Source organism: Eschrichtius robustus, chromosome 2 (assembly GCF_028021215.1).
Source record: "Eschrichtius robustus isolate mEscRob2 chromosome 2, mEscRob2.pri, whole genome shotgun sequence".
NCBI lineage: Eukaryota > Metazoa > Chordata > Mammalia > Artiodactyla > Eschrichtiidae > Eschrichtius > Eschrichtius robustus.
Genome location: NC_090825.1, coordinates 173,536,333 through 173,597,280, shown reverse-complemented (window position 1 = coordinate 173,597,280; position 60,948 = coordinate 173,536,333). Strand labels below are relative to the sequence as shown.

The following is a 60,948-nucleotide window of genomic DNA, read 5'->3' as shown; positions in this document are numbered from 1 at the left end:
AGCGGCTCACTCCCTCTCCTCCCGCAGTGGAGAGCTTCCCCTGGCTGGCTGGTCAGAGCAGGAAGGGGGAAGCGCCCTGCCCTCTCTTGGGCCCTGGTCACTGATTCCTTGGTTGAGCCTCAAGGCCAGGTAGCTGCACCTGGGAGTGAAGGGAGGAGGGGGAGGAGGACTTCCACGCGTTCCTGACAGGGTCTGTACAGCTTGGCTCGCGGAAGGGTGTCTTCAGGTCGGCTTTGGGAGCCCAGCGCCTCCAGCCCTCCTCAGTTTCCCCCGTGCCAGGTTTGCCCCACGGAAGCGGAGCCCAGAATTCTACGGTCCCTGCTCCTCCGACCAGCCCCTCGCCCACCTCGGAGACATCAGGATTAGGATCGCCCTCCTCCCGCGATCCCGCGGTACCAGGAGTCGGGGGCGACCTGTGAGCGCCCTAAGGGAGGCGGGGCCGAGACGGCTAGTGGGCGGGGCCGGGAGGGGCGGAGCTGCTTCCGGCTCCTGTCCAGCTCGCCCGCCCGCCCGCCCTGACTCACCCAGCCCGTCCCGCGAACTCTGCGGGAGTCCGGGCCGCTCCGCTCCCAGGGACACAGGAGTTGGAACAAGCGTCCGGCCCGTGAGGTGAGTAGGCGGCTCTCCGCCCCTGGGGACCAGGTGGCGGGGTGAGGATCTGGCCCACGGGAGGACCGCCCCAGGTGCGGCTGGCCCTGTGACCTGAGCCCAACGCCGTCTGGGGCACAGAAGGAGCTGGGGGGTGGGGTGGGGGGTGCAGAGAGAGGCCCCGCCCTGGCTAGCCCAAGGGCGCCTGTCAGGGAGCCCGGCAGGCCTGGCCAAGGACGGAGTGAAGATCAACAGGTTGGGGTCCACCCTGAGGGTCTTGACCATGTTCCCCTCTCCTCTGCTGCTGACGACTCAACCCTGTGAGCCCCTCAATTCCCAGAACCCTACCACTTGGGAGCCTCACCAGGCTGTCCCTTCTGGGACTCTTGAACCTCAAGACACCCCAGACCCCCCTAGTCCTGGCAGGACAGCTTGGAAAAGTACTGGGTTGGGAGTCCCCAGGCCTGGGGCCCAGAACAGGATCTGCTACTACAGGGCCACCCTCCCCCACCCAGGCCACAGTTTCTCACTTGTGTAAAAGTCCAAAGTTGGACCCTGTGTCCTCCAAGACCCATTTCAGGGCTGACAACAGTCACTGTTTCTTCTTCGCCCCTTAGCATGGGCTGTGGGTGGGGGCGGTGTGGGATGGGGCGCTGGACCAGGAGCACCCGCCACCACCGCCACGTGTTCAGAGGCAAGCTGGGGGCTTGGGGAAGGCCTGAGAGAGAAGCAGCAGCAGGGGTGAGGCATGGGTGGGCGGAGCTAAGGCTGGGTAAGGGGCATGTTCCTGGCCCTAGGCTGAGGAGGACAACTCAGCCTGCTGGGCAGAGCAGCCATCCTCCCTCCATTTCTTCTCTGCCTGAAGGAACCCCTTCTGAGGTTCTTTTGGCAAAGATGCTTCATCTCAGCGAGACGTTCTCGCTCAACAACGTGATCAGACAGACGGGACTTGGGGGTCTCGCCTCGAATGCCACTTGTCACAAGCTGTGACACCTTGAGCAAGTTATTTCACTCTCCTGAGCCTGGAAAACGAGGGTCCCAACATCCACGCTCCCAGAGCTGGGATAAAACGAGACACTGAAAGCATCTGGTGGCCATAAGTTCTCTGCCAACACACCCCCATGAAGCCTTCTCCCCAAGCCCTCCCACCAGCCCTGTTCAGACACAGGGGGGCCAGCCTTGTGTCTGGGGAAACTTAATGGCAGGTTCGGGACGATCAAGATTGAGTCATGGAGACAAATAATGATAACCCCATGTCTGCTCCTGAGGCTGTTGTGTATACACTTTGCTCTGTGGGCGCATCCTCTGGGCCATCTGCTGGGGACCCTGGGTGTGTCTCTGCCTTCTTGCCTTTGATTGTGGACCCGGGATGGCCAGTGGGGAGCTTCCACCATTGTGAGATGGGTCCTGAAGGGTGGCAAGGACTCAGGGGCAGGAAGTTGGTCCCTGCCCGTCTGTGTGGCATTTTTGCTAACAGTTACCATTCTCAGGTGAAGCAGCTAAGCAGTGTCCCTCGCAGGGGTAGGTGGCCAGGGCAGGGAGAACAGTGGGTGGCCAGAACTGGAAGAGGGCATATGGCTGGCTCCCTGGTCCTGGGTCTCTCCTCAACTTAGTGTGTACTTGCCCTCTGTACACACATGCCCTGAGGTGCACACTGCAGAGTGCCCCCAGGGTGTCCCTTTTGGTGGCTGCAATTTGGCTCCTGGGGGCTGTTGAGCCGCCCCGAGTGTGTTTCTGGCAGATTCCCTGGTGTTTGAGCCTGTGATGCACTGGAGGCATCTTTACTCAGCTTGTTGTTTAGGACAGGGTGTGAAACTGAGCACGAGGGATGGGCCATTGGGTGGGGGATCCTGTGCTCTGTCTGCACACCCCCTTGCATGTGCCGGCTGCTGGGTGAGTCAGGGCCTGAGTCAGGGGGCCCCGGAGACTGGGTGTGGGCAGGCGCGTCCCTATCCCTTGCGTGTTATCTCTGGTACTGAGGTGGGAGCCTCTGATGGGATTAAGGGGGTGTGGCGGACTGCCCCGACTTCAGCCTGGTGGGCGGGGCCTGCATCCCATATCCCCGCCCACTTCCACCTTGTCCTCACTCAGGAGTAACCCTAAGGCCTTCAAGGGTTGTGGGGACCAAAAAGGGAGGCAAGGAGGTGTCAGAGCGATTGACTGAGGTGTGGGACAGAGGCCAGGTTCCCTCCCCCCCCCGCCCCCCAGGAGACGGGTGGGAGGCTGGAGGACCGGCTGGTCGCCCAGATGCCTCCCTTCTTTGCCCAGCCTGTGCCCAGTGACAGGCTGTCAGGATGAGGACCGCAGGCCGCAGGAAACCTGAGTGATGTAAAACAGGATCTTTATATTTGGGAGCATGGACGCTGGGGAGGGAGGCAGACTGCCTAGGAGCCCCCTCAGAGGCGGTGAGGGGCTTGCTGCCTCCCTTTCCTTCCCCGCTCCAGCCTCGGAGGTGGGGGAAAAGGCTCCCAACTGCCTGTCAGGGAGGGTGATGTCCCAGCCCGTGGCCTGCGCCCCCGTGTGACTTGCGCCTGGTTGTCTGTATCTGGAATAATGATACCTCGGTCTAAAATGAAAGCCAGGGACAGACAGAGTGGGCTGGCCGCCCAGGAGCCTGGCAGCCCAGCCCTGTCCCAGTCGTAGGTGTCACCCTGGCTCTCTCCCTGTGAGTTTTCCATTTCCTGATCCTCTGCCCCATCCTCGAGCCCCCCTGCCCCTGCCTCTCAGAGGCCAGGTCTCTGTTTTCTGCCGCAGATCCTAGGCACTTGCCCCACTAGAAACGCGGGTGTCCAAGTCACTCCCACCCCCCAGGGCTGACCAGCCTTCAGCTTTGCCACTCCCTGCCCCTGGGGCCCGTAACCAGAGCCAGGCTCCAGCCGGCTTTTCCGGTTGGAGGTCGGAGGTGGTGCCCGGAGCGCCCCTGAAGGGGGTGCGGGGCCCACGCCCCGGAAGTCCCCGCGTCTCTGGGACTCTCTCTGGTCCAGTGGTGGAGGAAGCCGGGGCTGGCCGCCTGGATTCCGGGTGCCTGGGGTCAGAGAAGCAGAGCGAAGTGTTTCGGATTGGCGTCAAGGGTGGGAGGAGATGCCTGGGCTCCGGGAGAAGGCCGCACGGGCACGCTGTGGGGCAGCGGCCCCGTGGACTGCCCCTCCTGAGCTCTGAGAGGGCAGGCAGAGTCCGACCGGGGCAGGGGTCCCTGGGAGCAGAGGTGGTGAAGACAGTAGTTGCCCGGCTCCGGGAAGGAGGCGAGGTCTGTGGGGGGAGGGGAAGGAAGCGCACAGCTTGTGGGTTCTGCCAGAGTTTGGCAGGGCCGAGCGCGGAGTGGGAGCAGATGCGTGTGTCTGGCTCTTCTGGGGACCCGGCACCAGGCGCGCTTAACTGAGAGTCTCTCTCTGCACCCTCCACTTCCTGCCCTCCCACAGGCGGGATGATTCCAGTGGCGGAGTTCAAGCAGTTCGCAGAGCAGCAGCCCGCCTTCAAGGTGCTCAAACCTTGGTGGGACGTGCTGGCCGAGTACCTCACCGTGGCTATGCTCATGATCGGGGTCTTCGGCTGCACCCTCCAGGTAAGGGGCGGGGCAGGGGCGGGGTCTCTAGGGGCGGGGTCTGGGAGGTTCCGGAAGTCTTCCGTTACTGTCTCTTAGTTCTGGAGACTGGAAGTCTGAAATCAAAGTGTTGACAGAGTTGGTTCCTTCCGAAAGTTGTGAGGGAGAATGTGTCCCACGCCTCCCTTCTAGACCCTGGCGGCCTCAGGCATTCCTTGGTTTATAGATAACCTGTATCTATTCTCCCCGTATGTTCTCCCTGTATCTTAAAAGCATCTTCCTTGTGTGTATGTCTGTGTGTCTGTGTGTGTCTGTGTCCAGATTTCTCCCTTTTATAAGGCCAAAGTCCTATTGGGCTAGGGCCCACCCCCCCAATGACCTCATCCTAACCTGATTACGTCTGCTCCGCAAAGACTATTTCCAAACAAGGCAACATTCACAGGTGTTTGGGGGTTAGGACTTCAACATCTTTTCGAAGGACACAAATCAACCCAGCTCTTTTTTTCAGACAAAGTCGGATGCTCAGAGGTTTACTGACTCTTCCAAAGCTGGGGAACAAACTGGGGACAGCTGGGGGTTGATGGAAACCCCTCTTGCCTTCGGCCTGCTTCCTCCCCCACCCCACAACTTCCCAGGCCGCCCCAGATCCTTCACCATCTTTCACCCTCTCTCCCATCCCCAGGTGACACAGGACAAGATCATCTGTCTGCCCAGTCACGAACCCCGGGAGAACTTATCAGAGGCCCCGTGCCAGCAACTGCTGCCGCGGGGGGTCTCCGAGCACATGGGGGACCTCCGGGAGTTGAGCGGCCTCAGGAACAACCTGGACCTGCAGCAATACAGCTTCATTAACCAGCTCTGCTACGAGACGGCCCTTCACTGGTACGCCAAGTACTTCCCCTACCTGGTCGTCATCCACACGCTCATCTTCATGGTCTGCACCAGCTTCTGGTTCAAGTTCCCCAGCACCAGCTCCAAGATCGAGCACTTCATCTCCATCCTGGGCAAGTGTTTCGACTCTCCGTGGACCACGCGGGCCCTATCCGAGGTCTCCGGGGAGAACCACAAGGACCCTGCCGCCGCCAGGCGGGCAATGGTGACCATGGCAGCAGCGGCGGCAGGACCGGGGAAGGCAGGTGAGGGTGAGAAGGAGAAGGTGCTGGCGGAGCCCGAGAAGGTGGTGACGGAGCCACCGGCTGTCACCCTGCTGGACAAAAAGGAAGGTGAGCAGGCCAAAGCCCTGTTCGAGAAGGTCAAGAAATTCCGCATGCACGTGGAAGAGGGGGACATCCTGTACACCATGTACATCCGGCAGACGGTGCTCAAGGTCTGCAAGTTCTTGGCCATCCTGGTCTACAACCTCGTCTACGTGGGGAAGATCAGCTTCCTGGTGGCCTGTAGGGTGGAGACCTCGGAGGTCACGGGCTATGCCAGCTTCTGCTGCAACCACACCAAGGCCCACCTCTTCTCCAAGCTGGCTTTCTGCTACATCTCCTTCGTGTGCGTCTACGGGATCACCTGCTTCTACACACTCTGCTGGCTCTTCCACCGGCCCCTCAAGGAGTACTCCTTCCGATCTGTGCGGGAAGAGACGGGCATGGGCGACATCCCCGACGTCAGGAACGACTTCGCCTTCATGCTGCACCTCATCGACCAGTACGACTCACTCTACTCCAAGCGCTTCGCTGTCTTCCTCTCCGAGGTCAGCGAGAGCCGCCTGAAGCAGCTCAACCTCAACCACGAGTGGACGGCCGAGAAGCTGCGGCAGAAGCTGCAGCGCAACGCCTGGGGCCGGCTCGAGCTGGCCCTCTGCATGCTCCCGGGGCTGCCCGACACGGTCTTCGAGCTCAGCGAGGTGGAGGCACTGCGGCTGGAGGCCATCTGTGACATCACCTTCCCCCCAGGCCTCGCACAGCTGGTGCACCTGCAGGAGCTCAGCCTGCTCCACTCGCCGGCCAGGCTGCCCTTCTCCTTGCAGATCTTCCTGCGGGACCACCTGAAGGTCATCCGGGTCAAGTGCGAGGAGCTCCGAGAGGTGCCCCTCTGGGTGTTCGGGCTGCGCGGCCTGGAGGAGCTGCACCTGGAGGGGCTCTTCCCCCTGGACCTGGCCCGGGCGGCGACCCTCGAGAGCCTCCGGGAGCTGAAGCAGCTGAAGGTGCTGTCGCTGCAGAGCAACGCCGGCAAGGTGCCCGCCAGCGTGACCGACGTGGCCAGTCACCTGCAGCGGCTCAGCCTGCACAACGACGGGGCCCGCCTGCTGGCACTGAACAGCCTCAAGAAGCTGGTGGTGCTTCGGGAGCTGGAGCTGGTGGCCTGCGGGCTGGAGCGCATCCCCCATGCCATCTTCAGCCTGGGCGCACTGCAGGAGCTGGACCTCAAGGACAACCACCTGCGGTCCATTGAGGAGATCCTCAGCTTCCAGCACTGCCGCAAGCTGGTCACACTCCGGCTGTGGCACAACCGGATCGCCTACGTCCCCGAGCACGTACGGAAGCTCCGGGGCCTTGAGCAGCTCTATCTCGGCCACAACAAGCTGGAGACACTGCCCACCCAGCTCGGCATGTGCTCCGGCCTCCGCCTGCTGGATGTCTCCCATAACGGGCTGCACTCCCTGCCGGCCGAGCTGGGCCTCCTCCAGAACCTGCAGCACCTGGCTCTCTCCTACAACGCCCTGGAGCTTCTGCCCGACGAGCTCTTCTTCTGCCGCAAGCTGCGGACGCTGCTCCTCGGCTACAACCAGCTGAGCCAGCTCTCGCCCCAGGTGGGGGCCCTCAGGGCCCTCAGCCGCCTGGAGCTCAAGGGCAACCGGCTGGAGGCGCTGCCGGAAGAACTCGGCAACTGTGGGGGGCTGAAGAGGTCGGGGCTCCTGGTGGAGGACACCCTTTACGAAGGGCTGCCGGCAGAGGTGCGGGACAGGATGGAGGCGGAGTGAAGGCAGGGAGGGGCAGGTTGCGGTAGAGGCCTTCCGGATGCTCTCATCCTGGAATCTCTACCGTTATCTTCAAGCGAGGGGGCCAAGTGAGCCCAGGCCAGGAGAGGAGGAGCAGACGTGGCAGGCTGGTGGAGCCCAGGCAAGATCCTGGGATTGGTTTGTCTGGGAGGCTGTGGATCTGGGGTGGAACATCTGGAGGGATTAACTCAGTCATAAGACTCTCAGAGCAAAACCACACCTGTGCCTTTGGCTAGCTGGCCCGCCCCCAGCCCTGGGCCAGAGCCGCTGCTGCCCCCAACCCACTCCGAACATTCTGGCTCAATCAATGCCACGTATGGGGGTGGGGCTCATCCCAATGGGATTTCAACCCTCTCTCCCTGACCAAAACAGCTTACATCTGGGGTTCTCTCCCAAGGAGGGGACACAGACGCAACGGACAAGCTCCCCCCTCCTCCACCCCCAACTTGGATGTTAATCCCCTATTTATAAGTTGTTTGCTATAGACACCTGAACTCAGAAAAATGGTTTTCATATTTGACTAGGCATCAAAATCAACATCCCCGAAACAAAACATCCCAGGCCCCGCCCCCGAAAGACTGACTCAGGAGGTTCAGCTGGAGGCCAGGAACTTGCCGGTAAATATAATCATCCCAGCTAATTCTGACACAGACGGTCCCAGGCCTGTGTGTTGGGAAATGCTGACCTGCAGAGTAGATATCTTGGTGTCTAGAGGAGGGATTCTCCTCCCTCTAGAGGAGGGATTCTTTTTTTTATATCCCTAGATGCTTTGAGAAATCTGATGAAAGCTGGGCACCTCCTTCCTCAGGAAAATGCTCACGTACACATACATGAAAAGTTCTGCAAACAACTTGAGGCAATCAACAGATTCCCCCAGATCCCCTAGAGGGCTGTTTATGGACATCCTAAGGATCGGGGACCCCAGGTTAAGAACACCTGCTGTGGCGGGTGCATTTTTCTGAAAACAGGCTGGGACTTTGTCTTTCAAATGTTCCCTGTGCGAGGGAGTGTATATCAGTGGGTGCTTAATAAATGATACTAACTATGAGAACTATAATCTTGGTCCCTTGTGTCCACTCCTGTCATAGTCTAAGCCTTCGATTCCACCAGACCAAGGACAGGCAAGTGGCGACAGTCACATTTCCAGAATCAAGGGTATGAGTCTATCCCGGAAGCAGAGGCAGAGAGAGACCTCAGCTAACCAGGAGAAATCAGGTGGCATCGTCTGCCTAGCTTTTTTCCTGGAGAACTGCTCTTCCTCTGCCTTCCCTGTTAAGTCTCCCAGCTCCACAGTTTTGGATCTGCTCCACCTGTAAGTTGTCACCAGAGGAGTCGCCACAAGCCTTCAACGCCCATCACAGTGTCCCTATGCTGGAGCGGGCAGGGCACAGCCTGCCCAACCCTGACCTCCTGGGATCACCACCTCCATGGTGTCTGCAAAATGCGAGCCTCCTCCTGGCACCAGAGAGCAGAGGCAAGGTGCTCTCCGGGGGCCCCAGGGTTCCAGATGGGGACATTTTCCCAGCACTCTTCAGACCAGTTAAAGAAAATGTGTAGGCCGCGGAGGCACCAAGTAGAGGCACCAAACACCGGGGCCTATCTTCTGCGTTGTCCAGGAGCTGGGCGCAAATTCTGGGGGCAGGGCAGTTGAGGGAAGTCTTAAAATGTCCCACGTAAGTCGGATTTGGAACTCTCTGGCCTTGACCTTGGCCCCCCTCCCGGCCCCCACCCCCGTCGCCAAGGGCAGGGGTCACGCCACTGGATTCCCAGGGTCCTGACAGTGGCCCGAGCCCTACCCCGCCCATCCTACATGTCCTCGGCCAACCCTGAGCCTGCTGAAATGGAAAGGGCTTGCCCCGGGTGCCTAATTATGGTGAAGGGGCAGCAGTTAAGCATAACAGGGATCCTAATGAAGCACTGTCCGAGATGAGAAAGGCAGTTCCGAGAGGGAGTGGGTGCCAGCGAGGACCGGGCCAGGAAGAGAAAGAACGAGGCTGAGGACACACAACCATGGCGACCACCGGGGACAGCGACAGAAAAAAAAAAAAAAAAAAAAGTCACGAATGCGCATGTGCAGCAGAGGCCAGGGGCGTGACCTCGTCTCCTCCTCTGTACGCTTGCGCGCTGCTTTCTCCGCCCACCGCTCTAAGCGGAATGGTGAGTGGGTTTCCACACAGCGCCTCTTGCCGGAGCGCTCGGGAATTCACGCGTGCGCCTTACACTGAGAGGACTCGCACGTTGCCAGCAGCGAGCTCTAGGCGGCGTCATCCCTCCGGCCGGGACGAAGCACGCACGCGCGGAGGTTCGCACGCGGGAAGGGCGGGTGTGCACCGCGAGCATGCGCCCTGCGGAGCGAGACGGCGGCTCGGCGGGGTCATCCGAGCGCAGGCGCAGTGCGGTGTTTGTCTGCGGGACTGACGGGCGGCCGGGCGGTGCGCGGCGGCGGCGGGGAAGATGGCGGCGTCCTCCCTGGAGCAGAAGCTGTCCCGCCTGGAAGCAAAGCTGAAGCAGGAGAACCGCGAGGCCCGGCGGAGGATCGACCTCAACCTGGATATCAGCCCCCAGCGGCCCAGGCCCAGTAAGCACGGCGGCGTGGGGGAGGGGGCGAGCGGGGCGGGGCGCGCGCCGCGGGAGGCCCCGCCCCCGCATCCAGGCCCCGCCCCCGCTTCCGGGGCGCTCTAGCTCCTCCTCTCCGCCGCGCTCCCCGCTATCGGCCAGCGGTGAGAGTGTCACGGTGACCCGGGGGGCGTGGGGCCCGCGGGTTCGCGGGCAGCCCTCCCCACTGCTTGGGGGTTCCCCCTTAACGGGGCCTGGGAGCCTAGTTACCCGGCTCCAGGCGAGGCCCCCCACCTGATGACCCGCCCCCAATCACCGGGATCCTCGGAGCCTCTGGCACCTACCCTGAGCCTTGCTTCTCCTACTTCATACGACCGTGACCACATCCAGGTTCTCTGCTAAGATGTACACATCCCTTTTCACCAGCTGATTCTACTCCCGCCATCTCAGTGATTGTGTCAAGAGGTTCCCCCACCGCCCCCACCCCCGCTCCGTACCTGGGTCCTTGTCATCGGGATTTAGCAGATGAGCCACTCACGCTCACACACGCGCACCTGGGCAGGGGACACCTGAGGTCGCTTGACCATATTATAACCATCCCTGTGGTTGTGTCTGGTGCTCCATTCTCCCCCCTCTGGGATCTTGTCATTGGGCTCAGCGGACTCCCTCCCACATACAGTTTGCCCACGTACACCAGGCCCCCTCATACCCCTCTGACTCGTTTCACTGTTGCCATCTTTCTGGCTCCTCCAGAAATAAACACGCAACTCCCAAGCGTGGCAACTTTGTCATTTAGAATCAAGTGACTTCCCCATTCTTACACACCCACACCCACCCAGCCCGGGGACACCTGAGGCCAATGCGACTCTATCTAGGCATCCCAGGGCACATACACGTCCTTTCTTATCCCACAGTCTCAGTGCCTGTCTCCCTGGCGTCTTGTCATCTGGGGTCAAGAGCTACCCCCCAGCACCCACACCTGGCTCGGAATCACCATGACCACATCTAGTCTCCTTGTGGTTTCCTGCATGATCCCCTCCCCATATCCTTGAAGCTCAGAGGGAGTCAGATTTTTCCCCTCCCTACAGACCTGATGAACAGCAGCCCACACACATGCTTTCTGTTTTTGTTTTTGGCCGCACCGCGTGGCATGTGGCATCTTAGTTCCCCCACCAAGGATCGAACCTGTGCCCCCTGCATTGGAAGTGCAGTCTTAACCACTGGACCACCAGGGAATTCCCCTGCCCACACACACACGTGCTTTCTATGTCTCTCTTGACCCAGCAAATTGCTCTCCTTTTTATTCCCTCTGATATGATTCCCGTGGCTTATGTAGCTCCTTGTGAGGTCATCCTGACAGGAGGGGGAAGACACCTCCTCATCGGGGTTCCCCCATCACTGCCTGCTCACCCAGCCTGGCGCCCCCATCCTTGTGTAGGGTCCACTCGCCATCCTCCCTTTCCTGACCTGGGTCCGTGTGGGTTCCTCACTGGATTGGGGGGCGGGTGTCTCTTGGGGCCCAGAAAAAACCCCGAGGTGGCAGTGCTGGCATTGGACACTGCCTGGGGTAAGAAGCCCAGCCGGGACTGGAGGGTCCCCGCTGGGCTCTGCAGTGCCGCTCCCCCTCCAGCCCCAGCGTGGACGAGACAGGCCTAGGTACGGGGCCTGGGGTGCCTTGCAGGGTGGCTGTCCCAGATGCAGAGCGAGGCACGGTGAGACCCATGGCGAGCAGGCCCCGGGGAGCCCCCTCCAGGCGTCTGTGTCTGTGTCAGCTCCATCCCATCCTCCCAGTTCTCCCATCTCTGTCGGTTTCTACCCATCTCTGCAGTTTGGTGCCGCGTGCCTCCCCCTCCTCTTCGTTATGATTTGATTTGATTTCTTTTCTTTTGGACAAATCGGTTGTTTCCGTTGTGATTTATCGTGGTGTTGTTTTTTTTTTTTTTTTTTCTTCCTTTTCCCCATCCAGTTATTGTGATCACTCTAAGCCCTGCTCCTGCCCCGTCCCAACGAGCAGGTACCAGCCTTTTTATCATCGCTGCTTGGACCTCTGCACCATTGACCTAACCGCTGCCCCGGCCGCAGAATGCCATCCCCCCCTTCCCCCTCCCACGTGCTCCGTGTGTGCGTGTGCGCATCCCCCCCCCCCCCCACCCTCACTCTCTGTCCATCCACACCGTCAACGTCCGGCCCACCCGGCCACTTCCTCTGTCTTCTCACCTCCCGCTCCTCCCTTCCTCTCGGGCTCAGGTTTGGACTCCCTGGAGGAGGAAACAGACTCCCTCAGCGGCCGGGAGTCTGTCGCCTGCCAAGGGGGTCACGAGTGTCCGTGCGTGTGCCTGCAGGCGTGTGCATGAGCGGAGGGAGGGAGAGCTGGGCCCTGCGCCTGCTGGTCCCCCTCAGCAGCTCAGCGAAGCCGTGTCGCCCCCTGGGCTGAGCCGTGCTAGGCTTGGACTGAGCCCCTGTCCTCTCGGGGCTGGCGCTCCCCCGGGGGTGGGGGGCCCTGGGGGTTGGAGGGCTGTGAGCACTGAGGGCCTCCGGGCAGGAAGTGGAGGAGGCCCCGGCGCCTTGGAGGGAAGGCCGGGTGGAGCAGGGGAGCAGGGTTGCAGTTGGGAAGCCTCTGGAGAAGGTGGAATTTGAGCCAAGTCTCCTGGGAGGTGGGGGCAGCGCAGGGATGGAAGTAGAGGAAGCAGTCCCCCCAGGGCCCGAGGGCAGGTGCCAGTGGGTCTGGGAGCCGATGGGTGTGGGACATGCCTGTGCGAAGGGCGGGGGTGGTGAGATGGGGTGGGGGTCTGGTCTCGTTGGTTCTTGTGCGTGTGAGCAGGACTAGGTTGGGAAGTGTGTGTGTGTGTGTGTGTGTGTGTGTGTGTGTGCACGCGCGTGCGTGTGTGTCGGAAGGTGAGGGGCTCTGTGGCTCTGCTGGAGACCCTGTGGCATGTCGTCTCCCCGTCTGCGTGGGTTTGTGCCATGCCCTGTGTGCGTGTGCCTACGTGTGTCGACTGACAGCCTGGTACGTGTGAGGCTCCTGATGGCCGCATGCCCTCCCCACACCCGCCCCGTGTCCTTTCTCGTTCTCTTTCATTCATTCTACTCTCTCTCTCTTTCCCCTTCAGCCTCTCGCTCTCATTCTGCCCTCCTGACCTGCCGTGGGCCCGGTACCACCTCTGTGACTTCTGTTTTCAGGGTCTTTGTCTATCTCCCTCCACCCCACCTTAGCCACCCCGCGCCGGCCCCGCTCAGACGCCTACCGTGCGTCAGTTTGTGGGCCTGGCTGGAAGCCTCTGTCCCCTTACAGCCTTGGCCACGGGTTCTGGGGCAGCCCTCAGAGGGCCCGGTGGACTGTGTAAGGGAGGGGACCAACAGGACACCACACCGAGAGGTGTGGGGAGGAGAGGGGTGTGGTCCTCACTCAGAAAGGGGGCCCTGGTGCCCCAGGGAACCTGAACCTGACAGGGATCCAGGGTCCCGGTGCAGGGGGAGCTCGAGGGTCCTTGGGAGCCCCGGAGGTTGTCCAGCCAGAGAGGGAGGGATTAGGACTGGGATTCTGGCCCTGGCAGAGCAGAGCAGCGGGGAGGGCATGGGAGGAGAGGCCTCCGGGCCAGTGGAGGGGACTGGGCCCGGCCACGTCCCCGGGGTCCCCAGAGCTCTTCCATCACTCCCGCCAGGCCCTCCTAGGACTGCAGGCCAGGCTCATAGACCTGCCCCTCGCTCTGGCTGCGGTCAGGGTTGCAGGCCAGCAAAGCGCCCAGGCACCAGGTGCCGCACCATACCTGTCTCTACCCGTTGATCACTGGGCCCACGTCACCAGGTGCCTGGAGAACTGTGGGAGGAGAAGGTGGGCCGTGCGGGAAGTGTGGAGAGAGAGGAGAGGGCGTCAGCCAAGGGCTAAGGAGAATGGTGGGCCGTGCGGGAAGTGTGGAGAGAGAGGAGAGGGCGTCAGCCAAGGGCTAAGGAGAATGGTGGGCCGTGCGGGAAGTGTGGAGAGAGAGGAGAGGGCGTCAGCCAAGGGCTAAGGAGAATGGTGGGCCGTGCGGGAAGTGTGGAGAGAGAGGAGAGGGCGTCAGCCAAGGGCTAAGGAGAACGGCAGGCCCCCAGCTCCTGGCCTGCTCTCCAGGGGAAGGTGAACCTGGGAGGTGCTTGTAGCCTGCAGCCTCCCCAGCCAGGGGCTCCCCTTCTGGAGGCCGAGTGCCAGGGTCTCCGGGGTTCACTGGAGGGTCGTCACCCTGGCCCCCACTCCCCGCCCTGTGGCCCGCCCAGCCAGGAGGCTCCTAGGCCCTCAGGGAATCTGCTCTCCTTTCCCAGGCCCCTCTCCGGCCTGTCTCTGCAGCGCCTCCTCTGGGCAGCTGGGCCCCAAGTCTCAGCTCCCGTCTGTCTGTCTCCTGCCCTCCCGTCCCCTAATGCCGCCTGCCCGTCCTGGGGTGCCCGCTGCCTGCCCGCTGCCTGCCTGCCTGCCTGCCTGTAGCATGCCTGAGCTGTCCGCATGCAGGCTTCTGGAAAGAACCAAACTCGCCGCCTGGCCCGGCCCCTGCCCCCCACGTCCCGCTGGCCCCTGGAGGGGCTGTGCCACCTGGATCCCCTCACCCGGAGGACACAGGCCCAGCCTGGGGTCCTGCCCCTGACTCGTCGGCCCTAGCTCCGCAGGCCAGGCCGGGAGGCTCACCGATGAGCCCGCTGGCCAGAGGGCGGCCCTCCCTGACCCTGAAACAGAATGCTGGGCGAGGCAGCTGGAAGCCTGGGTCCCTTGCCCACTCTCTCCCCAGGGTGGTCCAGCCAAGGTCAGCGCTGCCCACAGCGCCAGAGCTCAGGCTGATCCCAGCAGGCATTCCTGCCTTGTGTGGTCCAGAGTGTGGGCGTGGTGGCCCTGGGCCTGCTTCCCAGGCGGAGGTGGGGAGGAAAGGGACACAGCGGGGAGGCTGCCTGCCCGAGGGAGGGCATCCGCCTCTGGGCCTCCGTTTTCTGTCAGGGGAGGCTTGGGGATGAACCCTCAGCCTCTGGGGACCACCCCACCTCAACAGCCCACCGCAAGCCCTTCCAGGTTGGAGGAGTGGGGGGGACGTGGGAAAAGGCACCTTAAGAGTGGTCTGGGAGCGGGGAGCTCCTCCAGCCCAGCAGGGCAGGGGGCTGTGCCGGCCTACCTGAGGGATGCCAGGGAGGGGACGATGAGGGTGCCAGGCCCTTGAGTTGGGGCCAGCTGGGAGCTAACCTCCTCCCCGCCCCTGGTTCTCACCACCCCAGCCCTGCAGCTCCCACTGGCCAATGATGGGGGCAGCCGCTCACCGTCCTCCGAGAGCTCCCCGCAGCACCCCACGCCCCCGGCCCGGCCCCGCCACATGCTGGGGCTCCCGTCAACCTTGTTCACACCCCGCAGCATGGAGAGGTGAGCGGCTAGGGTGGCTGGTGGGAGGGCCGGAAAGTCGGGGCTGGGGCGGGGCGGGGCGCAGGGCCAGCCTCAGGGAGGAGCTGGTGAGCTCTGTGGAACCCCTGTGTGTTAGGGGCTGGGGTGGCCTCAGGTTGGTCAGGACCCCCATTCACCGGCACCCACTCTCTGTCAACTCAGCATCGAGATTGACCAGAAGCTGCAGGAGATCATGAAGCAGACGGGCTACCTGACCATTGGGGGCCAGGTACCGCCCTCCCCTCGGCCCCCGCAGGGAGGGTGGGCAGGACGCAGCTGGTAGGATCTGGGTTGGGGTGGAGGGCAGAGGCCCGGTGGACCCCCAGCCCTGGCTGTCCTCGCCAGCGCTACCAGGCGGAAATCAACGACCTGGAGAACCTGGGGGAGATGGGCAGCGGCACCTGTGGCCAGGTGTGGAAGATGCGTTTCCGGAAGACGGGGCACGTCATCGCTGTCAAGGTGAGCCCGCCCCTGCCCCGGGTGGGCCCCGCGCCCCAGGCTCGGCGCTAAGGCCCCTGCTGTCCCGTGCAGCAAATGCGGCGCTCGGGGAACAAGGAAGAGAACAAGCGGATCCTCATGGACCTGGACGTGGTGCTCAAGAGCCACGACTGCCCCTACATTGTGCAGTGCTTCGGGACCTTCATCACCAACGTGAGCCGGCCGCCCGCCCCCCCAGCCTCCCATGCTGGTCTCTGAGCCAGCCCTGTGCCCCCCCGCCCCTCCCCCAGGACCCGAGCGTGTCTGGGGTGGGCAGGAGGGTACAGCCAACCCGCCAAGCTGCCACCTGCTGTCCCCGCAGACGGACGTCTTCATTGCCATGGAGCTCATGGGCACGTGCGCCGAGAAGCTCAAGAAGCGGATGCAGGGCCCTATCCCTGAGCGGATCCTGGGCAAGATGACAGTGGCGGTGAGCGGCTGGGTGGGGCGCGGGCGGGCGGGTGGCCCCCCCCCCCCCCAGGCCCCGTCCCTGCCATCACTGGTGCCCTCCTCTGCCCGCGCCACAGATCGTGAAGGCACTCTACTACCTGAAGGAGAAGCACGGCGTGATCCACCGGGACGTCAAGCCCTCCAACATCCTGCTGGATGAGCGGGGCCAGATCAAGCTCTGCGACTTCGGCATCAGCGGCCGCCTCGTTGACTCCAAAGCCAAAACGCGGAGCGCAGGTTGCGCTGCCTACATGGCAGTAAGTGGGGCCCAGCAGCGTCCGGCGGGCGGGCGTGAGGGGCGGCGCACCCACCCCAGCCACAGGGGTACATCCACCCTCTCCTACCTCCCACCGGCAGCCTGAGCGCATCGACCCCCCGGACCCCACCAAGCCCGACTACGACATCCGGGCCGATGTGTGGAGCCTGGGCATCTCCTTGGTGAGTTGGGGCCCCTGCTCTCCGAGACCAGGGGTGGGGTCTTCTCGGGGTATGGAGTCAGGTGGCGGGAAAGGGCAGGATCCTGTCCTTGGCCGGCCCAGCCCTGCTCGTCTCTCTCCCAGGTGGAGCTGGCGACGGGACAGTTTCCCTACAAGAACTGCAAGACGGACTTTGAGGTCCTCACCAAAGTCCTACAGGAAGAACCCCCGCTCCTGCCCGGTCACATGGGCTTCTCGGGGGACTTTCAGTCCTTCGTCAAAGACTGGTGAGGGGACTTCCCTGGTGGCACAGCGGTTAAGACTCCACGCTCCCGATGCAGGGAGCCCGGGTTCGATCCCTGGTCAGGGAACTAGATCCCACATGCATGCCGCAACTAAGAGTTAAAGACTGGTGAGGAGCCCCGGCCCCGCCCTCCGCTCTGGAAGGCAGGGCGAGGTCAGATGTGGCCCTGCACCCAGGCCACTGGGGAGGGGAGAGGGGCCCCAGGATGGGGTGGGGGCTGGAGCCCGAGCCCCGGGAGCTAGGAGTTGGGTTTGGACTCAGCCTGAGGGGACACCTGGCCCCAGGGGTACTTGGCAGGGTAGCCCTTGGGCTTCACCTTGGGGGAGCGGTGAACAAGCAGAGGCACCCCAGGGCTAAGGGCTCTGAGTGTCCTGCACCAACTGGCAAGAGGAGCGCACGCGGGACGTCCACATCGGAGCCTCCTGTGGGGGAGCCCACCCACCTCTCCCATGGGTGTCTCACGGCGCACGTTGGGCTTCTGTCACGTTGGGGGGCCCAAGCGCAGGGCCGGGAGGTTGCGGGCTTCTACCCACAGATCTTGCAGACCCGACTCAGCCACGAGGGCGGCCAGGCCCCTCCTCCTTGCTCTCACTTCTCTTCCTCTCCTCTTCTCTCTCCAGCCTTACTAAAGATCACAGGAAGAGACCAAAGTATAATAAGCTACTTGTGAGTACCCGGGGCCCCTCCCCAGCCCACATCCTAAGCCCCCCGCCACACTGGACGCCGGGCCTGAGCAAGGCCAGCAGGGAAGACGCCCTTGCCCTAAGTGCCCCGCCTTGGGCCCCACAGGAACACAGCTTCATCAAGCGCTACGAGACGCTGGAGGTGGACGTGGCATCCTGGTTCAAGGATGTCATGGCGAAGACCGAGTCGCCGCGGGCGAGCGGGGTCCTGAGCCAGCACCACCTGCCCTTCTTCAGGTAGCCGCACAGCGGCGGCCAGCCCACTGGGGGCCGGGGGCGTGGCCACCGGCCCCCCCTTCCCCACCCGGCCACCCAGCTGCCCGCCAGGGGAGCCCTGGGACCTGGACGGCCGCCGAGGGCTGAGGACAGAAAGTAGGGGGCGCCGACCCACCCCTGACTCCCTGCCCACCAGCCATGGACAGATGGGCCCACCAGGCCCCAGCCCTTCCCGTCCCAGGATCAGCCGGCCGTGCGCATCCCCCCCGACAGACACTGTGAACGGAAGACAGCAGGCCGCGAGCAGACTCGCTATTTATTCAGTTGTAACCTCTGGGCTGGGGCGGCCCCCGGGGGCCGGGAGAGAGCCGCCCGTCCTGTCCCCTCCCCTCCACACCGCGCTGTCCCACTGCCGCCTCGCACGCACATGCACCCTGGCTCCGTCTCCCTCTCTCTGTCCCCTCCCTCTCTACCTCTCTGGCTTTCCCTGTCTCCCTCCCTGCCTCTGCCTCTCTCCTGGCCCAGGCCCTGCCACCCCCGGCGGGACCCCTGGGTCCGTTTAGGTCTCCGGCAAGCCATGAGTCAGTTGGCTGGCGTCCTTGCCCTGGGCAGGCGGGCTGGACGTTGTGACTGCAGCCAGACCCGGGCTGGTCTCTCTCTCTCTCTTTTTGATCTCAGGGGGTCCTTTTTGGAGTTTATCGTATTTTATTGTACTTGGTGGGGTGTTTGGGGGGGGTGGGGGGAGGAGAAGAGCTTGTTCTCATGGGGTTTGTCGGTACCTTCAGAAACTTTTACCAAAGTCATGTTTAGCTGCTTGTGGTGGCAGCCCCCCCGATGGCCCACGGGCGCTGGGGGGCTGGGGGCCGAGCCGTGGGGCCTGGGCCACCCCGCTGGGGAGAGACTAGTCCCAAAGGTGGGCTCAGGGGGGGCGGGGTGCCCCTCCCTCGGGGCTGGAGACTGGCCACAGCTTGTAGGGGTGAGTTGAGGACCTCGGGGGGTGTGGAGGGAGCCCAAGGGGCCGTGGCCACACAGGGTGGCCTTCAGGGAAGGCAGGCGTGGGGCATGGTGGAGGGCAGCAGGTGCCGGTGAGGCAAGAGGCGGAGGAGGGAATGGGTGACAGGAGCGGGGGCCATAGGGCCCGGGGAGGCAGGGATTGAGGGTGTGTGGAGTGGACGTGGGGGTCTGAGGATGTGTGACAGGGACAGAGGTGGGGCAGGCCGAGGGCTGGGCGTGTGGAGGCAGTCATGCCCTCGTAGTGGCCCTGAGCGCCCCTCGACTCACCCAGAGCTGGCCAGTCCCCAGCCCACGCTGAGGCCCGGGGCCCGGCATCCCCGGGACCCTGGGGAGCAGCCAGAGCAGGAGGGGGTGTGTTTCCTTTTTGTTGGTGATGCATGCAAATCAAGTGGACAACGAAATAACAGAACAAAAAAAAAAGAAAAACAAAAGAAAACTCCAGAAAAACCACAAAAAGCAACCAACACCAAAGGTGAGGAAGGTCGCTGGATGTAGCTGAAGCAATCTAGACTAGGCATCACTGTACCCTCCATCTATCTCACTGACTGTAGTTGCTACTAGGATAGTCACAAAACGCCGCATGTTTTAAAAAGTACTCGAAGTCATCTTTTCTCTGCCCCCCCCTCGGGGGAGGCCACCTTCTCTCGCTCCAATCCCCTTTGTGAGGGGAGGGGGCAGGGTGCGGGGCCAGTAGGCCTGGCCCCCGCCCTCCCTCATGGGCCCCAGCCACAGGGGCCTTTGTGGGTAGCCGGGAAGGTTGCGTGGCTGGCCCCAAGGGCCAGCTGCCTGAGTTTATTTTTATTTAACTTTATTTTCTGTTTTGTGAGTGTGTGTCGGCCCGTTCCCCCTCCTCACCTTCAGTGTTAAATGGGAGCCTCTCCTTCCCCCCCCTGCCTTTTCCATGTCTCCCTGCCCCCCACCCCAGTCACCAGTCACCAGCCATCCCTCTCCATCAGGCAGAGGGTGAAGTGGGCAGGTGGGGGCCTGGGGCGGCCTGGGCCCAGCCCATGGTCCACAACCCCTTCTCAGGCCGCCAGTACTGCCCCATCCCTTTTTAAAACGAAACGCCCTCGTTTGTAAATCCTTAGACGCTTGAGAATAAAACCCCTCCCTTTTCTTCTGCTGTGTCTGTGGTGTATGTCCTGAGCCTGGCAGGGCCTGGCAGTGAGGTGGGGGAAGGGGCCAGGGAAGGGGTCGTGAGCCCCGACCTTGGGGCTGGGGGCAGCTGGGGGATCGGGACCATTCTGGTGGATGGGGCCTCTGCAGCGAAGAGAGGCAGGCAGGGCTGGGGGCTGGTGGGGTGGTGTTTGTAGTGACTAGCCCCATATCTAATGGCCAGTGTGAGGGACCTCCCCCCAACCCAATAGCTACTGGTCTGGCCAGAGAGCCCTTAATCCCCAGCAGGCCTTGGCCGTGGGCTCTGATGTCGGCCCATCAGTGTGCCGCCCCCGCTCCCTGCCTCCCCAAATGGCCCCCCAGCCAAGGCCAGAGCCGCCTGCCCACCTGCTGGGCCCAGTGCTGCCTCAGCCGGTCCAGCATGCTGGGCACCGTGATCCTGCTGCTGGCCCTGCTCCCAGGGACGACCACCGTGCCCAGCGAGCCAGCTGGTATGTACAGGCAAGGGGACATGGCCCAGCACACCTCCATTCCCGTGTTACCCTTTCTCAGTGCACCCTCTCATCCAACCCCCTGGGGGAACGGGGGTGGGTGGGAGGTGGGGTCTGCCCCGTCCCCCGTTTTCCAGGTTCTCTGGGATCCCCAACTTCTTCGAAGTCCCGGCAGCCATGGTGAGACCAAGGGCTGTGGGAGGGGAGCAGTCTGCGCCAATGCTTTTAGGGACTGTCTGTGCCGGTGATCCTGGACATTTGAGTACATCCTTTGATGAGGACCCCAGCTGAGCGCCTCCTTAAGGCAGAGGTCTGTGTCATTGTGGTGCATGTGTGTGTGATCACACACCCCAGTGGAGGCTCCCCTGTGCCTCTACCCTTTGCCGCTGCTGCCCTCAGCCTGCGAGTGAGTGAGGAACACCGCCAAAGGGAAAAGGCCCAGACCCTGGTGGCCAGGTTGGGCCTCCACGATGCCCAAAGGGCTGGGGGGAGAGCACCTTGCTATTCTTCCCTCCCCTTAGAAAGGCAAGAATGGGGCCGGCACCCTCCCCCCAAACGGCCCTGCTGTGACCCCAGAGGAGCCCCTGGTCCTCGGTGGGTGAGCGGGGGGGTTCAGACTCCAGAAGGGGAGGACCTTTGACCTCACCCAGGCAGACCCTCCACCATCAGGTGCCCCTCGACCCCTTCCCGGCCAGGGATTCCCTCGCTCACTGGGGGTGGAGAAGTAGAGGTCTGGGAAGGGGGCTCCTCCCCAGGAAGGCGCAGCTTTGCGCCCAGGCTCAGTGGCTGGGCTGGGATGTCCCCCGGGTCTCCAGGGAGTACATCACAGCTGCTTTTCAGCTGGCGGTGGGAAGCGCGGAGACGAGCGCGGGTGAATCCTCCACCGCAACTGCACCCATTTTCCAAAGTAGGCAGTGGAGGCGAGGTTGGCTCACTTGCCAGGGGGGCCTAAGGGACAGCGCATCCTCCTTCCCCTGTGCCACCCTTTCTCCCTGCCAGCGTCCCCGTTCCCCGCGGCGCCAGGGCCCAGGCTGCGCCGACCCCTTTTCAGTCTGGAGCTGTCGGACGCGGAGGACGCCTTCCCGCGCCGCGCGGGGCCGCTGGAGGTCCCGGCCGACAGCCGCGTGTTCGTGCAGGTACGGACGGGGGGCTCATCGAGGCCGGGTGGCAGCCGGTGGGGGGCAGCCGACCCTGACCGCGACCCCGCCCCCCAGGCGGCCCTGGCCCGTCCCTCCCCGCGCTGGGGCATGGCCCTGCACCGCTGCTCGGTGACACCATCCTCACGCCCGACCCCGGGCCCCGCCCTGGCGCTGCTGCGCGGGGGCTGTTCCGCCGACTCCTCGGTCACCTTCCCGACACCGCGGCCGCTCCCAGGTGCCGCTCGCCCCGCGCGCTTCAGCTTCCGCCTGCGCCCGGTCTTCAACGCCTCTGTGCAGTTCCTGCACTGCCAGCTGAGCCGCTGCCGCCGCCTCCGGGGAGCCCGCCAGACGCCTGCGCCTCTGACGCTGCCTCCACCGTCGCCGGTGCTAGGGCACGGGGCGGGGAATCTGGGCGCCCGGGCCCGTCGGGGGCTGGGCACAAGAGCCTCTGGCATCTGAGGGAGAAGCCCCTTAGGGTTTGGGGATCTGGGAGCTTTTGGACGTGCGGGCGGAGGTACCTCGAAACTGGGAGTAGGCACTGGGTCTCAGGCTGGGGTTGGGCGCAGGGACGTCCGAAGGGGCCGAATTTCCAGGGGTCTAGTGGTGCGACACCTGGTTGCAATATAGTGCTGGACACAGATCTCTTGGGAGCCCTGGGGACCCGCCCCTGGAGCCGGGGCCCTGACGTCCCCGCCTCTTGCCTCCCCCTCCTCCCAGTGTCTGCCTCAGGATGAGGCGTGCGCGGGCGCCGGCAGTGGCCGCGATGAGAGTCTGGGTGCCGACAGCCCTCACCTGCACACGCTGACGCAGCCCATCGTGGTCACGGTGCCGCGGCTGCCCCCCAGTGAGCACGCAGCAGTCCTCAGCGGGGGTCTCTGGGGTCGGGAAGGGGGATGGGGAGGACATCTGAGGCATGAGCCCAGTCTCTGCGTTGTACTCCTCACAGGGCCACCCAAGGGCGTCCCCGGCACAGCCGTGCGACCCGAGCCTCCCGCGCCGGCCCCGGGGGTCCTGGAGCCCGCGCCGGTGGTAGCACTTGTGTTGGCCGCCTTCGTGCTGGGCGCCGCTCTGGCCGCCGGGCTCGGCCTCGTCTGCGCTCACTCAGGTACCAACCTGGGTCCGCCGGGATCTCCGCCTGGGCCCCAGCCTATTCCCACGAGTCCGGACCCCTGGTCGCAGCGATCCCAGCCTGCTCGGGCCTGACCATCCCTAGACCTGCTTCCGCTATGCCTGCAGCAGCCCCCCAGGGGGCGCCCTTGCCCCGGCCCAGCGCGCGGCAACCCCTACTCCTCAGCCTGCCTCTCCTCTCCAGCGCCCCCGCCCCCCGGCCCGCCCCCGAGAGCCTCGCCCAGCGGCCCACCGCCCAGGAGGCCCCAGTGAGGCAGGTAAGTGTTAGGGGGAGGGAAGAGGGGGAGTGTAACCTGGGGCCGGTAGGACGGATGGAGGAGGGAGGTGATAATGACTCTTCATAGCGTGTTCTCTCTGCCAGGCGGAGTACCAAATGTTTTACGCATATTAATCCTTGTAACCAGCTTCAGGTAGATACTCTTATAATCCCCATAATAGAGATTTAAAAATGAGGTACTCTCTGAAATTAACTTGCCAAAGGTCACAAAATTTGGTGGAGCTGGGATTCGAAATCACGTAGTGGGTGACCCGCGGCCGACTGCGGGCTTAGTGTCGTAAGAAAGAACCTCAACACCTCAGACAGGCACACTAGGCAAGGAGAATTCGGGTTTCAGACCTAGCACCCACCCTCGCCCCGGCACACAGACTGATGGGACGGCCAATGATCGGTTGGGAAGGGGGTGACCTGACGTAGCGTCCTCTCCCCTGCTCAGCCTGAGTCGCCCCTCTCCAGAGATAGCGCGCCCCCATCAGGGTCCGGAGACATACCAGCCACAGCCTTGGACCAGGCCCGCCAGGACCTGAGACTCGATGGGACTAAGATCCCTGCGCCCCGCGCCCCCTCTTGCTCCTCCTCCCACCCTCCCACCCGGGCTCAGAATAAACATCTGGCCTGAACTGCAGCGTTCTGAAGTCTGCGTGTGCGCGTGGCGCGGGGGTGGGGATTCCAGGGTGGAAAAGGTCCAGACTGGAGGGGTGGAGCTTTGGGGCGGGGCTCATAAGCCCTTATATATACGCGTGCGGTTACCGCCCAGGGGAGCCCCAAGGGCATTTTGTCCCAAACAAAGAGGGGACACCCAACCCCACCAGCTTAAATTTAAAAATAAGCCTCGTTTCCTTCTCCACCCCTGCACCGCCCACCTGCCTTCTCAACCCCAGGATTTCTCTGCTCTCCACTCCCACCGCCCGGACCCTGCCCTCGCTAGGGCCTCGAGCTCAGGCCTCTGCTCCAGTCTCCTCTCCGTCTAGCCTAAAGGTCCTTAAATCCCTCCTGCCCGAGCTTCTCCCTCCTCAGAGCATAGACAAGGGGGGGACTATTAGCTCCATTTTACGGTTGAGGAAACTGAGGCTCGGCAAGGCCAAATCACTTGCTCACCAGTCACGGCTGGCCGACCCCACAGCCCAGGCTCTTGGCTACAAAGCACATAATAGGAGTTTCACAAGACGTAGTCCTGGAAGGGAGGGAGGGCACGAGATCTAAGAACTTGGCTCCAGTTCACGAATGAGATAGAATGCGGGCGGGGGGTCTCGTTCGCCCCCGCCTCAGTTAGATGCCAGTCTCCCCATTACTTCCCGGGGAGGCAGTTCCCTTCGGCCCGCAAACGCAGAGCCACGCCCCCATCTACGTCTGCTTCCGCGCGGGGTCTTTTTGGCCCCAGCGGCCGCCGTAACCCCGCCCACTAAGGAAACGGCCCCGGAGCGACGACACCGCCCTCACCCGCCTCACCGGCATGAAGCCCCCGCAGCGGCGGCGAGCGGCCCCGGCGCGCTATCTGGGTGAGGTGACCGGCCCCGCGACCTGGAGCGCCCGCGAGAAGCGGCAGCTGTTACGACTACTGCAGGCGCGACGGGGCCAGCCGGAGCCGGACGCCGCCGAACTGGCCCGGCAGCTGTCGGGCCGGAGCGAGGTCGAGGTGAGAGGGGTCTCGGGATGGGAGCGAGGCTGGAGGCGGGGCTAGGATGTGTTCGGGGCTTGCGGAGGGGCGGGCCCTGGGAGTTGGCGGGACGAGAGTGAGGCTTGGGGGCGGGGCCTTGGAGTGGACGGGTCGAGGGTGAGGCGGGGGCGAGGTTGAGGAACCGGAAGAACGCCGGAGGAGGCGGGACTAGTGCAAGGCTGGGCCTTGTGTGCCTGCGAGAAGCTGAGGGCGGGGCGAGGGCGGAACATAGCCGAGGGGCGGGGCGAGAAGGAGGCAGTGCTGCGGCAGGCTGAGGGGCGGGGCGAAGCCAAGATTTAGGGGCGGGGCGAACTCTGAGTTAGAGCGGAGGCGCCGGACTGGGTGGGAGGCGCAGAGGGACTGGGCGGGAATGAGGTTGAAGTGAGAGTCAGGAAATGGGGCGGAGTGGACGAAGCGGGTAGGTGACTAGGGTAGTACTTAGCACGGGGGTGGGCCCTGGCTGCGGGGAGGAGCCAGAACCGGCCAGGGCCTTACATCTTTGTCGGGTAGCTGGTCACACCTGGGGCCTTGGCCCAAGACCCTTGGGCAGAGTCCCTATGACCCTTAACTCCGGGCCAGCGGGAGGCTAGGAGCAGTGGCCGGCCCTGGAGCAGGCAGTGGACTGCCTAGCCCTGGGCTTCTAGAAGGTCCATTTGGCCTCATCCCCTCACTTCCCCAGATCCAGGACTTTCTCCGGCACCTCAAGGGTCGAGTGGTCCGAAAGGCTACTCAGATGATGCATCCAGGTGGCCCACAGGGTCCAAGGCGCCGGGAAACACAGACCCCGGCCCCCATCGAGGTGAGGCGGGGTGAGGCTCCCCAGGGCCGGCCCCTGGAGGATGAGGTGGGAGTTGGGGGGATAACCTGGTCAGGGGAGCCCCCGGAGGGGTAGGGCTTGGGGGACTCCTGAGGGTTGATCCCTGAGCACCTTCTGGTTGCTCTACCCAGGTGTGGATGGATCTGGCTGAGAAGATAACAGGCCCGCTGGAGGAGGCCCTGACCGTGGCTTTCTCACAGGTACAGCCATCCCCCAGGCAGGATGGGGGTATCCCGGGGACGGGGTCATATATTTGAGTCTAATTAAGCTGGACCTGGTTCCTGGGTCCCTTCCTCTTGCCAGCTCTGTGACTCTCGTCCGTCACCGGACACCCTAGCCTCAGTGTCCGCACTTCTGAGGCCCTCTGCTGAATGTGACGCCTTCCTCAGGGTGGCAGGGAGGATTTGGAGGTGGAAGGCTGTCTCCGGCAGGGCAGGGGAGTAGCCCACGGGGACACTTCTGCCTTTCCTTGCCTGATCTCTCTGCCTGCCAGGTGCTCACCATCGCGGCCACGGAGCCCAACAGCCTCCTGCACTCCAAGCCCCCCAAGCCCACGCAGGCTCGTGGAAAGCTACTGCTCCTCAGCGCCCCTGGAGGGCAGGAGGACCTGGGCCCTGAGGCTCCTGGCCCCGCCCCTGAGGCCCCTCGACGGCAGGAGTCTCCTGGCCCCGCCCCCAAGACACAAGGCCCTGCCCCTGAGGCGTCCTCTGAGTCCCTGGCTGGCCCGTCCGCTGAGGAAGACTTTTCTGTGGACTTTGAGAAGATCTACAAGTACCTGTCGTCCATCTCCCGCGGCGGCCGAGGCCCTGAGCTTTCCGCAGCTGGTGAGAAGGGAGGGGCCGACGATCTGGGGGTGGGAGTCTCTGGCCGTGGGAGTCTCCGGCGGCAAGCCCCGCCCTTCCCTCACCCGTCCCCTTTCCATCCATCACCAGAGTCAGCTGTGGTCCTTGACCTGCTCATGGCACTTCCTGAGGAGTTGTCCCGCCTGCCCTGCACCGCCCTGGTTGAACATATGTCGGATATGTACCTACACCTGATGGCCCCCCAGCCCAACCCTGCCAGTGGGGGCCTGGGGTCTGGGGCTGAGGCTGACGGGACAGGTTCCAGGGGGCAAGAGGAGGCTGGCCAGGCCACTCCTCAGGCCCCTGAGAATGCTGGGCCCAGCGAACCGATATCCACTTGGCAAGCAGCTGGGATCTGCCCCCTGAACCCATTCCTGGTACCCCTGGAGCTTCTGGGCCAGGTGGCCACCCCTGCAAGGTGAGGGGCCCAGCACCTCACCAGACACACCAGACATCGGTGAGCCCCCAGGCCCTCAATCCTGCTTGGGCTGGCACTGGGTTGTCATTGAGGATCTTGCCACAGTGGAAGGTCCCTGGCGCAGTGTGCAGTATAGGTCGCCTATAAGATGCTCGATACAGCATGGGTCTCAGAAATGGAAGCACAGGGAATTCCCTGGCGACCCAGTGGTTGGACTACACGCTCTCCCTGCCGAGGGCCTGTGTTCAATCCCTGGTCGGGGAACTAAAAACCCACAAGCTGTGCAGCATGGCCAAAAAAAAAAAAAAAAACGAAGCAAAGTTGTACAGGGTTTCAGCCATAGAACTGGGGTGAGGGGGTTCCAGCCAGATGGCTGGGCTAAAATCACCCTCAAATACTCCCCCCACTGGTTCCTCATCCCTCCTGAAGTCCTGTATCCAGTGTCCTGTAACTGTGAATAAAGTTCTGGTCTATCCCCCTGGCTCTCTTTCTCCTGTGAGTTACAGGTGGGAGGGGGCCCAGAATCAGAGGTAGGGAGCCATAGCTTGGAGTCCTGGGGACGGAGCGGGGACATGCCAGGGAGGAGGGTGTGGTCTTCAGTAAAGGCCACTGCACCAGGTCCAGTCTGATGCCATCTGGAGCGACCCTGGCTTGGCTGTGAGGGGACCCTTGTTGATTGTTGTTTGGAGGGTCTAGGCCTGAGCCTGACCCGTGTTGGGGAAAGGTTTTCAGAGCCCAATGACTCTCCATCATACAGATGGAGGGGAGAGGCTAGCAGAGTGAGGGTGGCCAGGTCAGGGGAGCTGGACTCCTGACCACGGGAGGGTTAAAGGTGGGCTGCCCATGTGGCAGGAAGTTGGAGGGAGGGGAGTGAGTCCCTGAGGTAGCCTTGGGGAAGCAAGTGGGGGAGGGAGGGAGAGCTGGAGGGGCCTTAGGAGCAGGGAAGGGGGAGCAGAGCTGGGTGGAGGAGGGGGCTGGGGTCCTGGCCGTGGCCAAAGGCCTCCAATTCCCAGAGGTGCTGCCAGGTCTCCCTGCACGGGGCCCCCCCTCCCTCAGCCTCCCTGAGCGTGTGGATTCAGGGGCAGGCTGGTGAGGGTCGGGTGGGGGAACCGGGTGTCCTCCTACGGCACCAACTTCCCCCAAATCGAACCAGTCCTCTGAAAGCCAGTGAATTTTCTGTTCGCGGAGCCTGTGCATTCACACAGCCTTCCTTTTATAGCAACGCTCGTCTCTCCCCACACACACTGCACACGGCTCCCCCCGGGGGCGCACAACACATCTCGAAGGCGGGCCGTGGAGCGGAGCCAGCCCACTCCATGACCAAGGCCTCACAGCACCAGCCCCGTGGTGTCCAAAGTGCACATGCTGAGGGTGGGACGGAGGGACCAGGTCAGAGAGGTTTGGGGCTGCAGGTGTGGTCACAGTACCAGAAGGCCGTGCCAGTTCTTGGAGACAACCTCCAGGGCTGGCTGAGGGCACCCCATCCCGGCTCCCTACCAGGCTAAGTCCATTCCATGGCCCCCAGCGTCTCCTCACGTCACGGGAAAGAAGGGTGGTCTTGGCTGTTCCTGGAGCGAGGGGGATGGAGATGGTTACGCCTTGGTCCCCCAGAGTGTACATCTGGGTGTTTCGCAGCCCTGGGCAGCTGTTAAGAGCGTACAGAAGTCAGCCCTAGGTTCAAATTCTAGCCTGGCTAGAAGCCAGCTATAGGCAGGTCACTCAACCTGCCTGGACCCTAGTCGCCTGGCCTGTAGAATGAGCATGGTAACAGGGTCCTGAAAAGAGAACAGACCAAGTACGGGAGGAGCTACCTCAGCACGCTGCTTGGCATGCAGTAAGCGCTCAATAATAGCTTTTATTAATACCATGGGCTCAGAGGCAGGGAGGAGTGAGAAAGCAAGGGGAGGGCCTGGGAGGGGGGGTTGCAGGAGGGATCTGGGGGAGGTGGCAGGAGGGCCAGTGAGGGGTGGAGGTGGTGACAGAGGGAGGGGCGCGCTGACCTGAACTGGGGCCTGGGCTGGGGGCGGGAGGGAGCCTGTCTGCGCTCTTCCCCCCATGGAAGGAGCCTCGCATCCTGGACACAGCAGCCATTGTCGCTCTTCAGTCTCTGTCTCCGGAGCAGGCCGAGCAGGGCATATTGGTATGCAGCGTCCACCTCGTGGGCCCAGGAGAGCCCGCAGGGCCGGAGCCCGAGGAGGGGCTCAACACTTAGAGGGGCGGGCGGCGGGGGAGTGAGGATGGCCAGAGGACAGGGGAGGGAGGGAAAGGGACACGGGGGTCCCCGAACCCGGGAGCGGACATGACACTCATGCTCGGCGGCAGGACAATAGCAGAGCCACCTACACGCTGGGGGCGGAGGGGCGGGCGTCCTCTTCCCACAGGCTTTAGAGTCGGGGGCCAGCCAGGCCGGTGAGTTACGGAGAGAGGACAGGGCGGGATAAAGGCACGAAGTGGGGCTCCGGCCTGGCCAGGAGGGAAGATGGGAGGGGTGTGAGGGGGGAGGGGATGGACTTCTCCTGACGCCCCCCCCCCTCGGGCTGCGGGCTCGGGGGCAGGATCCTGAGCGCGGTCCAGGCCCAGCGGCGCCCCGTCGGATCGGCCCCGGGAGAGAGACCCCGCGGAGGGCCGGCCGAGGGCGCCGCACCGCTCAGACCAGCGCGTAGTCGAACTGCCCGCGCTCGAGCGCCTCCTTGTGGTCGGTCCAGGACGAGGCGGGCATGCGGCTGTAGGGGTCGAGCAGGATACGCACGCAGCGCACCATCAGCAGCACCAGCACCACGAGCAGGCACAGCACGAAGGCGAACACGGTGCGCTGCTCCGCGTCCAGGCCCGCGCCCACCGGGGGCCCCGTCGATGGCGGCAGCGGCTCGGGGGACAGCGTCCACGTCGCGCTCATGGCTCACATCGCCGCGCGCCCTGCGGAGGAGGGGGCCCGCCCGGGAAGCAGGGATGAAGCTGCGCCCTCCCGCGCCCCCGCGTCGTCCCCACCCGCCGCAGCCCCCCCTACCCTGCCGAGCCCCAGCCCCCGCCCGCGCCTTTGTCCCCGGGCTACGCCCATGGCTGGCCCGCGGGCACCCAACTCCCGGCGTGCGCGCAGGTGGGGACGCTAAGAGCAAGGAGAAGGAAACCCCGACCCGGCCGGCCCGCGCACAACAGGTGCGAACGCGCGGCCCGGGCTGCGTGGTGGGGGTCGAGACGCGGTTCCCCCACCCCGCTCCCTTTGTTCTTGCGTCCTGGGGACCCCCCCCCTCCCCCACCGCCCCCGCTCCCGCCCCGCCGCGCCCCTCACCCTGGCCTCGACCGGGACTGGGACCAAGCGGCCGGCAGCCGCGCTCTCTTCCGGGACCCGCACCCGCTCCTGGTCTCTCGCCGGTGGCCGCGGCGGCGGCCCGGACTCTACCACCCCACCCGCCCCTGGAGCGGCGGAGACCGAGGCAGGCGAGCTCCGCGCCAGCCGGGCCGCCGCGGCTGTTCCCATGGCGACGGGGGCGGGGCCGCCGCGGGGGGCGGAGGCTGCGCAGGGAGCGGCGCTCGGGCCCGCGACCCCGCCCCGTCCTCTGGGAGAACCGGGCCCCGCCCAGAGGCGCCGGGGAGACCAGCGGCCCGAAAGAACCGTAAGCACCGAGGGCCTCGCCCTCCCACCCCCACAGGCACCCCCCCAAACCACCCAGCCCGACTTAAGCTCCCACATTCTCCTCTGCAACCGACCCCTCAGACTCCCTGTTTGGGGGATCCCAGTGCCCCAAAACTCATACAGACGCTTAAGGTCCTCCAGCCTCGGGGACCCCAACCCTCAAGCGACCCCAGCCAGGTCACTGAAAACCTCCGTAGCTTTTCCAGTTTCCTTCCTCCCCCCCCCCTTCCCCCCGCCCGACAACATACTCAGGGTGGGCAGGGTCCCGTCCAGGTGAGTCCTCCCCCTCTTCTGTTAAGCGTTCCTTCAGTGACCATGACCGCTGCCCCATGACCACTGGGCTGCACCACCCCCCCCCCAGTCCCAGCTCCCCCCACCCCAGTGACAGACACCTTGGACTACCCAGGTTGCTCTCCTGCACTTTGGTGTTTTATTATTTCCAAATCTCTGCGTATGTACAGGATAATAATAAGGGCACTGTTAAAAAAAAAAAAAAGGCTGAAACGGCCTGGCTGACGTGGCCAGTGGGCCCAGGCCGCACCACTGGGTCCTGGGAGGGTACCCCTGGGCTGGGGGCCTCTGGGCACTGCGTGGCCTGAGTGCCCGTGGCCCGAGCAGCCCCCGTGGGGCAGAGGGGCGGTGCGGGCGCTGGCGTTGTGCACAGCAGCCCCTCCCTGCCCCGCCCCATCCCGCTAGCTCTGCGGCAGTCCTGGCACGGCGGGGGCACAGCTGACAGTCTTGTCCCCAGAGATCTAGTTGCTGCAAGTGGACAACAGTCTCCCGTGTGTCTGCAGTGATGATCCAGCCCCGAGGCCCCAGTCGTGGCTGCTGCGCCTCTTCAGAGGACCTGCTCTGTGCTGGAGGCGGAGATGTCCAAGAGCCGCCAGGCTGCGTAGGGGTTGAGCTCGCCCTGATCTCGGCAGAGAGCCCACACGCACAGCATTCGCAGCACCTTGTCCTGCAGAATCGGGGAAGGGTGAGAGGGCTGGACGCAGGGTGCGAGCCCGGCACCCACTCCAGGACGAGCGCAGGGCAGGGAGAGAGGCGCTGCCAGGTCAGGGAACTGGGAGGGACCAGGGAGTGATGCTGCGGGGTCGGCCTGGGTCTGGGGTCCAGAGCAGAGGCAGGGACAGAGGCTGTAACTCAGGAATTGGTCAAACCAGAGAGATCAGCTACCCTCCGCCAGGCCCAGCTCAAGGTGCTGCCCTGCCACGCCGCATCCCGACTCTCAACTGGCCTCACTGCATGTTTCCACCCCATCCCCTCCCCCGCTCACTCACCGGGTCACCCTCGACCACCTCGCCTTTGGGATTCTTGATCACCATCACCAGCTGGGCCTGGAAGGTGATGATCAGCACAGGGCCCTGCTCCATCATCTTGCCCATGGCCAACTGCAGGGGCGGGGGGGGGGGGGGGGCACGACAGGGCAGGCAGGTCTCAAGAGAATGGTCCCCAGCCCCTTCACTGCTGCTGCCCCTCCAGGTGCAGACCCCTGCTTCAGCACCCCAGGGCTGCCACCTCCCACTGGCCCGTTTCCGGGCGGGCACTTCCCAATTGTGAGGCAGAATGTGAACCCCTGAGGACCCACACAGGCTCCCCGGACGGAGGCTGTGCAGGCGTGTAATGGCCTCTCAGAGCCGGCTGTCTCGCACACAGGTGTGGGCGTGCCTTCAGCTCCCCACGGGGAGACCAGTGGGGGGCCTGAGTAGTCCTGACAAAGCCTCCCCAGTGAAGGTGCAGGGATAGCCCTGGCTTCAGGGGCCTCAGGGGACCCTGGGTCTGGGCAACAGCACCCCCTGGGCCACCACTTGCCCGAGAATTCCCGACAGCAAGACTGTGGAAACCTTCCACTGAAAGGGACCCTGGAGGTCATTTAGTCCGAGCACTGGAACTCCTCCAGGGAGAGGGACCTCAACCCTCCCAGCTGAGCGCAATTCAGAGAAGCACCCCTGCCCACCCTGGGGTCCACCTGGCCCCCTGGAAGAGGCACTCACGTCGATGTTGTCGATGTCCAGGATGCGGGAGTGGAACTGGAGGCCCAGCGCCTTGGCCTGCTGGATCGGGTGGGCCAACTGGCTGTAGGTCTGCAACAAGAAGCCAGACACACCCGTATGGCTGGCCACCTGTGCGTGCGAGCCACGCCAAGGCACTGCACCGCAGGGGAGCCGGGGGCTGCTGCGGTGTCTGTGTCTCGGGAAGCTCCCTGCGGGTGAGCTCACCATGGGGTTTCAGGCCTTCAGCTCTTGTACCTTCCAGAAACGGCTCCCGGCTCCTGGGTGTGCGGCGCCAGGAGTGGCAGATGCCAGGAGCACGGGTCCAAGCAGGGAGGCCGGTGCCACCCGTTGGCTGGCTCGAATCACACACTGCCCTCTCATTATAAAGACAGCACCGTATCAACGCTACTGAAAGCGGTATTAATCAGTGAGGCTGGTAATTCTCCTGGAACGCGATCTGGAATACACTCCCAGAGGTAAGTTGAGGCCTCTCTGGCTGATCCTGAACATTCCCATGTTCACCTCACTGTGAATCGTGGCCTGGAACCAAACGCTTTTTCTAGGATTCATCCTACCCCACGGCTGCTCTGGGGTGAACTGCCCGGGCCTACCGCCTTCTCACTGACCAGCCCCTGTGGGCGGGTCTCGGCCACTGGCAGCCTGTTCCTCTTACGGGGGCAGTGGCGCCCCAAACGACACCCTAACCCTCTTGTGCCTGCTCCCAGGCCCGGGACACAGCAGCCAGCAGCCTTGTATCTCAACGAGCAACCATGACGGAAGACATTCCAACAGCATCCACTCTTTATGGAAGTAACTGATCCACCAAGTGAAAAAAAAAAAAAAAGTGCCAATCCGACTTCTTGTGTGGTTTCTTAAAGATGACATTTTCAAAACACCCCTGTGTGAGTGGCTGCAACTTCAGCTGCGTTTCCAGGGGCACCAGCGGCAGCTTGCTGGCAAAGATAACCAGCCACATCCTAATGGTCCCAAAGTAAAAAAAACAACAACAACAACAAAAAAAAACCAAACCACTCATAAATGCCTGCTGGATTAGTCACCGTGCAGGGGAGTTATTTAACAAGAAAACCTGACATCTTCTCCTCTGCTTTTTCCAAGTTGTTTGTGAGCTGGGTACAGAATAAAATCAGCCAAAAGAGACTCTGGATTGCTCAGTATCAAGAAACTGGTGGGGGAGGGAGGGGGGGGGACAAATGCCGTGAAGACACAGGTCAGGGAGTGAGCAGGGTGGGGTGAGGTGGCCTGATGACGGGGATGGGGAGGCTGCCAGGAAGGGGCAGTGCAGACAGCGTGCTCCCAAGGACGCCTGACCCGCCGCCATGCAGCCCAGCGCGGCCTGTGGCCCGGGGCCCGGAGCCCCGACTCCAGGAAGCAGCCGGGCCTCGTCAGGACACGCGGCTCCTCCCCGGGTGGGCATCTATCAATGTCTGTTTGGATGTGTTCGAGGATCTTGCAATGAGAACAGCTAACGAATACATCCAGCGCCGCGTGTGCTGGACCGCTGCCCTTGTGTCCCCGAAGCATCCTCACGACCCCCATGAGATGAGCCCGATGATGTAACTCCGGCCCAGGGAAGGGAGGCTGTGGGGCCTCAAACCCCACTTGCCGGCCAGCACCCACGACCCCCGTGCACTGAGGGAACATCGAATGCACCCCCCGGGTTATCGCCGTCCCTTTCCACCCACCCCCTGACCCCTGGGCCCCCAGCCTGTAGCCACCCCTGCCCCTGACACCCCAGCCCTTCCCGGACTGAGCCACCCAAGCAGGTCTCCTCTGAACTGTGATTTCTTCTTAGGCCTAAATAGCGGGGGGAAAGCAAGCAAGCACTTACAGCTTCATAGCACCAATCTTTGAGAATGTCGAGCTCTCCAGAAATCATGGCCTAAAAAAGGAAAGACAAAAAAAAAAAAAGTGTGAGAATGAGAGTGGGCTTTTGAGGCAGGTAAACTCTGGAGAATGTTCTCCAGTTAGAACCTTTCCTCTGCAGACCCCCGGCCCCAGCCTCCGGGTCCTCGTCTGGGGAAGGGAGACCAGGCCAGGCTGCAGCAGTGGGAGCAGAGCCCCCGCAAGTGACAACGGGGCAGCCCAGGCTGGGTCCCAACAGCCTGCTGGAAGGAAAAGGAAGGTGGCAGCATTTGGGGCTCTCGCCCTGGCCGGGAAACCGACCCAAGGAGGCCAGGCAGGGCATTCTACCTCCCCTGGGGACGAAGAAGCCTTAGACAGCCAGGCCCACGCGGGACGGGGCAGAGGGGGAGTGCAGGGGAGGATTCCCAGGGTGCAATGAGAGAAGCTTCCACAGGAACCCAGAGACAGGGCTGGATCTGGTGAGGGAGAGGGTGGCTTTTCAGGGGGGGTGGGGTGGTGAGATGCTGGTGGGACACCACGGGGAATCTGGGGGCTGAGGCAATCTCAGCCCAGAAGATTCTGCCCGTGCTTGGGCTGCTGCTTTGGGGAAATGCTACACTTTCACCTCCTCCCAACCCCGCCAAGTGTCGTGAGGGACCTGGGAACTCGGAGGAAGGAGAGGGGGCCAGGCGGAGGCGGTGCAGGAGGAAGGGACAGACATTCACACGGGGCTGGACGAGCTGCCTGCGGTCCCACTAAGGCCGTGCCAAAGGCCCCTGACTTGGCTGGGCTGCAGGATGCCTAGGCCCCACTGCAGGATGCCTAGGCTCCAGCCCCAGCATGGGTGGGCCTCGAGGAGGGTGACCTTGAGCAAGTCGCCTCCTCCTTGTTTATGTGCCAAAAGGAGAGGCGAGAAGACCAGAAGATGGGCTTCAGGGTTCCCAGAGAGGAAAGGCCCCTGGGCTGCTGTGCTGGTCCCACCTCCCTGCCCTGAGTCATGCACCGCCCCCATGCCCTTGAAGCAGCAGCCGGCTTCTCCCAACTCCTGAAAGGCCCCTGGCTCCTGGCAGACAAACACCTGGCCCCTGGCAGCTTCAAGGGAACAACTTCAGGAAGAGAGCTCGAGGGAAACAAGCCACGGGGCTCCAGGCTCCAGTGGGTGAGAAACTCAGTCCCTGGGGAAGACACATCCCGTGGGCGAGGCAAGAATGGTCAGGGCACCGGCCCAGGGACCAGCGGGGGCTGCAGGCGACCACAGCGGCCTGGCTTTCTCGAGCTGCTTGACTAACAAGGGCTGGGCGTGTCGGGTGGTCAGGCGTCTGTAAACACTGGAGCCACCTCTCCGCTCAGGAGCCCCCTCCACAGCCAAGCGGCCCTGGCAGAACTCTCCACGGGGCCGCAGCCCTGCCAGGCGCACACCCACCTCCAGGATGTTGGGGATGATGTCGTTCTCACACTGCTGCAGGAAGCGGTCCTTGTCGAAGGCGGGGTCCACCCGCAGGATCTCCGTGAGCACCTCCGACATCTCCGTCTTCGAGAACAGGCCCCCTGGGGCAGCCGAGCCAGGAGTGGGGTGAGGGCCCGGGACCCCCTCCCACCGCCGGCTCGGGCTGTAGGGGGATGGTCCCGGGGCAGCCCACTCACCCAGCAAGTCTGTGACCTTGTCTGTCAGCACGCGGGACGCCCGGATGAAAGCGTTGTCGCTTTCGTCATACTTCATCTTCATCTCGAAGAACCCTGCGGGGGGTGGCGGATGGGGTCAGGGGCCCCTTCCGGAGAGACACACCCACTCCATCGCAGCCCCCTCCGAGCCTGCTGGCCAGGGGCTGAGGGGAGCTGAGTGATCGCCGGGTGCCACCCCTGCTGGCTGCGGCTTTCGCTGCCAAGGGAACACAGGCCTCTGGACGTCCTCATTTGAGGAGGGCCAGGGCTCCGTCAGCGCCTGGGAAGCCATGTGCCCCAGACTGAGCAGAGAGCTCCGGGCCCTGAGCTGGCTCCTGGCCCGTGAGGGGGTGTGTCGAGGCCAAGTTCACATGGGGGGGTGGCTGGCGCGTGCACGTGGCTGCCTCACGACGACACTGGCTCCAGCCAAGATGGTGGCCCAGCCCTGCCGGCGGCAGCCCACCGCCCGAGAGGTACTGGGCGCTTCCCCTCAGGCCGCCTGAGGCCTGCGCTCCGCTGCGCACTCGCTGGGCAGCCCTGCGGGAGTGACTGGTCCTCTCTGACCCCGGCCTCCTCCTCTGTCTTGTGCCCGGCCCTCGGGGAGCACTCGGTGAGTGTCCGTCACCGGCCTGCCGTCTGGCAATTCTCTGAGATGCGAACACTCACGATTAAACACCACGTTGTTGTCCCTGAAGTCCTTCCACTGCTGATACCACTTGGAGTCCTTGTGCAGCACGACCCCCAGGGCCTCCCTGGGGAAGATCGGGGAAGCCAGTGAGCGCGGCCCGGGAGCCGCTCCGGTCACGGGGAGAGGGGCCAGCAGGACGGTGTGATGACCCCGGCCTCTTGCCTTCTCTTGCCCCCTTCCTGCCACCCTACCCTTCCCCTCCCAGTTCTCTCAGGGTGCCTGGGAACCTGGAGCAGAAAGAAACCCCACAAACTGACTTGGGTAGGAACCCTCTGTGGGTCCTGGGAAACGGACAGCAGTGCAGGTGCTGCAAAGGGAGGTGGTGAGAGGTGGGCCCCTTGGCCGGTCTGGTACCTACTCATTGGCCTCAAACACTTTCTCTTCCTTGAATTTCTCTCCCGAGAACTCTTTCCTTTTCCTGAGCCGCTCGGGCCGCCGGTAGGGCCCAGTCTGCCCCAGGACGCTCTCGTCGATCTCCTTCTTGACGGACTCCACGCCCTGCAGAGCACAGCCGGCTATGTGGGAGCTGGGGCTCCCCAACATCCCAGACCAGCAGCTGTGGACCCACCCCAGGGCCATGCCTCCCAGGTCTCAAGGTCACGTGACTCTCGCAGGTGCAGGGCAAAGACACACCCAAGCCTCGGGCGGGGGCGGGGGGAGGCAGAGGCAAGAGGCAGAGGGGAGACCCCAGCTCTGACTTCTGCCCCCACCTGCCCCCCGCCAAGAGCTGCTCCCAGACGACCCTCACATTCCGAGGCCGATTCCGCACTCTCCCTGGAAACATTCCTTCACATGGACCAGAAACCGGACGGGTGTCCTGAGAGCTGCCTCTGCCCCACCACCTCCATCCGAGCTGACCCAGCCTGTGGATCCCACCTCCGCAAACCTCTGGAACCCATTTCCCTCCTGGCTCCACCACCCAAGACACTCTCCGGCCTCCTCTGAGCTGCTGCCGGAATCCTCGCTGGGAGACTGGGCTTTCAGGATGAACCTAAACTCCCCCGCACGGCCTCCAGGACCCTCTGGTGTCCCTGCAGCCACTCTGGCCACACCTAGCTGCGCGGGGCGCCCCGAGCCGGGGATGCCCGCTCCCCTGGCCTGGCGCCCTCCCCAAGCGTTCCTCTGTCACGTGTTACTTGGAACTGCCTGCCCCTTCCCTGTCCCCATTCCTGTCCCGGGATCCTTCGAGAGCAAGAACTCGAACCTTCTCTCCTGAGGCCCCATGGCCAGCAGAGGGCCCAGCGTGTGCTAAGTGGTATTTACGGACTGAATTCAGGACCTCAAGTGACCCAGAGCCCGACAGTCTCTGGGTTCTGGACGTGAGCTAAGGGTGTCAGCAGCTGACATCGGGTTGGAGGCTCTTGGTATGTTAACGTGTAGCTCCCTAGGGGCTGTGACTTGCCCGAGGCTGCTCAGCCAGGAGGGGCTGAGGCCTGGTGTGCCCTGCAGCCCTCAGTGAGGCCTCTCTGGGGCTGAGCCCAGAGCGCCCGCGGGCACGAGCCCCGGCCCAGCTCACCTGGGAGAGGGCTTTGAAGGCAGCGGTCCTGCCAAGCTTCTCCCCACCTTTGGACACAGACTCAGCCGACTGCTTGGCGGTCTTGGCTGCTTCTTCCACACCCTCCTTGATTTTCCGGCCAAGGTCACTTTTACTGACTTCGTCAAGACTCTACTGAGACAGAGAAGAGGGAGGTGTTGGCATGGCACCCGGTGGGGGCCTGCAGGAGCTCCCCCCGAGCTAACAGCAGACCCGGCCTCCAGAGGGCGGGAGCAGGCGTCCTGAGCCCACCTGGCTCGTGGAGCCGAGACTGGGGTGCACATGCCCCAGGAGGCTGCCTACGATTTCTGCGGCGCTGGACCCTAGGGCTCCGGCCTGGAACAGGCAGGAAGGACAGCACAGGAGCAGCAGCCCTGGGGTCAGGACGAAGGGGAGGGAGGTGTGTCCAGCGCTGGGCTGGCCTCCAAGCAAAGCCCTGCCCCTCTCTCCAGCCCAGGAGAACAGCAAAGCAAAACAGAAGCAACAAAAAGAAAGTCTCCCAGGCCCTCCAGGAGTCTCACTCCCACCTCCACCCTCCCGGGGGCGGGGCGTGCAGTGCCCCAGCTTCCTTCTAGCCTAAGGCAGGAAGGAAAACATCCTCATTTCACCCTCCTCCTGTTCTTGCTCGTAGTACAGAGGCTTCTAACTTAAGCGGTGAATCGCAGGCCGGTGGGTTAGTCTGACCTCTCCCTCCTTCCTGAGGGCGTCCTGGACTTTAATTCCGGGAGCCTCCCGCCTGCTCATCCCCGGCTGCCAGCTCCTCCTGCGGCTCCCAGCACTGCCCCCCCCGCCCCGACTCCTCCGCCGGAGGTGAGGAGCAGATAGATGGGCTCCGGAGGTCCTAAGGGGCCTTGGGGGTCCCGAGGCCATTACCTCCTTCACGGTGCCGGTGATCTCCCCCAGCTTCTTCCTGATCACCTCGCCTGTCCGCATGGTTTCTGATTCGATGGTTCTCTAGGGTAAAGGATGTTGTATCTTTGTGTGGCGACACACAGTCCAAAGAAGCGTTTTCTCAGCAGTCCCTTCCTCCCCAGACACACCCCGTTCTCCCACCCCTTCAGCCTGTACACCCGGCCCCTCCCGGCCCCCCAGGGTCCCTGGCTCTGAAGGCTGGGGCAGGGACCCTCCTGAGCACAGAGCCCCAGGCCCCGCATCTGTCTCTGGGCGGCAGGGGGTGATCTTGCCCATATGCTCATCAGTGATATACTGGGGGCGGGGCGGGGCATTCTCAGCGTTCTCCTGCCCCGCTCTGCCCCCTCACCATCACCCGGCCCCAAGCTCGGCCTGCACTGCCCCGAGACGACCCCTCGGCTCACTCCTCTTCCTTAATGAAGAGGGCGGGCGATCTCCCGCAGGGTCGAATCCCTCACAGGTAGTTACATCCAAGTGAGCGCCTTGGGGAGACTCAGGGGGAACAGGCGTCGCCCATGGCCTGGGAGGGGCGCCAACAGAACAAAACCTCCGAGGGGCCTGGGGCAAATGCCCACAACCCCAAGCTCAGCTGCCCACGGGTGAGATGGAGGTGCCGCCAGGCAGAGCCCTCACGGGCAGACAAATAAAGGGCGCCAAGCCCATCCGCTGGCGGGCGCTTGGCAGCTGCTCGGTGAGAGATGGCGGCAGTGATTAATATAATAATTACACCAGCCCCGCAACCCACTTTCTACCCATTTCAGTCAGAGGCCCTCAGGAGCAGCGCATCTCAAACCTAGTGCCCGAGGGACCCGTGGAGATGCAGATTCTGATGCAGCAGGTCAAGAGGGCTCTGAAACCCCATCAGTGCTGCTGGGCCGTGTGTAGAGGAGGCTGCAGTCTCATGGCTGAACTGGAAGGCTGGGGGCCCGCTCCTGTCCCCTCACCCCCGGCCGCCCCAGCACTGCACTGCGAGGGAATTCCTGGCTCTGAGAGCAAGTGTGACTGCCCAGGGACACTCAAAGCAAAGGGGACTCACGTATTTCCTTCTGGCTTCCTGGAGCGCATCTGACTCTTCCAGCTTCCTGGCCTCGTCTCGGAACTTTTTTATACTTTCTTTCATTTCTTTGTTTTTGGCTAACTCTTGTTTGACATTATCTAGCAAGCCGGAGAGAAAGCCTTTCCTGTTTCCAGAAGAATAGGATTTGGACTAGAAAGAATGTAAAAGAAACGAAGAATTTTTTCATTTTCTCCTTTCTGTTGATACAGGTTTAACGATGAATACAAGCCGCACGGCGTGGCCAAAAATAAATAAATAAATAAAAATTTAAAAATAAATAAAAACAGTATTTGGGAATTCCCTGGTGGTCCAATGGTTAGGACTCTGTGCTTTCACTGCCGAGGGCCCGGGGTTCAATCCCTGGTTGGGGCACTAGGATCCTGCAAGCTGCTCGGTGTGACCAAAAACAACAACGAAAACAAAACAAAGCAAAACAAAAACCAAAAAAAACCCACAATGAATAGTTATCTCTTTTAGAAGAGCATAACAGACAAAGTAAAAAGCCACCAGGCGGTAAACTGTAGGACAAGATATTATTCAGCAAGAAGAAGAAATGAGTTATCAAGCCATGAAAAAATACAGAGGAGTCACATGACATGTTAAGTCAATTACATCGCAGTTCAAAAAAGAAACAAGACAAGATGCGGAGGAACCTTAAGGGCGTATCACTAAAGGAGAGAGGCCAATCTGCAAAGGCTACAGGCTGTAGGATTCCAACTCTAAGATCCTGGAAAAGGTGAAACTATGAAGACAAGGAAAAGGCGAAGCCATGCAGACGAGGAAAAGGCCGGTGGTTGCCAGGGGCTGGAGGAGGGGAGGGAGGGTGGGCAGAGCACAGAGGATTTTTACCGCAATGAAACTACTCTGTAACCATACTGTTAACGGTAGATACATTATACATGTGTTCAAACCCATAAAATGTACAACACAGAGAGTGAACCCAATGTCAACCACAGACCAAAGTCAACAATAATGTGTCAATACTGGCTCATCAGTTTTAACAAATGTACCGCCCTAACTGCAAGATGTACAACCCGAGGAAAACTGCACGCCCGGTGGGAGGAGAGGGAGACAGGAGGTTGATGGGCACATCCTGTACTTTCCACTCAATATCCCTGTAAAACTAAAACTGCCCCAAAAAATAAAGTCTATTAAAAAACAAAAGAAAATGCCAGGCCCCTTCTCTCACTGGGGTGAGAGAAACAGGCGCAGCTTGGAATCCTCATGGGGACTCACACACGCCCACCCAAGGAAAAGGCCAACACCCAACGGGACCCTCGTCCCGGGACTAGAGTTGAAAGGACTCTGTGGCCCCTTAACCCAAAAGAGCCGGCACAGGCCCTACTCCAGGGGCTTCTGGGCCCAGGGTAACTTCTTCCTTTGGGGCCGCTCTCAAGTCCCCAGCTGGGCTTTACATGTCACCCAAGGGCCTGGGGACTGGCACAAACCGCCCTCTCTTGGCCCACAGGATCACAGTCACCGAGAGCCCGAGCTCAGGGTCCCCCCTCCAATCCCCACAGGAAAACCCAACCGAACACACCCAGAGGCCAGAAGACAGCGTGAGGCCCCGCTCCAGGCACTGCCCTACCCAAGATGCAGCCTTCGGGGTCAGACACAGCCGGCTTTAGATGCCTGCTTCGCCCCCAGTGTAACTAAGTGCAGGCTCGGGAAAGAGAAAGCGTAAAGAATGACTGTGAGCCAGTCAAGTCACAGGGAAATAGCCGCACGTGCTCAGCTGCTCCCACCACTCTTGCCGGCGTGCGGGGTCCGCTGCAGCGGCTGGGGGTTCACCCTACCAGTTTCAGGGGCGACTGCCTCCCCGGTCCCCGTCCGGCCCCAGGGAGAGCAGCAGCAAGTCTGGGTGCTGCCCCACAGGCGCGGTGGCCCGGCCTGGCACTGGCAGGCCGCTGTCTGGTCCAGATGTGCCCCGACCAGCCTTTCTCCAGGGGAAGTCCAAGTTCTAAGACTGTCAGGGACCGCGCCAGCTCGCGGCAGCCCCACCGCTCACTCCAGGGCTGCAAACTGGGGGTGAGGGCGGGGCTGGACAACTAAGGGGAAGCGCCAAAGGGCATGTCCCAAGCCCACAAGAGCCCCAGGACAGGATCTGGGAGATAAAGCATGCTGAGGCCAGAGGGCTGAGATGAGACTCAGAAGGGAAGGGAGGGTGCGGGCTGCCTGAGCATGTGGATTTGGAGAGTGTGAGATTTGGGGCTTTCTTCCCCATGGTCGTGAGGCACCAACAGAAACGTGGTTGAAGAGGAATGACAGGGAGGGCAAAAAAGCTCTAGAAAATGCTCTCTGTGAGGAACAACATAAAGAGTAAGGGAGATATGGCCTGGGGAAACCCAGCTCCAGGAGATGGATGGGTGACTCTGCTCAAGTGCCCAGAGGGGCTGTCACCCCGCAGAGGGCACAGCCTTGCTTAGTGAAGGACCCACACGTGGGCGCCGCTGGGAGGTGGATTTCAGCTCAGTCAGAGGAATGCCCTTCTAGCCATCAGAGCTGAGACACGCTACTTGGTGTGAGGCAGGAGCCCTACCCCTAACAGTGTCGAGCACTTCCCAGGATACCAGGAGGACCAGGCCCACTGGGCTCTGTAACTCCGGAAGACCTTGGATGTGGAATGCCTGCCAATCAGACACCCCCAGCAGTGTGGACAGCATCCTGCAGCCCTCTCTCCTGTCAGCTAGATCTGATTTTCACACCTCCCCCTCCTGCCGGCTTGCTTGTATCCTGAGTCACTCACCAGGGTCAGCTCTCCACTCGGCCGGGGCAGCTGAAAGGTACCATGGGGTAGTGGCACTAGGTTGTGGCCGGAGAGAAAATGGACTCTACCTCCAAGGCATCTCTAATTGAGGGAGAAAAGAGAAAGATCCATTTAGACTAGAGGGTGACGAGGAAGTAGGCCACGCTAAAAGAGCAGGCGTCGTCTGAGACTCATTTGACAAGTCTTATCACATGTCTGCTGCATGCTAGATGCTTGACCATCTTCCCAAATTCTGAGAAGCCAGTGGAATCTGGTGGAAAAAGAAAACGCTGGATTTGCACCTCCGGGGCCCATATCTACCCTCCTGCCTCTGAACGTGGGGGAAACCGATGGGTCCTAGGAAATGCCAACCTATGGTGGAAGAAGGCTAAATGTGCCAGTCTGGCTGAACACCTTAGCCTGAAAATGGGCAGGCTAAGACTCGATGCTGGTGGCAAGCAGTCTTCTCTCACCAGCCCACCCTACTTCTGCCAGCCTTGGAAGACCAGAGGCCCGGGCTTCAAGGGGTAAACACTGCTAACTTGTCCCAGGCACAACCCTGGAATAAAGCTACCATGTCCTGGTCCAGGGTTGAGATGTGAGCAGAGCAACCTAGGGGAGCCACCTGGGCAAAGATGCTGCTAGCCTCACGTGCAGCACCTCTTTGGTAGGCATTTCTTCTCCTACCAAATGGTGAACTTAAAGCTCCAGGAGGAAAGCTCCATGCAGGTCCTGTTCAACGCTACACCTTAGCACCCAGCACGGAGCTAGGTACACTGATGTCAATGACCTGACAGAACCACTCTTCCATTTCCACATCCCCTGGGCCCCTCCTCTCCCCATTCCATGCTTCCTGTCTCCAGTCACTCTAAGCAACACCCCAAACTTACACAGATGCCACACTCTCCTATAGCTACTCAAGAGTAACTCTTGGGAGTTTAAGTAACTTGTTTTACTCCTCTGAATGCCTACACCCATTAATCCTGGAGCCACTGACTTCAGCAACAGCCTGAAATAGAAGTGGATGGCTGTCTCACTGGGGAGAAAAATCCCCCAGCAGGACCAAACCTGAGGTGAGGGTGGTTCTCCTTGGGACTTGTGCCCAAATCCAAACACGTGTACATTCAACCTGTAAAACCTGTCTCAAAAGACAAGCAAGCCCAGAAAAAAAGCTCAGTCCTGAGTCAAAAACACCTTCTTTCTCCTGACACTCAGCTTCCTGGGAGACATTTTCCTTCCTCCAGAGTCTGGCTCTGGAGTCAGACTGACCTGAGCTTTGGACCAGGTCAGCCACCCCACTAAACTCTTGAGACTGTGCGCAGCTTGCTTAACACTTCTGAGTTCCCAGCTTCCTACCCTGTGAAATAGCGACAAACAGCTGCAACGTGAGTACTATTTTCTGAAGCCGCTTTACACGCCTTGACCCCCAGAGCATCTATGAGCCCAGGCTCTTAGCCAGGGCGACAACTACCTCCCACACTTTCAGAGGATTAAGAGAGGCGATGCAGGAAATGCTCCCGGTAGGGGGACGTGGCATATAAAGGTGAGCTGTGACTGTCACGGTTTTTTGCCTTTTCCTCGCTACTTTTTCTCCACTGAGCACCACGGACACGGACACCATTCACTCCTCGGTACACATGGGGTCAGCCAGGAAGTGAGGGGCGATCCGCTCCCGGCCCGGCACGCCCGGCCCCCGCCCTCAGGCCTCGCTTCGGGACCCACGTTCCGAGGGCTACCTCCGGGGCCCCCGCCCCGGCCTCGGCTGACCCAGCGACCAAACTCCGAGCCTCTCGCCGAGCTCAGGGAAGGGCCGAAGGGGTCAAAGGCCTGGGGAGAACAAGGCCCTGGAGGTCACGGGTCCGGAGCTCCCTAAGCCCGCCCCCCCGGCCCCGCACTCTGCTCACCCGCGGGCAGCGGCACCAGCCTCCCCGCAGCGCCGCCGCCGCCGCCGCCGCCATGCTGGAAGATCCCGTGTGACCTTCTCGCGGCGTTATCCGATGGCGTCATCCGCCGCGTCGGCCTAGTGCGGCCTGGGCCTGGGAAAAGCGAGACCTGCGGGTGGGGTTTGTGGGAGGGAAAGGCCTATCACTGGACAGGGCTCCCAAGGAGGGCGGGGCCGTGGAGGGAAATCCACCACGGGGGCGTGGCCTAATAGTGGGCGGAGATTCCTAGAGAGCTAGGCCTCTGATAGGGCAGGATTTAGGAAGAGCGGGGCCTGTGACTGGATGTGACCTGGGGGGCGGGTACTCCTGTGAGGCAGAGACGTATGGTTGGATAAAACAGCGAGGGGGCGGAGCCTGAGGGTGTGGATTCTGTCGCGAGCCGTGATTCTCCTACTGGCAACTCGGGGTTCGCGTGGCCGGAAGAACGGGTAAACAGAGCGACCCACATCGACGCACCAGCCTGATAGCCACTGACTCTGGCTCTCACTGACAATGATGGAAAGTGACCAACAGACGGGCAAGTGAGTTGCTTCACGAGCAAGAGCGAATGAGCCCACTTTTGTACAGCACTTCGGGAAGGCGCCTGTGGGTTTTGGTCCAGAAAAGGAACGGGAAGCTGAGACCTGGCTGGGGGTGGACTACTCCTCCCTCCATCGATTCAGTGTGAATTGACACACCTGGCCCTGAAGAAGCTCAAGCCTCTGTCATGTCAGCACCCAGATACTATTTTCCATTTGGAGAATGCCGCCACCAAGTGGCGGTACCTTGACATGGCCATGCAATCTGAGGCTGGGGAGGGGTGGTGGGCTGGTACCGTGGGGAGAGTTAATGTATGTTGCCTTTGCCCTATTGAAACCTTTTGCATTACTAAACTGTGATAAGGTCTATGGGACTTGAAAGGGAGGCAACATACATTCCCTGGCTTCAGGATTGGACAGCTCTGCGTTTTCTGTAACTCAGGACCTCCACCTCGAGGTGACAGAAGGGATGAGGGCTTCCACTCGGCTTCGTTTGAAATGTCTTTACTGGAAGAGGAGCAAACTAGTTAAGAGGTTGGGATATACAGGTTTGTTGTTGAGAAGAAGGTCTGGGCTTCTTAGTTGTAGTTGAAACCATGGAGTTGGACAAGGGCACCCAGGGGGAGTATATCAGAGGGGCACATCAAAGCCCCATAGTCAAATGGAGGAAGAAGAGCCCTTAAAGGAGACTGGGAAGGACTGGTCAACAGGTCAGAAGAGGACCTAGAGGGCCTTGGAGAAGGCAGGTAGAGTAAACAGTGCTAAATGTTGCAGAGAACTCAAGCAAGGCAGGCCAGGCCAGAACTCTATCTATCGTCCTTTGCATTTTGTAATATGGAGGAGGTCCCTGGGGAGACAGGCTAGAGGGTTTTGGTTGAATGATGGCTGTGGAAGCCAGGTTTCAGTGGGCTGAGATTTTTTCTTTTTTTTTTTTTTTTTTTTTACAGAGGTGTGCTGGAGCCAGCCTGTACTGCCTGGCAAGAGCCAACTATCAAATTTTCAGGAATTTTGGAGCCAGTTGTTAAACACAGCCATTATTTAAAAATTGATTGTATAAACTTACGATCAACTGGATTATATTAAAATAAAGGTAACAAATACTCAAAACTCAGCACTTCTTAATTATGTTACTATCTATGCTACTGAGGTTATTTGCATATATCACATCTGTAGGCTGGAAATACCATATTATATGCAGTGCATCTCTTATGCATTTTGTCTTTAATGACACCACATTAATAGCCTGAAACTGGCCGTGGTGGGAGTGTTTACACCATAGGAATTGACAAACACTACAGATCGGTAGCTTTCTGGTTTGTTTGGAGGGCCAGTTATTAAATGTTTAACCACCACTCAGAGAGGGAGAACAGAGACGCCTCCAAGGAATCTTTGCCGTGCTTAGAAGGTGAAATGATGACAGCTGGAGGGACATATGGGGTAGAGTGAGGGTGGTTTGTGTGTATTCCCACCTTTTTATTTTGAAAATTTTCAAAGCTACAAAAAAGTTGCGAGAATAGTATAATGAACACTCATATACCCTTCACCTAGATTCATTTTGCTACACTTGCTTTAGCATTCTTTCTCTATGTATATGCAAACAAACATATATATGCAAACAAATATATATGTGTTGTCAAAGGTTATGTGCCCAAGGTTGTGTGCCCAAGGAACAGTGAGGCAAACAAACTGAAACATTGGACTTTGGAGCAGAGAAAGGTTAATTAGTTGAAGAGGCACCAACCTGGAAGATGGGAGACCTAGACTCATCTCAAATCCATCTTGCTGGCTGGCTGGAGGCACAAGGTTTTTGTTTTTACTGAAGTATAGTTAATTTACAGTATTGTGTTACTTTCAGATGTACAGCTAAGTGATTCAATTATATACATATATGTATATGTGTAATTATTAAAACAATTTTTTTTTCCATTATAGTTTGTTACAAGACATTGGAAATAGTTCCCTGTGCTATACAGTAGGTCCTTGCTGTTTATCTATTTTATATATAGTGGTGTGTATCTGTTAATCCCATACTCCCAATTTATCCCTCCCCCCTTCCCCTTTGGTAAACATAAATTTGTTTTCTATGTGTGTGAGTCTGTTTCTGTTTTGTAAATAAGTTCATTTGTACTGTTTTTTAGATTCCACATATAAGTGACATCATATGGTATTTGCCTTTCTCTTTCTGACTTACTTCACTTAGTAAGCTTTTCTCTAGGCCCTTGCATGTTGCTGCAAATGGCATTATTTCATTCTTTTTTATGACTGAGTAATATTCCATTACTTATTATATATACCACATCTTCTTTATCCATTCCTCTGTTGATGGGCACTTAGGTTGCCTCCATGTCTTGGCTATTGTAAATAGTGCTGCTCTGAACAATGGGGTGCATGTATCTTTTCAAATTAGAGCTTTTGTCTTTTCTGGATATATGCCCAGGAGTGGGATTGCCGGATCATATGGCAACTCTATTTTTAGTTTTTTAAGGAACCTCTATACTGTTCTCCACAGTGGCTGCACCAATTTACATTCCCACCAAAGTGTAGGAGGGTTCCCTTTTCTCCACACCCTCTCCAGCATTTGTTATTTGTAGACTTTCTAATGATGGCCATTCTGACCAGTGTGAGGTGGTACCTCATTGTAGTTTTGATTTGCATTTCTCTAATAATTAGCGATGTTGAGCATCTTTTCACGTGCCTGTTGGCCATCTGTTTGTCTTCTTTGGAGAAATGTCTGTTTAGGTCTTCTTAAAGGCAAAAAAAGGTAAAAGGAAAGGGGTCCTTGTGATTTCAGCTCCCTGATAAGACCTCAGTTGCAGACTTACCAGCTTCGTCTTGTGACTTGGTGTGTCCTTGGTGATTGTGATTGATCTACATGTTCCTGCAAAGCATACTAGTAAATCATGGTCTGTTGTTGAAGCCACCAGTGGGTGTGGTGTTTTGTTATAGCTGCCCTAGCTGACTAAGACAGTCTGTTCTCCCGGATCCGTAGACTAACCCCGGGCTGCCTGGAAACCTTCCCAATGCCGTCCAGTGAGTGTGTGTTACAGTGGGCTGGGCACAGTCAACAGCAAGGCCAGGGGTAGGACATGGACCAAGGCAATGGGGAACCACCCTCCAGAGGAGCATCCAGAAAGCCCGTTCTTGGCAGTGTGTGCATGGTGTCCCCGGAAGGGCAAGATTTTGGGCCAAGATGATCACAGAAAGACTCTTTGTGTTATTCATCTACTGCTCTGTAACGAATTACCCAAAATGTAACGGCTTAACAGAGAGTAGGATGGTGGTTGCCAGGGATTGGGGGTAGATACACAAGATGCGTGAATTCTAGAGCTCTCTTGTACAGCCAGCTTGGTGCCTACAGTTAATAGTCTTGTACTGTGCACTTAAAACATTTCAGAAGAGGGTGGATCTCAGTAAGGCAGAGAAAGAGAAATATCATATGATATCACTTACATGCGGAATCTAAAAAAAAGTGATACAAATGAACTTATTTACAAAACAGAAACAGACTCACAGACTGAGAGAACGAATTTATGGTTATGGGGGGAAGGGTGGGGGGCAGGGATAGATAGCGAGTTTGGGATTGACACACAAAAAAGTTGTAAATCACTATATTGTACACCTGTAACTTATATGATATTGTACATCAACTATACATCAATAAAAAAGAAAGTGAAAAAAAAAGAGGGTAGATCATCCTCCCCACGCCCCGCAAAACAAACAAATAAAACAAACAAACAAAAAAACCACACACAAAACACAAAACAAAGGGATACATAGAAAACTTTGGAAATGATGGACATGTTCGTCACCTTGATTGTGGCGACGGGGTCTGTGTGAAGATGCCGCAACTCATCAAATTGTATACACTGAATATGTGCAGGTTGTGTATATCAGTGGTACCTCAATAAAGCTGTGTGTCCTCACATGGTGGAAGGGGCAAGGGATCTCTCTGGGGCCTCTTTTATAAAGGTACTGGGGCACTTTGATAAGAAGCATCCAGAAGTTTGCCCCCCTAGGCCCAACGGGGGGAAGGTTCTGCTCCAAGGTCACTCACGTGGCTGTTGGCAGGATTCAGTCCCTTGCTGGCTGATGGATGAAGGGCCTCCGTTTCCCACCGACTGTTGCCTGGCGACCCTCTTCAGTTTCTGCTTCCATTATGGCAGTCGGCTCCCATCCGAGGGTGCAAGAGAGGGCCAGCAAGACAATCTTTTGTAACCAAATCTTGGCTGTGACATCCCACCACATTTGTCATATTCTGTTAGTTAAAAGGGACTCACTAGGTCCTGCCCACACTCAAGGGGACAGGATCAGACCAGAGCGTGAATATAGGAGGTAGGGGTCCTGGAGGCTACTTTAGAGGCTGCCCCCCACCTATACTCTTCGTAAGTGTTAGAGCAATTTGATTCTGTGGCCTGGGGAGGCCAAGACTCAGGGCTAACTCAAACGTTATTTGTTACCGTTGTACCAAACAGAACCTGGGGCAGAAAAAGGACATTAGGGGAAAGCTGAGAAAATCAGAATAAAGTATGGACTTCAGTTCATTATAATGTATCCGTGTCAGTTCCTTAATTGTAACAAATGTCTCCTACCAGTCTAAGATATTGCTAATAGGGGAAATGGTGTCTGTGTCATTATTTTTTATGAATAGATGCATAATTTTAATGTATTCGCCTTACTAGTCTCAATATAGGCATTAACGTAAAAAAAAAATAATTAGGGACCATTCTTCGTTTTTTGTTGGGGTTTTTTTTCGTAACATAAAACTTTATTTTTTAGAGTTTTAGGCTCATAGCAAAATTGGGCAGAAAGTCCAGGGAGTTCCCATATAATCCCTGCCCCACCAGCCGCCCCACACAGCCTCCCCGCCACTGTCAACATTGGCACCAGAGCGGTGCCTTTGTAACAATCAATGAACCTGCACTGACACATCATCACCACCCAGAGTCCATGGTTTACACTAGGGTTCACTCTTGGTGTTGAACATTCTATGGGTTTGGACAAATGAACACTGACATGTATCCACCATCACAGTATCAGACAATAATTTCATTGTCCTAAAAATCCTCTGTGCTCTGCCTATTCATCCCTCCCTGCCCCATAACCCCTGGAAACCACTGATCTTTTTACTGTCTCCATAGGTTTGCCTTTTCCAGAATGTCATAGAGTTGGAATCATACATCACGTAGCCTTTCCTGATGGGCTTCTTTCACTTAGTCACGTGCATTTAAGTTTCCTCCATGTTTTCATGGCTGGATAGGTCATTTCTTTTGAGTGCTGTCCAGATATACCACAGTTTATTTAGCCACTTACCTGCTGAAGGACCTCTTGGTTGCTTCCTTGGTTGGTAATTATGAATAAAGCTGCTGTAAACATCCACGTGCAGGTTTTTGTGTGCTGGTAAGTTTTAACCTCGTTTGGAAAAATACCAACAGGGGCAACTGCTGGATCAATTACTTCTTTTTAGTACACTCAATAGGATGATATTCAGTTCTCACTGCAATTAACGTCTCTGTCAATTTCTTCTATTCCTAACATTTTTTTTCTTTGGGGATTTTTTTTTTTACTTAATTAATTTATTTTTGGCTGCGTTGGGTCTTCGTTTCTGTGTGAGGGCTTTCTCCAGTTGCGGCGAGCGGGGGCCACTCTTCATCGCAGTGCGCGGGCCTCCCACTGTCGCGGCCTCTCATGTTGCGGAGCACAAGCTCCAGACGCACAGGCTCAGTAGCCGTGGCTCACGGGCCCAGTTGCTCCGCGGCATGTGGGATGTTCCCAGACCAGGGCTCGAACCCATGTCCCCTGCATTAGCAGGCGGATTCTCAACCACTGCGCCACTAGGGAAGCCCCTATTCCTAACATTTTTTTCCATTTTATTATTGTATTTTATGAAGCCTCTAGGTTTAATAATGCCACAGCTCCAATTTTACGGTAATGGTAATCATTATATAATCAGGTTCTTACTATTTTTGACCTAATTGATATTTTTTTCTGAAATTAATATTACCGATCAAATAATCCTTAGAACAATAATAGCTACGATTTGTAGAGCTCCTACTGGGCTAGGCAGCGTGCCAAGTGCTTCACACACTGGTTTAGGGAGGCCCTCTGTGGCTGGAAGGAGCCTGAGTGGGGGGGGGGGGAATGGGCATCTAACCCTGCAGCTGGGCCTCATGGGCAGAAGTGAACTGTCCCTCCAGCCTCAGACTGGGATGCAGGCACTTCGTTATTAAGAGAAATCTGTTGTCTCCAGCCTAACGCTCTTCCTGCTCCCCTTCTCCCAACGACCCCCTCACCAGCTGTTATCGGCTGAGTGGTGTCCCTCCAAAGTCATGTATTGAAGTCCTAACCCCAGGACCTCAGGATGTGTGTTTGGAGGGAGGGCCTTTAAGGTGGTCATTACGGTAAAATGAGGTCACTGGGGTGGGACCTAAGCCAATATGACTGGTGTCCGTATGAGAAGAGGAGATTAGGACTCAGACACACACAGAGGGACGACCATGTAAAGACACAGGGAGAAGACAGCTGTCTGCAAGGCTAGCAGAGACGCCTCAGGAGAAACCAACCCTACAGACACCTTGACTGTGGACTTGCAGCTTCCAAAACGGAGAGAAAATAAATTTCTGTTGTGTAAGCTGCGCAGACTGTGGTCCTCTGTTAGGGCAGCCCATGCAAAGTCAGACAACAGATCCTCTACCTCTCCCCTCAGGCTCAGAGCCCCTGCGCACACCCAGCTTCTGCTGCCCACGGGCCTCCGCCATCTGTCTGGCCTCCTTCCCACTTCTGCTCCCCCCCCTCTACCCGGCTGACTCTCTCCTCCTTCTCCTGTTCTCCTTCCCCAGGAATAATAATAGCTGTTGGCACGGGCTGTGTGCCTTCCCTGTTCCAGACGGCGCGCTAAGCCCCAGGAAGCGGTGTCTTATTTAGCGCCAGCCCACGAGCCTTCAAGGCGGATGCTATCATTAGCGTACAGACCGTACAGACCGTACAGACCGGCCCCCAAAGCTCGCAGAGGGAAAGGAAGCTGCCCACACTGACCACGTCAACAAAGAGACTCTTGCTGGCCCGGTTAGGGCAGAGCCTCGGACCCCGGTCACAGCATAGACCCCTGGCCCGTCGGCTGTGCCCAGACCGGGTGATGTGAAAGCAAGGGCTGTCGGTAAGACAGGCTTTGAATCCTCCTTAATATCTGTGAAGCTGGTGGCATCATTCCCTTTCCTGGCAAGGAAGCAAAGGCCTCCAGAAGCTAAGCCACTCAAGTGCTAGGATGGGGAAATCGAAGGCATTTGAAAGGAGCCATAAAGGGCAGCTAGACTAGAAGGCTTGCTGTGGGGACAGCACCAGCAGGGGATGAGGACAGATTGGGGAAATGTCAGAGGGAGCAAAAGAGCTTGGCTGGAGAGACTAGGCAGGGAAAAGATCACGAGGGTCGCCTAAGCCAGGAGCACTGGAGAGTTTTAAGTGGGGCATGGCGGGGTGTCGTGTGAGCCATACGGTCAGTTCTGTTTTGTGGAAAGATCCCCCTCTGGCTCCAGTGTCCCAAACGAGGGGACGTGGCAGATGCGCCTGCTGAACAGCCAGGAGTCAGGGCGCTCAGGACTCAGGGACAAGGAAACCTTTTATGGTGCAGGTCGGTGGCACCCCTGGCTGTCAACCTCCAGGCGAGGCCGTGGTGCAGGGCAGTGCCCTTGGCCATCGCAGGCGGGCGATCGGGAGGGGCTTCTAGCATCTCCCGTGGTCCTTGAGGACACTCTCTCTCTGGAACCTCATCTCTCTTCTCACAATTATTTGCGCTTATTAGAGTCTGTGGAGGGTGTGGGTGGAACAGTTAGGCAGCAGATGCAGGGCTTCTAAGGCAATCAGGCCTTTCAGAGAACCAGGCCTGACCTCTTAGCAGGGCTGACCTACCTATTAGTTGCCTAGGGCCCACGATACTCTGGGGGCCCTTGCAAATGTTTCACTTTATTTTTTTAAATAAGAAGGAAAATATATATAATCTAGCTGGAATTATAGTCATCTTTATGCCAACTTAGTTGTAAAATATAATTTTAAATTTTTTTTCTTTTTTTCGTGAAGGATGGGACCCATGAAGGCAAAAGTGCCTGGGACCCATGAAAGTCACAGTGGGGCATGATTTTAGCATACTTCTTTGGCCTTATCATACTAAGGTCTGTCTCTTCAGTCTTGGGTGCCATTATCAACTCCTTTGTTACCATGACCCAGGAAGGGGAGGTGGGGAGGGAAGAGAGAAAAAAATAAACAGTGGGACCAAAGAGGTATTGGCACACCCATGTTCATAGCAGCGTTATTCATCATAACACAAAGGTGGAAGCAATGCAGGTGTCCACTGATGAATGAATGGAAAAACGAAATGTGGTCCATCCATACGATGGAATGTTATTCAGCCTTAAAAAGGAATGAAGTTCTTTTCTCTTTCCTTTTCTTTCTTTTTTTTTGGCCGTGTGGATTGCAGGATCTTAGTTCCCTGACCAGGGATGAACCCGGGCCCTGGCAGTGAATGCACTGAGTCCTAACCACTGGACCACCAGGGAATTCCCAGGAGTGAAGTTCTGATACATGCTACAGCATGGATGAATCTGAAAACATTTGTTAAATAAGCCTACAGTTTCTGAAATGCACGAAACTGTACATGTAAAGAGCCATTGTCCTCTCAGCATTTGGGTGGGCTTAAAACACAGATCTGGTGGCCTCGCCTCCCCTCCCCCACTTAAAATACAGCATAGACCTATAGTTGGCTTGAATGTGCAGAGTTTTTCTGGAGGGATACACACAGGCAGCTCGAGAGCAGAAAGCCAGGTGGCTGGGAAACCAGAGAGAGGGGGAGCTTTCCTTCACTCATCTTTGGACCTTGTATGCTTTGAACAGTGAACATTACCTATTAAGAATAAACACAGGGTTCCAAAGAAGACATACAGGTGGCCAATAGGCACATGAAAAGCTGCTCATCATCACTAATTATTAGAGAAATGCAAATCAAAACTACAATGGGGTACCACCTCACACCTGTCAGAATGGCCATCATTAAAAAGTCTACAAGTAACAGATGCTGGAGAGGGTGTGGAGAAAAGGGAACCCTCCTACACTGTTGGTGGGAATGTAGTAAACTGGTGCAGCCACTGTGGAAAACAGTGTGGAGGTTCCTCAAAGAACTAAAAATAGAGTTGCCATATGATCCAGCAATCCCACTCCTGGGCATATACCCAGACAAAACTATAATTTGAAAAGATACATGCACCCCAATGTTCCTGGCAGCACTATTTACAATAGCCAAGATATGGAAACAATCTAAATGTCCATCGACAGACGACTGGATAAAGAAGATGTGGTATACTTATACAATGAAATATTACTCAGCCAGTAAAAAGAATGAAATAATGCCATTTGCAGCAACATGGTTGGACCTAGAGATTATCATCCTAAGCCAAGTAAGTCAGAAAGAGAAAGAAAAATACCATATGATATAATTTATATGTGGAATCAAAAATATGACACAAATGAACATATTTACAAAACAGAAACAGACTCACAGATATAGAGAACAGACTTGTGGTTGCAAAGGGGGAGGGGGAGTGGGGGAGGGAAGTATTGGGAGTTTGGGATTAGCAGATACAAACTATTCTATATAGGATACATAAACAACAAGGTCCTACTGTACAGCATAGGGAACTATATTCAATATCCTGTGATAAACCATAATGGAAAAGAATATGAAACAGAATATATGTATGAATAACTGAATCTCTTTGCTGTACAGCAGATATTAACACAACATTGTAAATCAACTATACTTCAGTAAATTAAAAAAAAGAATATACGCAGGAAATGGCGAGTTAGTGATTAATGGGGATAGAGTTTCAGTTTGGGGTGATGAGGAAATTCTGGAGACGGATGGTGGGGATGGCTGCCCAATAAAGTGAATGAACTGAATGCCACTGAACTGGACACTTAAAAACAGTCAGAATGGAATCTAAAAAGTGACACATATTTACAGAACAGAAATAGACTCACAGACATAGAAAACTTATTGTTACCAAAGGGTAAAGGGGGGGAGGGATAAATTAGGAGTTTGGGATTAACAGATACACACTACTATATATAAAATAGATAATCAACAAGGACCTACTGTATAGCACAGGGAACTATATTCAATATCTTGTAATAACCTATAATGGAAAAGAATCTGAAAAAGAATATATATATATATATATAGAAACTAACACAACATTGTAAACCAACTATACTTCAATAAAAAAAATTCTTAAGATGGTAAATTTTATGTTACATGTATGGGGTTGGCCAAAAAGTGCCTTCAGTTTTTAAGTAAAAATAAAAGACACATTTTTCATTTTCACGACCAACTTTATTGAACAACGTATTCACCCTTTTGTTCCACTACCCTCTGCCATTTTTCAGGCAACTTCACAATTCCATCTTCTCAAAACTTTTTATCTTTTTGAGCAAAGAACTTTTCCAGGTGCCTTTTACAGTCTTCCAGGGAATTGAAATTTTTTCCATTAAGAGAATTTTGTAAAGACCGAAATAGATGGAAATCCGAAGGTGTAATGTCTGGTGAATACGGCAAATGAATCAGAACTTCCCAGCCAAGCTGTAACAGTTTTTGCCTGGTCATCAAAAAAACATGTGGTCTTGCGTTATCCTGATGGAAGATTATGCGTTTTCTGTCAACTAATTCCAGACGTTTTTTATCGAGTGCTGCTTTCAGTTGGTCTAATTGGGAGCAGTACTTGTTGGAATTAATCGTTTGGTTTTCCGGAAAGAGCTCATAATAGAGGACTCCCTTCCAATCCCACCATATACACAACATCATCCTCTTTGGATGAAGACCGGCCTTTCGTGTGATTGGTGGTGGTTCATTTCGCTTGCCCCACGATCTCTTCCGTTCCACATTATTGGACAGTATCCACTTGTCATCGCCCGTCACAATTTGTTTTAAAAACGGAACGTTTTCATTACGTTTAAGTAGAGAATCACATGAGGAAATACGGTCAGGAAGGTTTTTTTTGCTTAACTTATGTGGAACCCAAACATCAAAGCGATTCACATAACCAAGCTGGTGCAAATGATTTTCAGTGCTTGATTTGGATATTTTGAGTATGCCGGCTATCTCCTGCGTGGTATAACGTTGATTGTTCTCAATTAATGTCTCGATTTGATCGCTATCAGCGTCAACTGGCGAGAAATCTCCAGCACGAAACTTCGCAAACCACTTTTGACACGTTCGATCAGTCACAGCACCTTTCCCTACACTGCACAAATCTTTTTCTTTTTGCATTTCAGTTGTGTTATTACCTTTCTTGAAATAATAAAGCATAATATGCCGAAAATGTTGCTTTTTCGCTTCCATCTTCAATATTAAAATGGTTACACAAAAATTCACCAATTTTGATGTCTTTTTAAAAATGCACCCTGATATAACAGCTGCCACATACACTCTAACAAAACTGTTTTGAATGAAGTTAAAAACAACTAAGTGCCGCTAGAGTCATCTTACGGAAAAAACCGAACGAACCTGTTGGCCAACCCAATGTTTTAACACAATAAAAAAATTAACAAACACAATTATTAAAAAAAAACAAAAACAAAAAACACTCAGGAGCCAGACTGCTCCTGTGACCCTGGGCAAGGCATTCACCTTCCTGTGCCTCAGTTTGCCCACCTATAAAGTGGGCAGACTCAGTTCTGGGTGTGCCTGGCTCAGCTGCATTGTTCCCTGCATTTAGAGCAGGGTTTATGGAAGGATCCCCTGGAGCTGCCCTGTCCCTGGGGGTGGGGAATGAAAGGGTGTTCCAAAGGGTTTTAAAATACAGGTTTACCATTATTCCACTACAGCAAGGCCAACAGATCAGGAGATGACTGCCACTGAAAGACAGTTTGTCATACTTGCAGTTCCCAAGAGGAGGGACCATAGCACGTCAGCTAGGGCCACACAGGGAAGCACCAGGGTTGGTCAGGAGGTGGGGGGTGGAAGGTAGGGCTAGCGGGGAATGTGGGCAGGAGCCTTTATTGTGGTTTCCATGGGGAGAAATGGGCAGGGAAGGGTAGGCAGGCTTACGATTGGCTAGTTTGAATAATTTCAGCAGGCTCTGGGGGTAGGAGCTGGCCCTAGTTGTCTGGCACCTGGTGCTGGGGTGATCAGGGCAGAGGAATATTACCTCCTGGAGTGTGAAAGCCAGATAAAGGAGGTGGTTGCCGCTATTGGCTCTGGATTGGTGGATTTGTCCACAAAAGGTGCACTTTTTGGTAAGTTGCTTACTCTGTCTAGGAATTAGCTAGTCCTGGGAGTCTCTCCCAGATCACCAAGGCCCCAAGATGTCAAATCATCAGAATACAGAAAACAAAGGACACAGTTAATATGCAAGGGAAGAGGAGCAGCATTACTAAAGGACAAAGACAGGAAGGCTGGGGCAGGACTTGGGGCAGGTTCAACGACACGGGTGATGTGGGAGGCTGGGATCGTCAATGCTGGGACTTCCTCCATCCCTCCCAGGCCCTCTGCCTTTGAGCCTGCTCTGGAACGGAGGGGCTGAGGGGATTGCCGGGACCAAGCTTGGGGTCCAGGCTGACAATGCCACCACCACCAGGGCTCTGTCTTCTTCTGGCTTTGCTTACGGCTTCTGACAGGTGCAGCTGTGTCTATGGACGGAGTCGTCCCAGGAGCCCTGCCCCACTGCCCTTGGATTCCTCCTGCCCTCTTCCGCCAATGGCTTCTCACCCCTCCTCCCTACTCTGACCCCTCCTGGTTGGATGAAATCCCCCCCAGTTCCTTGAGCCCCCTCTAGATTGGGCCCATCTGCTGTTCCTTCTTGAGGCTCACTGTTCTTCTCTAACAATGTATAGTGAAGCATCAGGTTGTGGTTGTGCTTCTTTTTAAATTTCCAATCTCTTGTGAAGCAACATGCGGTTCTGCTGTATGTGGCCAACACACAGCTGGGAAAGTGCCAAGCGACTTCTAAGATTGGCTTCGACCCTGGGCAAGGAGAAGGGTTAACTGAGGATGCGCTTGGGGGTCGCAACAATATCAAACGGCTTCCCACATTTCTAGACACCTCTGCTCCAGTCCTGTGCTTGTTTGCTGTGCTCAGCCTTGACCAGAGTAGCACATGCTCAGTGCAGACAGGGACTGTCCTTTTGGGCTCATCTTTGTACTCTCAGAACCAGCGCACTGTAGGTTGTTATGGGTTGGATTATGTCTCCCCAAATTCATGTGTTGGAGTCATAACCCCCAGGATCTCAGAATGTGACCGTATTGGGAAATAGGTTCATTGCAGATGTAATTCATAAAGATGAGGTCATACTGGACCCCAAATCCGATATGACTGGTGGCCTTATTTGGACACAGACATGCACACAGGGAGAATTCCATGTGAAGGTGAAGGCAGAAATTGGAGTCAGGCTACCAGAAGCCAAGGAATGCCAAAGGTTGCCAGAAACCATGGAAGCTAGGAGAGAGAGATTCCCCCTCACAGCCCTCAGAAGGAACCAACTCTGCTGACACCTTGATCTTGGACTTCTAGTTTCTAGGACTGTGAGAAGTTTTTCTGTTGTTTAAGCCACCCTAGCAAACTAATACACGTCTTTAGTTAATGTCCATTGCATGCTAATATCTGTGCATGAATAGACTCAATATTCCCTACGTGAGCTGACCGATTTGGAGGGCTGAATGGGGTCCCCACATGGGCTGAGCACGCATGATTGGGTCAGCTGATCTACCACAAATGTCAAACTCTTGGCAGTTGAAAGCCCTAAGGTGATTTTTGTTTTCTTAATTGAGATAAAATTCCGGTATCAGAAACTTCTATTTTATTCTATTTTGTCTTATTTTATTTTAATTTAATTTTGTCTTATTTTATTTGCTGTGCTGTGCGGCTTGCAGGATCTTAGTTCCCCGACCAGGGATTGAACCCATGCCCTCAGCAGTGAAAGCACGGATTCCTAACCACTGGACTGCTAGGGAATTCCCAGAAAATTCACCATTTTAAACTGAACAATTCAGTGGACTTCCCTACACTCACAAGGTTGTGCAACCACCACCTCCATCTTGTTCCAAAACATTTTCTTCACCCCAAAAGGAAACCCTGTGCCCATTAAGCAGCAACTCTCGTTCCCTCCTCCCCCAGCCTCTGGAAACAACTGATCTACTTTCTGTGGATCTGCCTATTCTGGACATTTCATATCAATAGAATCATATAATATGTGGCCTTTTGTGTCTGGCTTCTCTCACTGAGCATCATGTTCTCTGGCTTCATCCATGCTGTGGTGTGTGTGTCAGTGTTTCATTCCTTTTTATGGCTGAGTGATACTCCGTTGTATGGATGGACCACACTGTGTTTATATTCGTGTGTTGATGGTCCACTTGCCTTAAAATGTTCTACCCAGTGAATATGTGCGGACTGAAAAAAAGAACGACTAGAAGGATAGAGGTTGAGGACAGGTGAGCTGTGGGGACAGAGGCACAGGTGGCCCAGGCCCTGCCGCCCTCCCTCAGGGCCAGGAGTCCAGCGGGGACTCCTAGGTCAGCCAGGGAGGCATAGGAGAGAGGGGGGATGTGGGGTAGGTGATGGGGGGAGGGGAGCAAACTTCGTCCTCGCTCAGAGCCGGGCCTGACCTGCTCCCCTCTCCAGGCGACTGTGGCCGAGGCCCCCCCCCCTTGGGGTCCTTCGGTTGGGACCCCAGGAGGGGCAGTCCTCCACCTGCAACACCCAGACCTCGTCAGGAGGGAAGCCAGAATTCTGCCCTTGGGACCCGATCACCACCCAGCTTGCTTCTCTTTGTACCGAGTACGTCTGCCAGCAAACGCACTGTGGATTTTCATACAGAGAGACCTGGGCTGCATCTGTCCAGGTGCTGAAAACACCAGCTGTGGGGAGCAGGTGTCTCCCCACCTGGGCACTGAGGGCGACGGCGTCTTGGCTGCCCTGGGAGGTCTGCTGGCTGCACGCAGAGGGGGATGCAAGACGCAGCCAACTGGGGCAACGTCTGGGTCCCCGGGCTGGTCCGTGCTCAGTTTCATGCTCTGCTGTTTGCCATCCTGAAATTCTTAATACATCTTAAAAAACTTTATTTTTAAGTGTGGTAAAATACAAACAACATAAAATCCATCATTTGTAAAAGTGTTCAGCTCAGCAGCATCGAGTACATTCACACTGTTGTGCAACCATCCCCACCATCCATCTCCTGAACTTTCTCATCTTCCCCAACTGAAACTGGCCCCATCAAACACTGACTCCCCAGCCCCCTCCCCCAGCCCCTGGCCCCCACCATCTACTTCCTGTCTCTAAGGATGGGATGACTCTAGGGACACAGCAAAAGTGGAATCATACAATATTTGTCCTTTTGCGACTGGTTTATTTCACTTACCATCATGTCCTCATGGTTCATCCGTGTTGTAACGTGTGTCAGAATATCCTTCCTTTTAAAAGATGAATAATAGTCCATTTTATGTATATACTAACATTTTGTTTATCTGAAATTCTGAATAATTTTTGAACAAGGGGCCCTGCGTTTTCATGCTGCACTGGGCCCCCCAAATTACATAGCCTGTCCAGCTGGCCCGTCACACTAGATCCAGTAGGAGAAATCCTTCCAGGCCCAGCCGACAGCTTACTCAGTCCCCTCCTCCCTGAAACTCCCTGAAGGGAACCCAGAGGGGGTCAAACGACTAACTCCCCCCCATACGCTGCTTTGGGGAAGAACTCGGAGAAGACCCAGTGACAAATTTTGAAGGGCCTTTTATGGGTTGAATTGTGTCCCCCACAAAACGTATGTTGAAATCCTAACCTCCAGGACCCCAGAATGTGACCATATTTGGAGATACGGTCTTTCGAGAAGTAATCAAGTTAAAATCATTGTGGGCCCTAGTCCAATAGGACTGGTGTCCTTATAAAAAGGG

At 58.0% G+C, this 60,948-nt stretch overlaps 6 protein-coding genes across 8 annotated transcripts; 4 read left to right on the top strand and 2 right to left on the bottom strand.

Annotated features, from left to right (window-relative positions):
- Positions 1 to 522: 522 nt before the first annotated feature.
- LRRC8E (leucine rich repeat containing 8 VRAC subunit E) lies at positions 523 to 8,116 on the top strand. 2 transcript variants are annotated; one of them, XM_068534950.1, is made up of 3 exons: positions 523 to 609; positions 4,008 to 4,150; positions 4,812 to 8,116. In XM_068534950.1, exons 2-3 carry the CDS (start codon positions 4,013 to 4,015, stop codon positions 7,059 to 7,061), a joined length of 2,388 nt encoding a protein of 795 aa, XP_068391051.1. In that variant the 5' UTR covers positions 523 to 609; positions 4,008 to 4,012; the 3' UTR covers positions 7,062 to 8,116. The 2 variants fall into 2 exon arrangements, with proteins under 2 accessions (XP_068391051.1, XP_068391049.1); XM_068534948.1 differs by lacking the exon at positions 523 to 609 and adding an exon at positions 3,480 to 3,618.
- A 1,365-nt stretch (positions 8,117 to 9,481) lies between these two features.
- MAP2K7 (mitogen-activated protein kinase kinase 7) lies at positions 9,482 to 18,299 on the top strand. 2 transcript variants are annotated; one of them, XM_068537095.1, is made up of 12 exons: positions 9,482 to 9,657; positions 11,602 to 11,649; positions 14,868 to 15,009; positions 15,190 to 15,256; positions 15,373 to 15,486; positions 15,559 to 15,678; positions 15,827 to 15,934; positions 16,032 to 16,211; positions 16,312 to 16,392; positions 16,515 to 16,657; positions 17,295 to 17,340; positions 17,464 to 18,299. In XM_068537095.1, the coding sequence occupies exons 1-12, from the start codon at positions 9,534 to 9,536 to the stop codon at positions 17,596 to 17,598; spliced, it is 1,308 nt and encodes a 435-aa protein (XP_068393196.1). In that variant the 5' UTR covers positions 9,482 to 9,533; the 3' UTR covers positions 17,599 to 18,299. The 2 variants fall into 2 exon arrangements, with proteins under 2 accessions (XP_068393196.1, XP_068393198.1); XM_068537097.1 differs by lacking the exon at positions 11,602 to 11,649.
- A 1,825-nt stretch (positions 18,300 to 20,124) lies between these two features.
- Positions 20,125 to 23,315, top strand: TGFBR3L (transforming growth factor beta receptor 3 like). The gene is made up of 8 exons (XM_068537098.1): positions 20,125 to 20,194; positions 21,194 to 21,330; positions 21,409 to 21,717; positions 21,801 to 21,809; positions 22,051 to 22,177; positions 22,280 to 22,438; positions 22,646 to 22,718; positions 23,175 to 23,315. Exons 1-7 carry the CDS (start codon positions 20,125 to 20,127, stop codon positions 22,711 to 22,713), a joined length of 879 nt encoding a protein of 292 aa, XP_068393199.1. The 3' UTR covers positions 22,714 to 22,718; positions 23,175 to 23,315.
- A 466-nt stretch (positions 23,316 to 23,781) lies between these two features.
- Positions 23,782 to 26,953, top strand: SNAPC2 (small nuclear RNA activating complex polypeptide 2). The gene is made up of 5 exons (XM_068534944.1): positions 23,782 to 24,374; positions 25,075 to 25,194; positions 25,344 to 25,412; positions 25,706 to 26,036; positions 26,145 to 26,953. The coding sequence occupies exons 1-5, from the start codon at positions 24,192 to 24,194 to the stop codon at positions 26,474 to 26,476; spliced, it is 1,035 nt and encodes a 344-aa protein (XP_068391045.1). The 5' UTR covers positions 23,782 to 24,191; the 3' UTR covers positions 26,477 to 26,953.
- A 1,315-nt stretch (positions 26,954 to 28,268) lies between these two features.
- Positions 28,269 to 29,943, bottom strand: CTXN1 (cortexin 1). The gene is made up of 2 exons (XM_068534941.1): positions 29,762 to 29,943; positions 28,269 to 29,388 (listed from the first exon to the last, which is right to left on the bottom strand). The coding sequence occupies exon 2, from the start codon at positions 29,366 to 29,368 to the stop codon at positions 29,120 to 29,122; it is 249 nt and encodes an 82-aa protein (XP_068391042.1). The 5' UTR covers positions 29,369 to 29,388; positions 29,762 to 29,943; the 3' UTR covers positions 28,269 to 29,119.
- Positions 29,944 to 30,513: 570 nt separating this feature from the next.
- TIMM44 (translocase of inner mitochondrial membrane 44) lies at positions 30,514 to 44,571 on the bottom strand. The gene is made up of 13 exons (XM_068537094.1): positions 44,467 to 44,571; positions 42,563 to 42,664; positions 39,796 to 39,966; positions 38,721 to 38,801; positions 37,830 to 37,979; positions 36,672 to 36,811; positions 36,292 to 36,377; positions 35,608 to 35,700; positions 35,387 to 35,511; positions 33,950 to 34,000; positions 32,101 to 32,190; positions 31,387 to 31,497; positions 30,514 to 31,064 (listed from the first exon to the last, which is right to left on the bottom strand). Exons 1-13 carry the CDS (start codon positions 44,518 to 44,520, stop codon positions 30,945 to 30,947), a joined length of 1,374 nt encoding a protein of 457 aa, XP_068393195.1. The 5' UTR covers positions 44,521 to 44,571; the 3' UTR covers positions 30,514 to 30,944.
- Between the last annotated feature and the right edge of the window lie 16,377 nt (positions 44,572 to 60,948).

Excerpts from the sequence above, each read along its gene's own strand:
- LRRC8E (XM_068534950.1), top strand. The coding sequence starts at position 4,013 with ATGATTCCAGTGGCGGAGTTCAAGCAGTTCGCAGAGCAGCAGCCCGCC. Across the intron at positions 4,151-4,811 it reads TCTTCGGCTGCACCCTCCAG|GTGACACAGGACAAGATCAT; the intron begins GTAAGGGGCGGG and ends TCCCATCCCCAG.
- MAP2K7 (XM_068537095.1), top strand. The coding sequence starts at position 9,534 with ATGGCGGCGTCCTCCCTGGAGCAGAAGCTGTCCCGCCTGGAAGCAAAG. Across the intron at positions 16,393-16,514 it reads GGAGCCTGGGCATCTCCTTG|GTGGAGCTGGCGACGGGACA; the intron begins GTGAGTTGGGGC and ends TCTCTCTCCCAG. Across the intron at positions 16,658-17,294 it reads CAGTCCTTCGTCAAAGACTG|CCTTACTAAAGATCACAGGA; the intron begins GTGAGGGGACTT and ends TTCTCTCTCCAG.
- TGFBR3L (XM_068537098.1), top strand. The coding sequence starts at position 20,125 with ATGCTGGGCACCGTGATCCTGCTGCTGGCCCTGCTCCCAGGGACGACC. Across the intron at positions 22,178-22,279 it reads GGTGCCGCGGCTGCCCCCCA|GGCCACCCAAGGGCGTCCCC; the intron begins GTGAGCACGCAG and ends TACTCCTCACAG. Across the intron at positions 22,439-22,645 it reads CCTCGTCTGCGCTCACTCAG|CGCCCCCGCCCCCCGGCCCG; the intron begins GTACCAACCTGG and ends TCTCCTCTCCAG.
- SNAPC2 (XM_068534944.1), top strand. The coding sequence starts at position 24,192 with ATGAAGCCCCCGCAGCGGCGGCGAGCGGCCCCGGCGCGCTATCTGGGT. Across the intron at positions 25,413-25,705 it reads TGACCGTGGCTTTCTCACAG|GTGCTCACCATCGCGGCCAC; the intron begins GTACAGCCATCC and ends TCTGCCTGCCAG. Across the intron at positions 26,037-26,144 it reads CCCTGAGCTTTCCGCAGCTG|AGTCAGCTGTGGTCCTTGAC; the intron begins GTGAGAAGGGAG and ends ATCCATCACCAG.
- CTXN1 (XM_068534941.1), bottom strand. The coding sequence starts at position 29,368 with ATGAGCGCGACGTGGACGCTGTCCCCCGAGCCGCTGCCGCCATCGACG.
- TIMM44 (XM_068537094.1), bottom strand. The coding sequence starts at position 44,520 with ATGGCGGCGGCGGCGGCGGCGGCGCTGCGGGGAGGCTGGTGCCGCTGC. Across the intron at positions 35,512-35,607 it reads CAAGGTCACAGACTTGCTGG|GGGGCCTGTTCTCGAAGACG; the intron begins GTGAGTGGGCTG and ends CGGCTGCCCCAG. Across the intron at positions 34,001-35,386 it reads TCATCCCCAACATCCTGGAG|GCCATGATTTCTGGAGAGCT; the intron begins GTGGGTGTGCGC and ends TTCCTTTTTTAG.